Source organism: Podarcis bocagei, assembly GCF_964188305.1.
Source record: "Podarcis bocagei genome assembly, chromosome: 1".
NCBI classification, from domain to species: Eukaryota; Metazoa; Chordata; class Lepidosauria; order Squamata; family Lacertidae; genus Podarcis; species Podarcis bocagei.
In genome coordinates, this window is record NC_138125.1 from 87101507 (window position 1) to 87162454 (window position 60948).

General features: G+C 42.2%; 2 protein-coding genes and 1 long non-coding RNA gene across 4 annotated transcripts; 2 read left to right on the plus strand and 1 right to left on the minus strand.

The window, feature by feature from the left end:
• The first annotated feature begins 7832 nt into the window (after positions 1-7832).
• On the plus strand, positions 7833-36166 carry NUP160 (nucleoporin 160). Its single transcript, XM_081203685.1, has 36 exons — positions 7833-7959; positions 8107-8215; positions 9514-9724; positions 10709-10931; positions 11317-11401; positions 12871-12985; positions 13295-13453; positions 14351-14428; positions 14817-14914; positions 15804-15888; positions 16630-16698; positions 16996-17079; positions 17437-17607; positions 18086-18185; positions 18977-19142; positions 19980-20107; positions 20217-20377; positions 21013-21143; positions 21317-21387; positions 21986-22142; positions 23564-23633; positions 24474-24572; positions 25159-25278; positions 25395-25490; positions 25611-25705; positions 25973-26069; positions 26151-26256; positions 27276-27436; positions 29206-29266; positions 30488-30598; positions 31185-31308; positions 32199-32300; positions 32785-32926; positions 34136-34261; positions 34588-34692; positions 35609-36166. The coding sequence occupies exons 1-36, from the start codon at positions 7857-7859 to the stop codon at positions 35693-35695; spliced, it is 4206 nt and encodes a 1401-aa protein (XP_081059811.1). The 5' UTR covers positions 7833-7856; the 3' UTR covers positions 35696-36166.
• LOC308592385 lies at positions 31499-38541 on the minus strand. Its single transcript, XR_014010491.1, has 2 exons — positions 37793-38541; positions 31499-31952 (listed from the first exon to the last, which is right to left on the minus strand). It is a non-coding gene; the product is annotated as an uncharacterized lncRNA (long non-coding RNA).
• A 68-nt stretch (positions 38542-38609) lies between these two features.
• FNBP4 (formin binding protein 4) lies at positions 38610-59828 on the plus strand. 2 transcript variants are annotated; one of them, XM_081170397.1, is made up of 17 exons: positions 38610-38838; positions 46100-46192; positions 47656-47792; positions 48048-48231; positions 48561-48708; positions 49250-49379; positions 49977-50318; positions 51192-51390; positions 51981-52105; positions 53060-53164; positions 53742-53875; positions 54845-55020; positions 55640-55959; positions 56505-56649; positions 56749-57005; positions 57503-57660; positions 58475-59828. In XM_081170397.1, the coding sequence occupies exons 1-17, from the start codon at positions 38715-38717 to the stop codon at positions 58563-58565; spliced, it is 2868 nt and encodes a 955-aa protein (XP_081026523.1). In that variant the 5' UTR covers positions 38610-38714; the 3' UTR covers positions 58566-59828. The 2 variants fall into 2 exon arrangements, with proteins under 2 accessions (XP_081026523.1, XP_081026524.1); XM_081170398.1 differs by lacking the exon at positions 53060-53164.
• The last annotated feature ends 1120 nt before the right edge of the window (positions 59829-60948 follow it).

Genomic DNA, 60948 nt, shown 5'->3' on the forward strand with positions numbered 1-60948 from the left:
TGTGTTTGGCACAAAACTCAGAGATGCCATGCCTGTCAAACAACGGATTCCACAGCTATGGAAGAAACAGAAAACTAAACCTATAACCAATGCTTATAAATGCTTAATGGATTTTGGTAAGGCAGAAATTCAGGAACTTAGAGAAGTGTGGAACAGTGAATTAGAAGATATTACACAGCCTAAACAATAGAAAATTGCTTTAGAGTCTAAACAGAGTATTTCCTTGGACCTGAGATTGATTCAGGAAAAATTAATATTTTGAATGTACAGTATTGGACTCCACAACTTCTGTATCAGATTGTACTGTCTAATACAGAAGGATGTTGTAATGCTGAAAATGCCCCTTTGAGGCATATGATGTGAGCTTATCCAGTGGTCTGAAGTTGTTAAAAGGTAAAGGACCCCTGACAGTTAAGTCCAGTCGCGAACGACTCTGGGGTTGCGATGCTCATCACACTTTACTGGCCGAGGGAGCCGACATTTGTCCGCAGACAGTTTTTCCAGGTCGTGTGGCCAGCATGACTAAGCCGCTTCTGGTGAAACCAGAGCAGTGCACAGAAACACTGTTTACCTTCCCGCTGAAGCGGTACCTATTTATCTACTTGCACTTTGACGTGCTTTCAAACTGCTAGGTTGGCAGGAGCTGGGACCGAGCAATGGGAGCTCACCCCGTCGCGGGGATTCGAACCACCAACCTTTCAATCGGCAAGTTGTTACTCACCTCAATTTTGTATTGGCAAAATCTTTTATATTTGCTGACATTTATATACTTTTTAATTATGTCCCTATAATATGAGGTTTAATGGATGGACCAAAGTAGGTTTTGCAAGCCTTTATGGTGGTTAAGAGACTTATATTTCAAGCCTGGAAGGATAAATACCTACTGCCAAATACACAATGGTCTGAGGACCTCACTCCCCAACCTGAACATATTTCATATACTGTAGGCATCAGTTTAATTTTGGACATCTGGAGGGCTTATATTGATGTATACGTTTAATTTAAGATTTATTTATTGATGGTCACTGTATCCATAATGTGAACTGATGGTGGTTTCTGTTAGTGTTACTACTACTAATAACAATAATAGTAATAATTTGTTGTCATGTTGGTGTTTTGTGTTTTCTTTCCTCTTTAATTTTATTTCCTCTTTTCCCATTTCATTTTCCTTGTAAAATCTGCAAATTAAAATAAATAAATAAATGCCATGGGAGAAACAGGTAAACATTTTATGACTGAATACTTAGCTTCCCCTGTGAGTGGTAGCAATTTACAGTCATCTTAAATAAAGCACATAACATGTATAGGTAGGCAGGCCTGATTCTAAGTTGGTGTTACTCAAACATTTCAGCAGCCCTCAGAGTTCAAATATGGGTTGAATATTTTTTTTTTAAATTAACATCGGTCACTGTTTACACAACAGAAAGGGAGGATCTGGGGGGGGGTCATTCCTGAGGACATCTGTGATTGGCACGGGATTTGTCTGAATCTATCAAGTAAGGCTTATTGTGAGTAGCAAAGCAATTTCATCCAATGCAACTATCTGAGAAATCTTTATGCACAATAAGACCTCTCCTTTGTGATTATGGTTATACACTGAAAATTAATAAAACTTCTTATTAACAAATAAATTAAAAAGACCTCTCCTATGAAGTGCTTCTGTGGTAACATACATTGAAATAAATTATTCCCAGAGACTCATGTGCTACCCTGCATTGAACCTAAGGGAGGCTGATGCTGGCCCTATCTGGTGTTTTACCCTGGATACACAGCTATTAGTCATTATAGCTAAACAGAACCTCCATGCATAGAGACAGTATATCTCTTCATACTGCATGGGGATGACCATCAATTTTATGCCCTGCTGGTAGACTTCCAGAGGCATTTGCCTGGCTGCTGTTGGACGAATAATGCTTATTTAGATGTGCAGTGATCTGATCAGGCATGCTAGGATGTGTAGACAAAAGTATGAGAATAAAAATGTGAAAATAATTTATGCAGTACAATATATACGTGCAATAATTTAGGAAATAAGAAGAGGCCAGGATATGCACCATGACACTATATGATTGCATGTGGAATTATTTGTGCCAAAATAGGATGCTTGATGCCTTTTTTAAAGCTTGACTGAGTTTTCATGCGCATGTAACAAGCTGTAATCTACAGAGCTGCAAACTACCTAAATGTAATGGCAAATATGCCAGGAAGGCAAATATATCTTCCAGATACCCAAAACATGACCCAAAATACAACCAACCAGACGCAAGTTGCAGCATTATGGGTGTCAGGCACCCATAATTTCTGGATTTAGTAAGTGTTAGAATGCAATCAGTGTTTGGAGAGTTAATAGCTGGACTCATCTTCCCTTGTTCAGGCCAGCCTGATAATGGCTGAGTCATTAAACAAACAAAGACAGGGTGATGACCCATCAAGAAAGCCATAAGCAAAGCTCTGGATTAACTAGAAGAACAAAGGCCAGTAGCATAGTTCAGGTTAGCAGTTTTTGCTTGATGTGAGTTGGAGGAAAATTGTTCCAACCTGTAAGCAGCAATGCAACAGAGAAGCAATATTAGTGGGGTGGGAGAGCTGAGAATAATGTCAATATATTTTTATGGTCAACGTTGCAGGCGGTGGCCTAGATGACCCTTGGGGTCCCTTCTAGCTCTACCATTCTATGATATGGAGAGGGGCTCTCCCACCTCACTATATAGATGGCTGCCTAGTACAGGGTTAGGAGTCATACAATGTAGGAGTAAAGCAACAGATTAGGGACAGAGAACCCGATGGCTGGCATCATTTAGAATCCAGGGCTGCACCTAGGATAGAAACAATAACCTCTGGGGGTGTAACGTGCACCCTTCCATCATAGGCTCAGGTTGTATATGTGTGTAAATAAACCATATATCATAAAGACACCACAGTCTCTTCTGTGCCTCATTGTCCAAAAAGGAAACACAAACACAGGGTAAAACGTGCCTGGAACTCCCTGGAATCTCACACGGCTGTGAAGTTTGGGGGTGGTGTTTAACAATGCCTTAATGGGCATATAATAGTCTAATTACACAGCAAGAACTGGAATATGCCCCTTGGGGGAAATAGTATATCTGCCCCACCCACCCCACTAGCTTTTTCACTTCTACAGCTGCTTTTCAAGAATGTGGAGTTGTGGACTAAGATGGAAGGATATTAGGTAGGACCTGAGAGACAAAGATTAAAATCCTCAGCCATGAAGATCCTTGGGCCAGTCACTGTTGCTCAGCCTAGCCTCCCTCACAGAGCTGTTGTGAGGATAAATTGGGGAGTGGAAGAACCCTGAGCTCCTTAGAGGAAAGCTAAAAGCTCATAGGTATAGAATAATAGGTATAGAACAAGCAAAAAGTTAATAGGTGAGGGCCCCTCATTACCTGAGTATAAGCCTCCTTGAATACACATGAATAGGATTGGGCAGTGACAGGGAAGTTTCAAGAGTGGGAACCCTGATTCATAAGTGAGCATCCCTTCTCACTAGGCAGGGGGCAGGGCAGCAGGAGACAGTCCCAGACACACCATAATCCCTTCCCCCATCCACCCAATACCACCCAGGAGGAAACAGTGGCCGGGGGGGGGGGGGAGGACTTGAAGTTAAAGAGGCAATGCAAACCCCGCTGTTTCAGATTCTGCATCTCTGAAGGTGACTTTCATTTGGAAGGTATCTCTTGCAGCCATCAGATTACTTTATGCATTCATGCAGTGTTCAAAATTCCCATTGTTCTAGGTGCATTTTGCAACAGGGAATTTCTTAGTACTGTGTCTAAGATTTCAGATTAAAACTGCAGTGTGGAAGGAAACAAGGACCTTCCAGCTACAGGGACTTCCAGCTACTCTGAAGACTGGAGAAGAGACCCTCCTAAGAACATTAAGGGGGTGGACAGGTTAATCTACCCACCGTGGAAGAGTGGCAGATGAAAGTGATGGACTATATGACATTGGCTGAGTTGACTGGCAGAATCCGGGACCAGAGGACAGAGACGACGGAAGAGGACTGGAAGAAATTTAAAATTTACCTTAAGGACTATTATAAACTTGATGAATGCTAAAATGCCGAGGTGTAGAGAGAAAAAGGGACACAGCGATATATGATTAAGTTAAAGAAAAGATTAAGAGAACATATATTTGACAAAAATTATTTAGAAGCTGCTGAAATAATTTAGTAAATTGGGATGCAGAAAGGGGAGGTATGGGGAAGTCCAAGAAATGAGGGTTATGAAAAAAAGGTAATGAAATTATACTTGTTTGTCTTTTTATCTGTTTGTATTGTTTAAAAAATGTTGTAAAACCAATAAAAAAATTATTTTTTTTAAAAAAAGGGGGTGGACAGGGGAAGGACTAGGCCATACGAAAAATGAACATATATTTTAGCTGCAGTTCATTCATTTCCAGATTTGTAATCTTGTTATAAAAAAGTGAGCCTAGACATTCCATTGCTGCACTCATAACCTAGGTTTAAGGTGCCATTTAGCTCCAAGCTTCCATATCTCAGTTTCTAACACTATCTGCTTGTGCCCATTCATCAGGACCAGCAGAACGGTTGTCAGAGAGAAAAGGCTGAAATGCTGTAGGGCAAACTATGTGTGTCATTGGCACCTCAGCTTCCCTTGTAGACCTGATTTCCTAAATTTCCCATTAGTCCAATGGATAGTCAGGCCTTGAGAAGCATGGAACTAGAAAGGGTTGGTCAGGTACAGAGATAGGCAGTGGGAAGGTTGCCTTTGCCTCTCCCTGAGGATATGTGAAATACAGGTGGGTCCACTTAGAAGCTGTCCTGGTCCACCATTGTGTCTCTGTTCCAGCCCAGGGCCTGTTCTAGCTAGTGCCTACGTTCCCTGAAGCAGGCCTCCGTCAGCCACCTGACTGGCACAATAATGCTGCCATTCTGCATAGGAAGACAGGGTGCATTGTACAGCCACAGCCGCCTAAGAGCTGTTCATGCAGCTCTTCTGCCTGAAAGGAAGTATTGTTTGAGATGACCCAGCCCTTCAACCTCTTCCCAACACCAGGGAGGCAGAGCTGCTCCCAGCAGACAGAACAGCGCCATTCAGAGTCCTCCACATCTCCATCCCACAGCAGCTGCTGGTGGCCCTGCCCTCTCTTGGTGCTGTGAGGCCCTAGAACAACAAGGACTTCAGGAGGCAGGACAGGCTGGACCTTGCCACTGAAAGCTGCACCTTCAGCCATGGAACACACAGCAGAAGGAAGGAGGATGAAATAATATAAGTGCCAGCTGCTGGTTCTGTGCCCAGTTCCAGCCAGAGATTATTCTTGTCAGGACTGAGGGATTGCACTGGTTCATGGTAGTGCTGTCTGGAATGTGTGTCATGCAGTTTAGGGACCACCCAGAACCAAAACCTGGTTCCGAGAAACAGCTCCCAGAATAGCAGAAGAGAAGGATTGGGTAAGGTGGAGAAACTGCTTTTACAGTGGTACCTCTGGTTACGTACTTAATTCGTTCCGGAGGTCCGTTCTTAACCTGAAACTGTTCTTAACCTGAAGCACCACTTTAGCTAATGGGGCCTCCCGCTGCTGCTGCGCCGCCGCCATGCAATTTCTGTTCTCATCCTGAAGCAAAGTTCTTAACCCGAGGTACTATTTCTGGGTCTGTAACCTGAAGCGTATGTAACCTGAGGTACCACTGTAATTGAGTTTTATAGTTATTTAATAACAAACAAGGCAACCAAAAACAAACAACACTTGTTTGCTAATTACAGAAGATAATAAGGGGGTTTTATCAGCACAATATATTTCTACATGTATCATGTTGAAAAATGGAGATAACCTTGCCACAAAGTTGGATTGGTCACCAGAAGGCAAGGAGGATGTCCATTTATTAATACAGCTAATAAATGGAAACCATATAAAATAGTATCAAAACATTGCCTTTTTTGCTTTACCTTGAATAACCCCTCTATCCTGTGCAAAGCACTCAGGCAGTGCTACATGATCCCATATTTTAACATACAAACCGTGTTTTGTAGGAGGTGTATTCCCTTTCCAACAGCCTGTTAATTCTACTTGAGCCATTGCCAATAACACTGCTAGTAATTCTTTATGTTTAATTTCCTCATTAAGCACACTTTTGATTGACTAGAGTGCCAACTGAAGTTTTTTGCTAGTAATCTTAACCAGCTCTAAGAACGCTTCCTCTGAAAACTTGTTTGCAAAAGGACAGCTCCACCACATGTAGAATAGTGATCCTCTCTCAGCACATCCCCAACTGCATGATGGAAACACTTATTTGCCATGTAGGGCAGTTTTAGAGGAATCCTAAAAGGTAGCTTCCTGGATTCTCACAAAGATAGTGTATAAACTGGGAGGGGAAGTTAGTCCATACACTATCTGGTTCACTATCTTCAAACTCTCTAAAATCATTCTTCCACACCTTCTTAATGTCATCTGTCATGCCCATTACATGCTGTTAGAGAGGATAACTTTTGGCAATAACTACGCCAATGGGAGCTATGTTGCAGGTGAACATATTCCAGGCTGGCTGCTATTCTTGTGAACAGAGCAAGCAGCAGGTTGACAGAAACATTGGCAGAAAACAGTATTGGAAGAAGTGCTCTAGAACACTAGTAGAACAGTAGAATGAATGGGAATCTAAATTTCTGCCTTTCTATCACCAACTGGCTGATTTACAGCACTTCCTGATTTACACCGCTGTCATGTAGATTTCTCAGAAATGTTCCTAAAAACATAGGATTACCAAGGATACAGAGGTCACACCTAAGATGTATTAGAAAGCCAATATATCCTGCTGAACATATTTAGCAACAGGCACTGTCCTTAATGCTCAGTCACAGCAAATATGGGGAGAAGGTTGGATGGTTGTGGGGCAACTGTTCAGGCCCTCAGCTTTGTGTTGCCCCATGCCTGGCACAGACGGCCATGGCAGGCAGTACCACTGCAGGTCCAGCCCTACTGCTTCTTACCCACCCTGCAAAGATACCCTTCCTCAATCAAAACTCTCTCTTTGAATTCTAAAATATATTTGATTTTTTAAATAAAAAAAATAACTGCTTAACTTTGGCTGGATTGTGCCCTACCATTTTGTGACCTAAACAAACTATAGCAAACTTTAGAGAGGAAATGAATGGTCCTCTTCTCTGCTGTCAAAGATAACTCAAGGGCCTCTTTTTTGTAAATGTTCTAAACTACCTGAGTTGCTCCTTTTCCCATGTAATTTTTTTAAAAAATTATAACAATAAAACAACACTGAAACTCTTATTACAGTGAGAAACTGTGATACTTCTAACAACAATGCTTCTAAGCAGACTTGCATTGGTTACATTAAGGTGGAATACAAAAAAGGCCGTAATCAGGTAAAGGTGTCTCGCCACACCTTGCAAATTAACATAGGGAAGGAACAGGACCCGCGTCTCCGTGAAGCCATCTGCTTGCATTTCCCCCTTCGCTAGCTTACACCACTGAATTCATTTTTCATCCAAGTCTGCCTGGCTGCCACTCTTTGCCGACCTGGTGCCTTCCAGAGGACTTGGACTACAACTCCCATCAGGCCCAGCCAGCAGATGTTTCGACGGGAAATGCAGTCCAAAACATCTGGAGGGGCGCCAGGTTGGCCAAACCTGCTCCATGAAATGCCCCTTCCCTATTGCGCCTGGTCTAACTGAAGCGCGGGCCGGGTTTAACTTGACGGGCGTCTGGCTGCGCTCCTTGCCCAGCAGTCGCTCCATCTAGTTCTTCACAGGACAGAGACCCCCCTCAGGCCTTCCCATGATTCACCGCGAAAGCAGGCTCGGTTCGGCCGCGCCCCCTTCCCACTATCCCGTGATCCACTGCGGCTCCGCGCGCGGGAAGGGAAGATGGCGGCGGCTGTCGGGCTCCCGGAGCGGGGATATTTGGAGCTGGTGGGCACTGAGCGGGGAGCGCGGCGCCGGGTTCGCGAGCTCGTGTTCAGCCTCCCAGGTAGCGGCGCCCGGCCAGGGAGCGGGCGGCGGACGTGGGTTGCTGGGCGGGTGTCATTGCTGTTGCACGCATGGTAAAAGTCACGCTGCTGCTGCTGCTCCTGCCGCCTGCCTGGCTGACGTGCCTCCTTTGCCTTGTCCCTCGCAGGCGGCGGCTCGTCCCTCACGCCCGTTCGCTACGCCGACAGCGCCGGAGGATTCTGGTACCAAGAAAACGCGCAGCTGGGGTCTGTGACCAGGAACCGCTTCATCCACTGGTGAGTGGCCTTGCTTCTGCAGCCCACTCGCCAGGCAGTACCACGGATCGGATCCTGCCCTCTCACTCCACTGGGAGAGGTTGGGAAGAGTGAAGAGGAGCTGCTCTCCGCTTTGGCCGGGCTTCCCCTTCTGGCATCTTCTTCTGATGCCTGATCCCGTTTAGCATGTGACTAGGGTGATATACCCAAATAAACCAGATGATCTTTTTCTTTTGGTTTTGATCTGTTCTTCACTATTGAAGTGTTTTGAGCCGTTGACTCTTCCAGAGCAGAACTAAAGCAAGCTAACAGTCTAAAATGCCTTTTTTAAATGCATTAACCTAGTGCAGTTATGAACAGAATGGTACAACACCAGTTGTAGCTCTGTGGGAAGAGAATTCTAAAGTTGGGGTGTATGCTAAGGAAAGCATGCAGAGGAAAGGTCCACAACCAAAAATGTTAAGGCATTAAAGTGAATGACAGGTGACTTGAGCAGTAGTTGACAGTAATCTTTGATAATAACTGTATGTGACAGCAAAATGGCCATTGAATTTGAAATTAGAGAGTTCTATGAATGGGTACCTCAGTAGTGCATGGAAGGTTGTATGAATTACAGTTAGGGCATGGGGAAGCAGTTTGAAGAAACAGCTGCATGATTATGTACGAAGTGAGAAGGACGAATTAGCAAATGAAGCTGTATTGAGGAGCAAAGGCCCACAAAATTCCTTGAACCACACTATAGAACTATTGTGTTTTAGTGCTGTCTTGGTGAAATACAGGGCTAGGTCAACAGGAAGCTATGCATCTAACCATGGAGCTCAGTAGCCTCACACAATTATGTTCCCAATGTGTCTATCCCTGCCTCCTAGCAACTCCTCCAGCTGTTTGTGCCTTTTGGCACTAGGTTCATTCCCAATCTTGTATAGTTATTCAAATATTCCCCGTTCTGGCTTTTTGAAGGGGGAGAAGATTAAAGTGATGTTGAATCTCATAGTTGTATTTTGTGTTTGTCTGGTGCAGTATTAAAATAGTTTGATTGAGATGTTTTAGTTTGATTGTGCTGTATACCTTCCTGGACTTCCAGAAGAGGAAGGGCAACCTACAGCTTTTCCTCCTTGTGTACCACTGCATACTGGTGTGCACTGCATGCTCTTTGTATGCTTGCAAAATCTAAGGCATATAGAAATACAGGTAGCACATATATCTGACTCTTGAGATTTGCTTATTGGTGCCATTGCCTTTCCACCATGCAAATACTGGGTTAATTGTACTCTGTAAACCTATAATTCCTGTATGAATTTACTTGTTTTCTTTTGCAGGGCTACGTCAGGTGGAACCTTGGAATTGGTAGAGGAATCCCTTGATATAAACCTTTTGAACAATGCTGTTCAGCTCAAATTTCAGAATTGTAGCCTCTTACCTGGAGGAGTACATATATTTGAGACCCAGAATAATGTTGTTATCTTGATTTCAACCAATCAGACAGTACATAGGTTGATTTTACCACACCCCACTCGGATGTATAGGAGTGTAAGTAACCTTTTTTCAAAAATTCTAAGAGTGTGAATTAACAATTAACAAGCAAATTTTTAATACACAGACAAAGCTATCATTTTGGATTGTGACTGCATATACTGTATAACATGTTCAGTTCAGGTAATACACCAAACTATGATTTGGAGTGTCAGAAACAAGCCCCAGGCTTGTCTCTCACCTTGTGTTTAGATTCTTTCTTATTTAGTGTTAATCATAGATGATTATGATGTCTGAACTGGAAAACTATGGCTAACCCTTGAACCAAACTCATTCATAGTGTAAGGGTTGATTCTGGTTTGAAGGGCGATCACTAACTGCAGGCTGCTGATTTGGACATATGGTTTTATAGATTCTGAACTGACCCTTTCTGGGAATGGGCTGTGAAATATTCTGTAATTTATTTATTTTTGTAATTATTATTTTTTTGGCCACATGTTTGGTTGCATTTTTTATATAGAAAATTAAAGAAAATCTAATTTTCAAATGTTTTTATTGTTGCAAATTCATGTTGAACAATTTGCTGGGTAAAATTTTGGTATGAAGCAAAACATATAGATATTGCAAAGTAATCTTGTCTAAGATAAAATGCACTGAGAAGGGTCATTGACAGAGCCCTTGTTGGCATGCACCAGGTCTTGGCTTAAATCCCTGGTGTCTCCCATTAAAAGAATTACAGGAGCAGATCATGTAAAAGTCCTGTTCCTGAGATCTTAGAGAGCCACCAAAATACACAATACTGGATTAGCTAAACAAACAGTCTGACATGGTATAAGGCAGCTTCCTATGTTCCTTTGATTGCTCTAAAGAAACTGCTTTTGTCTAATGTTTCCTTTGATACCATTTTTCAGACACTTCTAGGTCATATGTTACAAGAGGAATTTAAATAGAAAAGACATTTCCTAGTTGACTTTTCCATGTTCATACTTCAAATTTATATTTCTTATTGATAACTGAGCTTATTGGGGATTTTCTTAATAGGAGCTGATCACAGAAAGTCATGTACAGTCAGTTTTCACAGATGTTGGAAAAGTTCATTTAAGAGATCCTTTTAACTATTGCGTGATTCCTGCAATCCCTGGTCTGTCAACTCATTCCACTGCTTCAGCAGCTTGGCTTACCAGTGATGGAGGAGCACTTTTTGCTTTGCCATCTGCATCTGGTGGGATTTTTGTCCTTAATCTGCCACCTCACAATACTCATGGTAAGTATAGAAGCTGATCTAGATAATTTATTTAAAGTTGCTTTGCTTTTCAGTTATAAATCTCATAAACTGCACATCGAATAAGAATTTAAAGCAGGTTTAAAATATTTTCTAATGTGCATAAGGCAATTGACTCCCCATATCCGCAAAACTGTTCTAATTGAGAAGTGTGTGCTGTACTAATTGATTAAACTAAGGGAACAAAGACAGCAGCAGAACCTGCTTTTGCAATTTTGGACACCGTCAATTAATGTCTCAAATCAGTAGTCATTTTGTCTTGAATGTTTCCACATGGGACTTCTGAAAGATTATTCATCTGATTTAGTTACTGTTGTGTGCCATATATGTATGCATTATTAATAAATCATTTTTGTTTTGTTTTTAGGAATGGTTTCAACTCTAGTCGTGGAGTTGAAACAGAGTTCAGTCATGCAGCGCTTGCTTACAGGTTGGATGCCAACAGCTATCAGGCTAGTATTTTGATGGCAAACAGAGCTCTTGAAGTCTCTACAGTAGCCAGTGGCATAGTTGGAACAAGCTTGAATGAGCACTCTGCCTGTTATTCATTGGAGGATATTTCTTTTCAGCAACCAAATGAGCTAACTAAAATCTATTGTACCTAGATTTTCAGCCAGGTCTTAGTCGTTTAGTCATGTCCGACTCTTCGTGACCCCATGGACCAGAGCACGCCAGGCACTTCTGTCTTCCACTGCCTCCCGCAGTTTGGTCAAACTCATGCTGGTAGCTTCGAGAACACTGTCCAACCATCTCGTCCTCTGTCGTCCCCTTCTCCTTGTGCCCTCCATCTTTCCCAACATCAGGGTCTTTTCTAGGGAGTCTTCTCTTCTCATGAGGTGGCCAAAGTATTGGAGCCTCAGCTTCACAATCTGTCCTTCCAGTGAGCACTCAGGGCTGATTTCCTTAAGAATGGATAGGTTTGTTCTTCTTGCAGTCCATGGGACTCTCAAGAGTCTCCTCCAGTACCATAATTCAAAAGCATCAATTCTTTGGCGATCAGCCTTCTTTATGGTCCAGCTCTCAGCCAGGTCTAGAAGTGTAATTAATTCTTGGAAGTGTAATGTGCTTTTTTCTTAGGTGGCTCTCTTTTCTAAACAAGCATATTAAGTTAATCTTGAAATTGCTCCTGTCGTCTCAGATCTGGACAAAGCAAAATGAATGAACATGTTTTGAGGGAATAGGAACCTGCAGAAGACAGTCAGCCTTTTCTTTTTCATATGAAGGCCAGGGATGCTGTTGGATTCAGTACTTCAGCTACAATTGCATGTAGCAGAGGTATTCCAAATCTGCCCATAGTCCAGGTTAGAAAGTGTGTACGTTTGACTGTTTTTCACAGTTCCCTACTTTTTAGTAAGAAGGTTGCATCCTTTTTATTTCCAGACATGATGGCTATTGTTCAGAGAGCCTGTGTGGCTAGTGTTAGGTTTGGAAGTAAGAAATTCTCTACTCAGCCAGGTGACTCAGCAGGTGGTCATCATTATCTCTTAGCCTAACCTATCATAGAGAAGAGTTGTGAAGAGATAATTCTGATACACTGAGGAAGTGTGGAACGGAAATCTGACAAATTCATGCCCTCAAACTTTGGAGGCTAAATGGCTGCATTGTGATTGATGGTTGCTTGGAATATTTAGAAGAGTAAACGTCGTAACTTTTATCTTGAAAGGGGTATGGTTTTATATGCAAAGGTAATGCTTCACCATAAACCAGGAATGGCGAACCTAATCTGACTGATGGGCCAGATTCCTATCTCCTCTATACCTCATGGGACATGTTTGACAAGGTGGGTGGTGGTATCCACCTCTCAATCGTATGATGTCACCATGACATCAGGTGAAGATTTGGCTCTTCTAACTTTTAAATTCTTGTAAATTCTGTGCTTTTTTGTTTATAATATATATAATTTAGTTTAAATCTTTTCCAGAGGAGACCAAGGTCCTTCAGAGCTTCCTGTTAGCTTGTCTGTCCACTGTCGTGAGCATGATGCCCTCCTCTTTGCACTCTACCAGGATCATAAACTTCGAATGTGGTCTTACAAAGTGAGTGTGAAATGCTAATTTCTGATAGAATACTGTTGTCATTGCTGATGGTTGATTATTCATATAACTAATGATACTTTCCAAATGTTGGTTTTCGGCAACATGTCCCTTTGAATATGCAAGCTATATTAATTACCTTTTCTGTGGTCTGTTGTGAACATGCACAACCTTCAGATCTGTATCTTTACTGTAAAGGAACACACGGTAAAGTATCTGTCTAGTATATCAAGCTGCTGTTTTGGCAGGCATGTTTAAAGCATTTGTCCCATTTGCAGATTGTGTTACTTATCTGGCTTCTTATCTTGGCAGGATCAAATGTGCCTGATGGTGGCTGATATGTTGGAATTTGTGCCTGTAAGTAAGGACCTAAGACTTGCTGCTGGGACTGGACACAGATTACAGCTGTCTTATTCTGAGACCCTGGGGCTTTACATTGGTGTATACTTGCATGCACCCAAACAAGGACAGGTACTTGAATTGTCTTATATTCGTAGAATTTTAATTTGCTGTTAAGTTGAGAGTCAGGGAGCTACTAGTATGACCCATCAGTTTCAGAGTTTATGTGGATAAGAAAAGTTTTCTTCAATAATTTTAAACATGTTTTGTCCAGTCCTGGAAGTTTACAAAATGACATAGTTTTTGATCCTGGATTAAAAGATCTTGCTGACAATTTCAAATGTCTTTTGCTTTAAAAACTGGGAAATAATAGCTCCTTGATAAGATGTATTTTGATGAAGTGCTTTCAGAAGGACTTATCAAATATATTGTTCCAGGGAAGAACAATTTCTCATTTCCTTCTATGGCATATAATTCATTGGTGTAGTTTTTTTTGGGGGAAACGTGGAGACTATTTTTTGGAGATGCAGCATACAGGATTGGTGCATTTCCTGTCTTGAGTCCCAAACCCAATTTTCTGTATCAGTTTTCTTAGATCGCCAAGCTTTGCAAACAAGAAAGTAAGGTGAAGAAGGCTAGAGAAAAAAGGAAATGGAAAGCACTATGTAGGTGTCTGCAGAGGACAAAATTACACTTTACATAAAGGGGTACTATGTCTCCTATGCCTTGGGCATGGAAGCATTCCATTTCAAATGCACCTGTGATATCTCCATAGGGAACCTATTGCTCCTCCTCAGAAAGAGAAAGTCTGAAAAGTGAATTAATTGCTAAGGACGTCCTCTTCTCTACAAGTGCTAAAACAACCAACTTAAATAGCATCTGTTCAACTTGATTTTCACAGTCTAGTGCCATTACTACATCCTGAATGGTTACTGGGTATTATAATTAGAGAACTGGAATATAAGGATTGTCTAAAATAGTTTACAGTTTTATTTTCACTAATGACGGAATCATTTTTTTTTTTTGCAGTTCTGTGTCTTCCAGTTGGTCAGCACAGAGAGTCAGCGCTATAGTCTTGATCACATATCATCACTGTTCACTTCTCAGGTGGGAATGAATAAGATTTACATTAAAATGAATGTGTCTGGCAAGAAACATCCACTCTGCACTGATAGGGGTCAGTAGAGTACTGTCTTCCATTCCATCTTCCATTCTATATGAGATTAAGCAACATGATGTGATGTTGGAGAGAAAGGGATGTGTGTACCTGCCTCCTTTATAGTCAGTTACTTCTGATTCATGGGATCTTCTGTGTGTAGCCCCAGTATTTGTCTGCTAGGAATAAATTAAAAAATACTAGTTTTTATAGATTCAACAAAATATAAGTTCTCTCCATTGTACTGTTATTATTTAGTTTCATTCTCTTGAGTACATTTAGGTTTGAAAATCATATTCATTGTTATAATCCACTCGCTGTGGTATGTTTTTAACTTAGGAGACCCTTGTTGACTTTTCCTTAACTACTGCTGAGATCTGGGCACTCTGGCATGATGATGAAAATAGAACCACTGTGAAATACATCAATTTTGAGCAGTAAGTTTTGTCCACCTGTAGTGTAACCATGAGCAGTAAATTGGGTGAGGAAAAAGTTACTTTAAGCCCTGAATCCAAATTAAAAAGGAGATTCTCTCAACACTAAGAGATGGCAGAAGGATACTTCAAAGAAAATAACTATAGCCTATGCTGGCACTTCTAACAAGGATTTGATACCTATTGATGAAGCATAAGGCGTTTCTGGATGGCTAAGTAGGTTGACAAAAGATCAGGGGAGCCATGTTTATAATACTTAGGATGGGCTGTGAGCAGCATGCAGGCTTGCTCAAGCAGTTAGTTTCATGCTTCACACCTGTTTAAGCTAAGAGGTGGCGACACAAGGTGAAAATTGAAAAGGAGATTTCTCTGTCTTCTGGTAGACTTGACATGTCACAGGAGCTCTTAGACTATTTGTTGAAACAGCCAGCAATTATATGTGTCAGCCATCTTGGAGAAATGGACAGAAGCTACATTGTCTGGGGATGTTGTGGTTTTGAAGGGTCATACACTGGACTGGCAGGGCCAGCATCACAGAAACAGGAAGACTTCCCTCCATTTTGTAGGTGGGAGGAAAATGACTGCATTTGGAAAGCTGCAGAGCTGCTGAAATACAGTCCCTTAGATATCCCACTTGGCATTGAGGGGAGGGGACGATGATAGTCTCTGTGTGTGCATACACACATGTCCATGTAGGGGAAACCCACGTCAACAAACTTTCATCTGTTTTTAGTTTATAATTGTAGGTTTGTGGTGTCATGGGTCAAAAATATGGAAGATGTTGGTTATATTTAATTGTTCATAGTTATATATATTTATTTATTCTACTTGGAAGTAATCTTTTTTGAACTATAAATGTAAAGTTGGCTAAAATGGTCCAGTCTTGTTTTAGCAATGTTGCAGGTCAGTGGAACCAAGTCTCTGTGCAGCCCCTGCCACCTGAAGAAGTGGATATTAGAGATGACCAGGACCCAAGGGTGAGTTCTTCAGATTAATCAATTATGAATTTGAATGGCAAAACACAGATGAGTAGCACTTGTATGAATCCCTAAAAGTATGAACATTGCGTATATATGGGGAAAAACAAATCTGTGTGCTCAGTTGCTAAGAAGGAAGACCAGTGAAATGATGGATCTTTGAAAGAAGGCATTCTCCTTTTTTAAAAAAAAAATTGTTAGATTAGTAGTGTCAAATATGCATTTTGTTTGGTCTGAAGTGCAAGACTCTTGGCTTTGACTAATTGATGTGTAAACTTTGTTCTCTCTCTCTCTCTCTCTCTCTCTGTGTGTGTGTGTGTGTGTGTGTGTGTGTGTTTGATATTACTCTTGGTGCTTCTTGTGTCCCAAAGTGTCTGAAAGCAAGATTCCTTTGGCCACCAGAAGCATGCCTTGTTTTTTTAAGTTCTTTTTTGTTGTTGTTGTTCAAAACTTTGTATTTCAGAAATGAACAGTGCATCAATTTCTACACTTCATTTTACTCTTAGTTTCAAGGTTGATTTCTTTCTTTCAAGGTTTAGGCAGTATGTGTGGACCTCTAATGTATTAACAATTTCACATAGTTAATATATAGTGCACATTGGAAATTGTCATATAAACTGAAGTTGAGCAGTTGCTAGAACATAGTCATGGGACAATATTTGGACGTAGCTGTTAGTGGAAGGGAATAAAATGAATCACATGATCTGCTTGGGAAATAATTAATTATGCTGACTCTTACAGGAAACATTTACAGAGGCCATCTTCATGCCTGGACAGTTCACAAATGCGGCTTTGCTTAAAGCTTTACAGGTGAGCAGGAACATCATCATTTGTTGTGGAGTTTCTGGAAAACCATTACAACTTACACTAACAAGTCAGTTGCACAAAATGGCAAGATTGGCATTTGAGGCAGAAGGGCAGAGCACTCCTCTGCTCTGCTCTGCCAGTTCATAGCTACAGTGGCCTACTGTCATCAGTCATCTACATAGAACATTCTTTTTGACACTGCTTGGCATGCTGTTAGAATTCAAGTGTGAGATTTGGTAAGCCCTGGCACTATGTGCATTTAGGTTTAAGGGTGAGAAACATTTTTTAATTTTCCCTTAGATATTTTCTCAAAGAGCTGAGCACCTCACAGACCTGTCCTGGGATGAGCTGAAAAAAGAAATTACTATAGCTCTGGAAAATGAGGTAAGAGTTCCGTTTAGTCTTTGCCCCTCTTGTTGCTTCAACAGGATTACATTCATTCTTGGATTCTTATTTCATTGGTTCTTTGTAATAATTGTGCTTATATTTATGTGTTTGTTTTAAGATAGGTCAAACAATGCTCTACTGTTGTAATGTTAGTTTTTAGGGTGGTATCCAATCCAATGAAGTACTTCTGCTAGGGTTAGGTTTTCCATGTGTGTCTTCCTAGAACAAATAATGGGGGCACATGGGGAGAGGAGAGGGAGGAAATTACCTTTTAGCAGTCAACATCCTTGATTTAGCAGAACTGTTCATTTGGATAGCTAACCTTCGGTCTGTGTTTTTGTTCTTGTTTTCCAGTTCCAAGGAAATGTGACTGAGTATGAATTCTCACAAGAAGTATTTAGACAGCTGCAAATAGAATTTTGGTCAAAATTCTATGCTTACTGTGTTCAGTACCAAGAAGAACTCTCACGCCCACTTGCACTTCTCTTGAATCAATGCACTAGCATGGTGTGCCTGCTTAAAAAGGTGAGAATCAGGTTAGAAAGAGGCAAATTTCAGATATTTCTTTCATAGAGCAAAATGGGCCTGTCCAACTCTGGCAGGCAATGACCCTAACTATTGTGGACTTAAGTTTCAAGAGCTCTCAGTAGTGTGTAATTATAATTTTATGCAATAAATGTGGCAGATATAAATTTATATGGTTTACTTGTTTTACATGGGACTTTTTCCTGAGCAAATGTTGGTTAGAAATTCAGATGGTCCGTACTTTCAATAAGGATCTGAAAATCACGGAAGCTGCTAAAAGATAGCTAGTTTGAGCTTTTCCTAAATTACAGTACACTATTTTGCCCTTGTATCTTTGAATATTTATGATGCTGAGAATGTGGACTACTCTATGGGCATTTCCCCCCTTCAGAATGTTGCTTTGAGCTTTCCATGTAAGTAAATCATCTTTTTGTGGTGTTTGAAAACTAAATGATGAGTGTATCTTCTCCCCACACAGGGATACCTGTCTTTTCTTGTGCCCTGCTCCGTAATGGATCACCTTTACCTTTCGCTTGATGAACAACTGGTGAATGAAGTTGAGAGCACTGGCTTAGATGGTAAGAGAGAGTGAGCGCACGAACCCACTATAAGATGTTGTCGGCAGAGCAGAATTTAGAACATAGTCTTTACATTTTTTTTAAGTGTTTTATTTTTCTGATAAATAGCCAGGATCCAGAAAGCCACTCACATCAGGCTTGCACTACTGCAGTGGAACTTCCAAGTTCTCAAAGCAAAACTTTACTTACATGGAAAATAAACTGCTTTGGTAACCCTGCTCTGTTTTAAAAGCAATTTACCATGTTAGCATGTGGAGCTTTTGCTCAAGAAGTGTAAGCATAAAGGGTCTCTGGGCTCATAGATCTAATTTCTCACCTCTGGATTCCTGCCCATGTTGGTTATTTTCAGTTAGTCATATCCTAGCAGATAACAATAACCTTGGTGCATCTCTCTCCAAGAACTTTTAAGGAATCAGTTCATGATCACTTTCCTAGAAGCACTTGCCTCATGTCAGCGGGTAAATGGATAAATTGAAAGACTGGATTGAGAGTTTTAAATCTATTGATGTTTCAAAATCATGCACTGTGGGAGAGTAACATAACTAGAGAGCAACATAACTAGGGAATTTCATTCTTGGTACTTCTTAGGTGTCCTGTTGACTTTAGTAAGCACTAATGAAGTGATTTTTTTGTGTTTTGCCCATGGATAGAATGTGCAAGCAAGAAGAAAGTATATTCTTAACTGGTTTTATCCCTGCTTTTCCAGCATAGTTGGCTTTTTTATTGTGATTAAAATATATATATACACACACACTCTGAAATAAGTTCTAAACACCACCTTTTCATTGTAGAATCTGAATTTTCTCATGATCTTGTGAGTCTTGTTCAGTGCCTTCGGTTAATTGGTGAATCAATTTCTGTGGAGATGGCACTAACAATGGAAATGGCTTGCTGCCGTTCCCAGCCGCCAGAGAGAGCTGCAGGACAGATCCTTCATGACTTGATTGCTAATGACACGTAAGCATGCGCTATGAGCAAAGTAGGCCATTGATAAAAAATGATTTTCTCACTCCCTCTACAGTATTTAGCTGATTGGATAAGTGTGTGTGTGTGTGTGTGTGTGTGAGAGAGAGAGAGAGAGAGAGAGAGAGAGAGAGAGATTTCTAGCCACAAAGTTCTAGTAGCTGTAGTTCTCAGAAAATTGGGCTCACTATTCCTTCCCCTCAGAGGGCAGAGGCAGCACAGTTGATAACCCTTCCTGTGGAGAAATGTCCTTCCAGATTTTAGGCCCTGCCTTCTTCAAGAGAGCAGTGTTACACACCAAGGCCTAAGTTATTTTTCTGTCAGAGCTGAGAGATTCAGCCTTCAATTTCATTGTTAAAAATGTCCTCAATCTCACTGTTCCCCTCAGACAGGTAAAACACTGTATATCTCCAGCTGAGGCCCAAGACAGTTTGAACCAAGGCCACACTACAAGCAAAATCCCTAGGGTCCCTGTGCTTAAAAAGTAGCCATATAAATTCAAACGTTGTACAGTGTTTTTGTTACTTCATTTTTCTATTAAGAGTTTTTATATACTGCCTATTACAATCTGTCTCAAGGTAGTGTACAAATTACAGTCAGCTGATTGCAATAGTTTGTTCCAGATTACTTGTATCTTACAATTTCATGTTCCTCAACCCGAGGGTGTCATAGCCCATGAGACAGTGTGTGGAAAAATTAGTTGTAGGGTGCCACATATAATTCTTAATAGGGTGGATAGTGTGTCTTCTGTATCATGTTTACTCCCTCATAACTGAATAAATTATCAATATATTTTATGAAGCCTAACACATTTTTCTGGTTTCCTTGAAGAGAGAATCTAATAGAGGATATTCACAGTAAATTGCAAGAGATCAAAAACCCAATTGATGCTATTGGGGTGCTTATCCGGGAAATGGACTATGAGACAGATGCAGAAATGGAAAGAGGACTCAATATTGGTGAGAGAACAGTGGCTCTACTCTCCCTCCCCCCTAACATTTTGATTCAATGAAAGCTGCTTATGTCAGTAGATACATATATTTTTGCCTTTTACCTTTCTTTCTATAGTCCAACCCCTAAATGTGCGCATGCATCTCTCACAGCTCTATGGTAGTAGCACAACAGTAAACATGGTGTGTCGGTGTGTGTACAAGATGTCCATGACTCGCTTTTTGCTTTGTCGGGACTTGTTGATTTTACAGCAGCTCTTGCTACGGCTTGGAGATACTGTGAGTATATTGGAACAAAGTTGACTGTATGACCTCAAGCAGTACAATTCTTACATCATTAACTGAACAGCATGCTTTTTTTTTGCCAGAGAAAATGGGTGTTGAATAATAATGGAATGGTTACAGTGGTTGCTGAATGGACATTACCGTTTAGCTGTCAGGGTGCACTGTGTTGCTGACGCAACTTTCTTGGCAGCCAGGAAAGAACTTGGGGGCCAAAACGTATCTTGTCACAGAGCAGCATGTCTGAATCCAAGCCATTATTTTTATTAACAAGAAGGAGCTTCAACTTAAGATCAGATAGTCATGTCATGTTTCCAACACCAGCTGCTTACTTCAGTTAGATAGGCTCTGGGTTGATTTTCCTTCAGTCCCATTCAACCCACTTAAAATAGCACTCCTGTCTTTGGCTATCTTGCTTTCAATATTTGTTGGCTTCATTCCTCTCCTTTCTAGCAACTGCTTAGGGACAGTTGAAGATATTGCTATAGCAAAATCAAAATGGGGTATAAATGTCTATATGTTGAAGGGGAGGATAATACCACAAGGATTTTTGCATCTTTTCTGAATAATGTAAAACTACTTGGCCATTGACAGCTATTGAACAACAACTAATACTTACGTTGTGTTTTTAGGTATTGGGCGGAGGCCAGCTATACCACACTCAACAGAACTTGCTGCATCGCACATCTCATTTGATATTATCATATTACCTGATCAGGTGGGCAAGCCAACGCTTGGCATCAGATGTTCCAGTTGATGAACTGTAAGTTCTTTACCTATAGTTTGTAATTAATATGATGGATGAAGTAGGCGTGGCCATTCTCTTTTCCTATAGCGAAAAATAGGCATTTTGTTTGATAATGGCAAGCAGCTAATTTGGACAGGTTCTGCTCAGGACTTTTCTGTCTGACAAGTATTTTTTCTTGGTTTCTTCAGGGAATGTAACCTACAGCATCTTTCTGTATTAAAACTGACAGATTCTACAGCTATAACACCACTCAAGCTAGGTAAGAAATTAAAAGCTTTTTGTCTCTTTTTGGTTGTAAGTATGTTCAGTGACAATACAAGGCTTTGCTAAAAGATTAATCATGTTTATAGACATCAGTTCTCCAGTGCTCAGATTAAAATACTTTAAAGCAAGATAGTGCTGAAATCATTGCTCAGAGAACCTAAACTGCTATAGCTCAGGGGCCATTTTTAACATTAACCCAGCCACCTTTACCAGCAATCATTAGGCTAGATTTTTATTTTAAAATTGTTGGAATTTTCCAAAATTTAAGTATCCTACGTGCCGCATTTCCTATGCCTAGATTTTTCAAACTCGAAAGTTATATAGATAGCTAGAAAATCTGGTCTTTACCTGTTAAAACAGTTGGTGTTGTGTCTAAAAATGCAAAGTACATCTTAAGTAAGCAAAATCTAAAAATAGGCATTTAAGTTTACAGCCTTTCTTCCCTGCATCCCACTTGGATTTATTAGACGCGGAATATAGAAGTTAGTATTAGGGAAACCATTAAATTGAAGAGTCATGTACAAAACATGTTTATGGCATTTTCTCATTGTTTAGAGATATTGATGCAGACACCATCTTTTAATCTGTTTTAGTGTCCAGCCCTCAAACTATCGTGGAGCTGTTCTTTCAGGAGGTAGCCCGAAAACACATAATATCTCAACTGTTTCCACCTAACGCAGCCTTGGATGAGTCAAGTTTGAGTTGGCCTCAAATGTTTTCTGCAATTTCAAGTTATCTCCTGCAGTTCTTGTATCCTTCAGTTGCAGCTTCTGCTTGAAACGGTGGACAGGAGCCACGCTTTCTTCTGTTCCTCTAGTGCGGGGATTCTTAAACTTTCTACTCCGGGATAAAAATTAACTGGGGCCCTCCAGACACAATGGGCAGGGGCGGAATCAGCAGACAGAGGCACAGTTTGGCATAACCAACTGACAGTTACTGACATTTTATACTAATCTTTTGCAAATTTCTGAAATTCTTTGCTCCAGTGATTCCTCTATTGCAGGGAGTTACACTTCAGTTTTATTCAAGTAAAGTACAGAAGTTAGGTGGAATTCATCACTGTGCTCATTCAGTTCTTCCTGTGCAAGCATTCCAGCTTGCCAAATGTATCCTCCCTCCCTGCACGCTCTTCTGGGGGTTCTCTAGGATCCCCCCCAAACCAATTGTGAGGGTGCCTGTGGGGGGAGCCCCGTTGGCAAGGTGTGAAGTCTTTGTGCAGGGCTTCCACTCATGGGGCTGGTTAGCCAAATCCTGCCCATAGCTGCAGAGCCATGACTTGGCTTCCTCACTTTGGGCACAATTTTATGATCTAGAGCAGGGTAGTCAACCTTTTTATACCGACCGCCCACTAATGCATCTTTGTTGATGGTAACATTTTCTTACCGCTCACCAGTGTTCGATGGAAGGAGGATTCAGCTTTTGCCGTACAACCCCCTACTGCCCACCTAGAATCCTGAAATGCCCACTAGTGGGTGGAAGGGACCAGGTTGACAACCCCTGATCTAGAGGCTCCTCCTTGCTCTTTTTACATTCACTTTTCACTCCTCTGTGAGTTTCCCTCTTTTCCCCCCATTCCTTTCTTCCCAGTTTATTGGGTTGTTTTTTTTAATGGTTCATCTTACTTGCTAATCCCTCCTCCCTCCCTTTCCTTTCAGAGGGTTGGCAGCAAGGAAAGAGGACTGAGGTATGAGACTGTGTGTGAGAGAAGTGGAGGGATCAGAAGGCACAAGAGAAGCCCCAAGCACTTCTCCTTCTGTCTGTCCTTTTGCCTCCCGTCTTCCTGTTCTTCCTCTTCCTTCCCTCACACTAAGCCTGCTGCACTGCCCAACTCTTGTCTATTTCCTCTTCTCCCTTTCTGTTCCTGCCCTCCAACTCTGCATGCTACAGCCTCGCTCTCCAACCAGCTCCTGCTCCCATGCATCCCTATGATTGTACATGTGAGGAACTGCTGTTCGTGACATTGATTCATTCAAAAGACTACAGCACAGTCAAGGGACAACCAAAATGATCAAGGGGTTGGAGTGACTCCCCTAGGAAGAAAGATTACGGTGTTTGGGACTTTTTAGTTAGAAGAGAAAAGGCGAGGAAGACGTGATATGATAGAAGTTCATAAAATTAAGCCATGGTCTTGTCATCCATTCAAGAACCTATATTCCTTATGCAGTCTTCAGGTGGCCAAGCAATCCTAACTTCCTCTTTCCAGAATGTTTGATGGGGGCTTGTCAGTATGCTCAACTGCAGGTGAGATCTTTATTTGTGAAATCCTTTACATTAATATTTAAAGAATAGAAGGAAAATACTTAAGTAGATCAGGTGGGAGCCTGGTTGAAAGCTAGCCCTGGTTTTGTATGCAGGGATGTAAAGGGGCAGCTGATGGATCATTGGTACATATGGTGGGATGTTATCTAGAGATTAACTGAGAATATGAGCAGCAACTGGGGTTCATCTTGGGCATGTCTTATGAGGAGAGTGGGAAGCCGGTTTTGGAAAATTGTATTAAATTGAACTAATTTGGCAAGATTTATAATAATTTGAAAATCTATAAAAGTAATTGGTAAAAAGAAAGCTAGCACTGGTTCAAAGCAATGGATTAGTTGCGGGGAAGGATGCTATGTGCATGCTGCCCTAAAATAATAATCATCATCACTCAAAGGTAGCCCAGGTAAATCAGGCAAATGGATCAAAACTGGATATTATGGAAGGGATTCTCAATCCAGTAGAGGCTCCCACTGGCTGAACTGGGGAGACCATTTTTACCGACCCCCCTCACCTACAGTTACAGCACAAACCCCCATGTTTTTCTATAGGTTCCCCCAAAGGTATGGAGCAGAGGTTTGGGGGGGCAGGGGTGTTTGAAAATGCCTCTCTTCTCTCCCCACTATACCACTGGGAGTATCCTGTGAACAGAGTTAATCTCACAGGAACAGAGGCTCCAAGCCTAAATGTCTAGATCGGAATCCAGCCTAGCTGCTTGCCTGTTCATGTTTTTTAATTGGTGTGTGTTAAACAATGTCTTTCTGAGTACAGTGGGAAGTAAGACATAACATTGATTTGTCTGATTAGTGGATGTTTGTATATTAGGAATATATTCGTTTTCTGGGACCTTGGTGCCATGTGAATATGGGGTCATGCTGTTTTATGATGGGACGCTGCTACCTTGTTATGGGAGAAGGGCACAAGGTAAATTCTTATTTCTCTAAAACAGATAAACATTTTATTGTTTGAGTTGAGAAACAAAAGGAGAGAAGTTGGTTAGACAGTAGTCATAGCTAGGAGTGAGAGATTCTCAGCTACTTTTGAGGATCTTAATGTCTGCAGAGTGCTGTAGATTTGACAGCTTTGTTCTAAAAAGGAGCAAAATATAAAATAAGTGTCAATTGTGTTACCAATTTAGGCTTTATTCAGATGAATCTGTCTACTGCTTTCCTAGAGTCAGATGCTTTGCTGTTCATTTCCGGCCTTCAGTGGCAGCTTTGGGTGCGGGTTGTATGTGTGCATGGACTGTTCCTAGTAATAGTTTTTAGTGGTATCCATGTTGAGTTATAATGTGTAGTGATTTGATAACCTGCGTGCCATTTTGGGACTGACACTATTGACAGTTCCTCAGAATTCCAGATGTAACCACTGGCCTAAAAAGTTTGGCAACCTCTGACATACAGTATGGAATTGATAACTGTAGCAAAACAATATGGAAGTGATCCCAGTTTATTCTGTGCTTCGGACTAATTTGTCCCAAGCCTTGGTTTAAGTTCTTTTTTTCTTTCAGGCTCTGGACTGTTTCTGTGAAGCAGCCTCAGAAGTTGGAAAAGAGGAGTTTTTGGATAGACTAATTAGATCGGAGGATGTTGAAATGGCTTCAACCCCACGGCTACAGTACTATGACAAGGTATTTTTGTTTCCAAGCTTTTAACCTTTCTTGTAGAAGGGGTGGCATAACATGTACTTAACATTTTCACAAATAGTTCAGGTAAAACATTCTTGGCTGTATATTCCCCTCCCTAGGTTCTGCGTCTTCTGGATACCATGGGTCTACCTGAACTGATCATTCAGTTGGCTACCTTAGCAATCACAGAAACAGCTGATGATTGGAGAAGCCAAGTAAGGAATTAAGTTTTGCTGTTATGGGATGCGTGCCCTTCTCATCCAGCATTTGTTTGTGCCACCACACTAATTTTCCAGCTGGTTATAGATGGCTTAACTACCATATTTGTATTGCAGGCTACCCTGAGGACATGCATTTTCAAACACCATTTGGATTTAGGACATAACAGTCAAGCCTATGAAGCCATGACCCATAACCCAGATTCTAGCAGGTAATACTTCATATATTTTAGGCATTGATATACCTTATTTTTATGAATCAAGTGCCAACCACAGGTGGTTGGGGTTGTTTTTGTTTTGTTTTTGGTCCTTTAAAATACCCTGAAAATATTGCCAAGGTTCTAAAGAGCTGTGTTTTTCTAATTTAAGACATTTATATACTGTTTAAATGTGTACACTGCTTTAAAATGTGAAAAACTAGTCCACAGAATTCACAGTCCATGATAGCAAAGATTTACCTCTTTCTTTCTCCCTTCTAGGCAGCTGGATTGTTTACGGCAGTTGGTGGTAGTTCTCTGTGAACGCTCCCAGCTCCAGGATCTTGTGGAGTTCCCCTATGTGAATCTCCACAATGAGGTAAATGGTCTCCTTTTGTTAGCAGTAAGGTAGTGGTATAAGGAAATCTTCAGCTATGTCTAACTGTTGTTTGTATTATAGGTTGTGGGAATAATTGAATATCGTGCTCGGGCAGTAGATCTGATGACACATAATTACTACGAGCTGCTATATGCTTTCCATGTTTATCGCCATAATTACCGGAAAGGTATGACAGATTATATAAAAGAGAAAATTGCACCAACTGTTAAAATGTCAATTCTTGTGGCATTGAATCAGATGATTATTTGTTTCCCATTAATGAGCAGTCTGTGCATGTGGTGAAAGAGTCCAGCCATGATAGCTAATCTATGCTAGAGCAGGGATCGGCAACCTAAGACCCATGGGCCATAAGCGGCCCACGGGGGCTATTTAACCGGCCCACAAGCCGCCCCCGAACCGAGCCACCCACTCGGCGAGACCCCGCGCACTGTGCTAAACCAGCATGGCGCGGGGACTCACTTCTGCAACGCTTTGTGTCTGTGCATGCGCAGACGCCAGAAATTGTGGGCACGCACGCACGGTGGGATCTCCACTGGAGTGAACTGGCCCAGGCAAGGTAAACCTTGCAGACCCCTGTGCTAGAGAATTAGAAAAGCCAAGTCCTAAACCCCATGTTTCTGTGATAAACACTAATGTGAGGGCCATGAAGGGGGGAGTATTCGCAAGGGAGAATGGTTTGTGAGAGGATGCTCAACTCTTTTGCTGCCCACTAATTCTCTACTGCATATATGCCCCAGGTGTGTGATTGGAACTATATATTTACTGAATATGTTCTTAGTTGAATGGGAAAAGTATATAATAGAAAAATATCGGGTGTTTTTGAAAGCTGAATGCCACGGTATAGGCTATATATGCATCCACGCTAAACTGCAAAACTCAGATTACTTTGAGGAAAGGCAGGGCAGTTAAACTAATATAAAGCTGCTGTACCCTGACTTCATCCATTTATTTTCTCAATACTGACAACCTTTAAAATTAGGAATATCACCTGTTCTAGTGTCCAGCTCTGAAGCTTTACAAATTTTAATTTCTCTTTTGGTTGGTTTCTCCTCCTCTCCACTAGATTATAGGTGATTTTAAAGTTGTTTCTACTTTAAGTTCCTACTACAACCTGTTCTGACATGAAGCTGTTATATTTCAGTTGGGGAAGAGGTGACTGTTGTATTGTCTTATTTCTTTCCTCAGCTGGAACAGTGATGTTTGAATATGGAATGCGCCTTGGCAGAGAAGTCCGTACCCGCTCTGGACTGCAGAAGCAAGCAAACTGTTACCTTGCAGCTCTTAATTGTTTGCGGCTCATTCGCCCTGAATATGCATGGATAGTGCAGCCAGCTTCTGGTGCAGTGGTATGAAACATCTCATTTTTTCAATATTTGATCTCACTTTGATTATTAGCAGTCTCTTTTTCATGAAGACCTTGGCTGCTGTTTGCAAGTACAGTGGTACCTCGGGTTAAGTACTTAATTCGTTCTGGAGGTCCTTACTTAACCTGAAACTGTTCTTAACCTGAAGCACCACTTTAGCTAATGGGGCCTCCTATTGCTGCCGCGCCGCCGGAGCACGATTTCTGTTCTCATCCTAAAGCACTTAACCTGAAGCACTATTTCTGGGTTAGCGAAGTCTGTAACCTGAAGTGTATGTAACCTGAAGCGTATGTAACCCGAGGTACCACTGTATGTTTAAGATAGCAGCAACCTCTGTCACACTGCCTGGTTCACAGATCACATTAAATCATGTGTAACTCTAGTTTGACACAGATTTGCAGTGTCCTCATACAGAAGTACTCAGAAATTCCTGCTTTGCTTCTCCCACACTCCTAGTCATTGTGCCCTGGGAGCAACAAAGTGAAAACTTTGACTTGTCATGTCATTAAAACCCAGGCCCATTATGTGATTCTCCCAAAACCAGCCTTTCTCAGCTTTGCGTCCCCAGGTGATGTTGAACTACAACTCCTATCATCTCTGACGAGCTAGCTAGGGATGTGAGTTGTGGACCCACAATTGAGAAAGGCTGCTCTAAACAAACCATAAGCAGTAGCAAAAAAAAAAAAAATTGCTTACTGCTCATGGTTTATTTTGGTGGAAACAAACCATGTGCCCAGCTTCAGATAAGATGACAAGCCAATCTTTGTGGTTTGTTGCTCCCACCCAGTCTGGTGGGGGAGGAGCGGTGGCGATTTTAAAGTAGTGTTCACTACAATGCAGCTTGTTCACATTAAACAGTTATTAAACTTAAATTGGTTTAACATAATGTGCAAACACAGCCAGTATGTCCACTGCTAATTCTTGTGCTGACGTCCCAATAAAAAATAATTAGAAATAAAGTAGCTTGTCTAGTACAGTGGAACCTTGGAAGCTGAACGCCTGTAAACTCGAATGTTTTGGCTCCCGAACGATCGAAAACAAGAAGTGATTGTTCTGGTTTTCGAATTATTTTGGAAGTTGAACGTCTGGCACGGCTTCTGCAGCTTCCGATTGGCTGCAGGACGCTCCTGCAGCCAATCAGAAGCTGTGCCTTGGAAGTTGAACGTTTTGGAAGTTGAACAGACTTCCAGAACGGATTCCGTTTGAGTTCCAAGGTACGTCTGCATTAGCATTTCATTGGATGCAGGCAAATGGTTACACAGCTATTATAAATATTCATAGGGTTATATTCAATGTAGCATGCAACAAAATGTTCCATCAGCTCAAGGATTTCTCCTTGTGCAACTGAACTTAATCCCCCCCATTGCCCTCCCCCACATGCCTCCTAGATCTGTTCTGAGGTTCCCCAAACCTTCTAGAGCAGATTTGGGGACATGAAGAGAGGGGAATCGCATTGCACTAGCACTAATCTTTGCACTAGCACAACTATTCTGCCTATAGTAATGTTCACTGAATAAAAATATGCAGAATAAGCAGATATGCAAGTTTGCTTCCTTTGCTTAATTGATTCCGACTACAGAATTTGCCATTTTCGCAAGTCAAACTGAGGATGTCACTTTGTATGTTTCTGCACTGAAATCTTGGGGAAAATAGACAGAATCCTGGTGGTGCTTAAACACCAGTGAAGATGTTGTAGAGACTGAAGATTTGTATATCCAGTTGTTTAGAGTGCTTATCCTATCTCACACTAGTATGAACGTCCAGGAGCATCCCCCAAGAGAAGTCATGATGGAGAGTGTGCTGCTGCCCCAAGTGAGTCTTCTGCTGTTCCACTTTCTCAAATGCAGATAATTCCAAATGTCTACTCTTAAATTCTGATCAACCAGCTTAATTTTTCTGACTTACTCACTTTCCAGCTTATGTTTGATTAGTTTTGATTCATGTTTGCAGGGCATTTGCCTTTAGTCATGTCCCTTCCTATCTTCCCATATCCTCCCATATCTTGTCTACATCTTTTTATCTGTGTTATGCTAGTTATCTGGGATGTCTCCATGATATGCGAGAGTCTGGTGCACTGGTTTCTTACCCACATAGCTCAGTATTTTGAATTGATCACAATAATTGTGCAGTAGACAGTGTTGTCTGAGCTGTTGTTGGGGGCAGAGTAGGTATGAGTTATGAAAATACAACCACTATTCTGGAGGGCCAAAAGGGCACAGGATTGCCAGGTTAAGAAGACTCCTGTATTTTCATTAGTGCTGAGTGATTCTCATCACTGCAGCACTACAGGAAGAAAGGATATAGGAACTTTACAGCCTATGATCTTAAAGGCATTTCTTAACACAGGAAGGCAGGGAAACATATGATAGTCTTTTGGGCCAGCCATGTGACCCTAGATTCCTCCTCCAGTTCTTTCCCTGTTTTCACCCTGGACTTAACCTTTTTCTTCCAGCTCGCTTCAGCCTCCTCTGGATGTAACTCTTTACTTTGAATCTGTGTGCATTATTCTTCTATTTCATAGCTGCCATTGGTGTTAGTTTTGGAACGCCTTCAGCATCTGTCTTATACTTTCAACTAACATAATTAAAGGAAGAGCCTTGGGTCACATGGCTGGCCCAAAAGACTATCATATGTTTCATTGCCTACTAGGGTTATTGGTGGATATAATCCAGCATATTTGATGTCTTGCCCTAGTTAGAACATTCATGGTAAGGGCCCAACATTCCTATTTATGATACTACCAAAGAAAATTCTGATGTCCTTGTTCAAATAGGAAATCAGGATAAATATAAATATTAATTTGCAGATGACTTTAATACATCCAGCTAATCAGCTGCCCCCTTATAAAGTTGATGATTAGTGGGAAACCTTTTATGTGCAAAATGTTGGGGTTGACTAAAAGAAAGCTAGTATAGTAGCTGCTCATCACTCAAGAGCAGAATTTTGCCTTTATATTGCCTGGTTTAACTTTAAATTCTCAACAGTAGACTCTTGAAGTTGGCACATTGTAAATAAATGATTATTTTGGTACAGCGGGAAGTCGGATTGAAATCTTGGAGCTGCAGGATTTGGAAAAAGAATGTGTGCTGGCTCGCATACGGCTAACTTTAGCACAACATGATTCAACAACAACTGCTATTACAGGTAAGCTCAGGATTTACGTTCATACTACTTGGCTTAATAACTGTACAGAGGGTGAGCAATTTAATCTCTGTGTGGGAGATCAGTAACCCACAAGAAATGTATTTCCACATCCTCCTGTTGCTGTTTGTGGGATGTGGAATCCAATCTTAATTTGTGAAACACTCACTACCATTATTATGCTGCTGCTACATTTGCAGCAAGAGGAGATTCTGCTAAATAGTGTTCTGTGATCTCATATCCACAGTAGGCATGGTCTACTCAATTATGAGAGAGAAGGCGTGTGGCTTTGCATCTATAAGAACTGAATGCTGCAATTACTCTGTATACAATCGTGGCAGATAGAGTTGTATTAAATAGAGTGCTAATGTTAAAGTTCCATAAGTGCCCTTTAATCTGTTCTGTGGGTTCACTCATCACCCCAGAGTGGATTTGGGGGTGGCAGCACACATGTGGGGGAGGAGAAGGGGAAATCCCCTAGTGCTTGTGCTAATCCTTTTGCTAGTACAAAAAGTTATTTGAATATCGCCCACTTATATACATATGTGTGCAGTTGAGATGATGTTATTCTGTTATGTTATCTACCCAGGAAACTCATCTCCCAAGGAGCTGGTAACCCTGTTGGTGCAGGCTGGTCGTTTTGACACTGCCATTTCTCTCTGCCAGACCTACAACTTTCCCTTAACACCTGTGTTTGAGGGACTTACTTTCAAGTATGTAACATATTATTGGACTTAAGTACATAATGTGAGTAGTGAAATATCTATTGACCTTTTGGAAAAAGCATATTCAGATTTGAAAGTACGTACTTTTTAAGTGAAATCATACACTCTTGCTTTAAAACTATGTCTAAGCCCGAGTAATATGAGAATGTGATATGAAGTGGGAGTGATTATGACAGCATTGAGGCTAGAACATTTGATGTATTCTTGCTCATAATCTTACATTTTGCCTTGGCCAACTCTCATTTGAGAGTCTCAAATATCCTTGGAACAAATTGCTGAGTAATCAAGCCCTGAAACTATTACCAATACACGTTTTCACTTTCACTTAAGCTTCTGTGGTTGGTTTATACAACGTCTCAATCATTTCCTGTTGTGTTGATGTTACCATTTTCATAGGTATCAGTTTGATTTCAACTACCTTGGTAGCAACTAAACCAGTGACACTTGTGCTGGCGGCTAAAGTTGTGGCAGGATGTTTTAAAGATGGGTGACAGTCACTGATACAGTCCTGAATAAGCAAAGATGTTCCAAGAATAGTAGAAGCGTTCAATAAGCTCACTGATCTCCTTATCAAACACAGCCAGGTGCATGTGTAGGATTCTAGAGCACAGCCATTACTTCAGCATCTGTAACTGAAGCAAAGAGCAATTGTAAGATGGAATGTTTGGAAAAGTAAGACCAGGGTTCAATTTCCTGCTCAGGTGAACTTGATTGTTTCTCAGCCAGAGAATCTAATAAAGTTGTTAGAACAAAGCAGGGATAACTCCATATGGGGTGGGTGGGAAGAATTCAATCAGTTTTTAAATAAATAAATAAATAGGGTTAGAATTACTATTGTACATACAGTATCTGAGTGTACCTGGTTATTTGTATTCCAGATGTATTAAACTCCAGTTTGGAGGGGAAACAGCATTAGCAGAAGCATGGGATTGGCTAGCTGCAAATCAGTTGTCATCAGTCATCACAACCAAGGAGACCAGGTACTGTGATATATTTTGCAGGAAAAGAAAGCAAGTACTTTGTGGTCCCAAGAAATCTGCATGGAAATAAATATTTCTTGCTAATAAAATACCAGAAATTGCACTTCAGGATTGTGGTTGTCCTGCTTCATTTAGTCTTCAACAAACCATCTTGAAGCAGCAGTTCATTCATGCTTTCTTTTTTGCTTTGTCTATTTTGAAGGATGGTTTAAGTGCAAATGTTAAGGACATCCTGTAGTGGCTCTTGTACTTCAGATAAAACCACATGGCAACACTTTCTAGGGGTCCAGAAACTTTGGCTTAACTGAATTAAGAACAGACGAAAACAAGTTCACATATAAAAAGTTGAGCAAGAGATTGTGCAAAGGGGATGTGTAGACTCCCCTGTGAACCATCAAAAGATTCGGGAATGGAGATTTTCACTGGCAGCCAGAAACATGCATGTATCCACCCATCTGTTAATGGTATTCCAATTGTGTTGCAGTGCAACAGATGAAGCATGGCGTCTTTTGTCCTCCTACCTGGACAGATATAAGTCTCAGAACTGTTCATACCATCGCTGTGTAATCAACAAGTTGCTGTCTCATGGAGTGCCCTTGCCTAACTGGCTTATCAACAGTTACAAAGTAAATACCTGATCTGTGCACAATTAAGCTGGCGTTCAGTGGAGGATAAATGTACAATGCTGGCTCATTACTTCCCTGTTGACTGCTTAAAAAGTGTGATAAATGAGTTTCAGTGACACTTGTTTGTAGCTTGAGTAATTGTCAAATAATAGTAATTCAGGAGCTAAAATCTGCACTGTGGTGAGTAAATTGCATGTTCCTAATGTTGTAAATGGACGCGAGTGGCGCTGTGGTCTAAACCACTGAGCCTGGGCTTGTCGATCCAAAGGTTGGCGGTTTGAATCCCCGCGACAGGGTGAGCTCCTGTTGCTCGGTCCCAGCTCCTGCCAATCTAGCAGTTCAAAAGCACGCCAAAAAGTGCAAGTAGATAAATAGGTACCGCTCCAGCGGGAAGGTAAACGGCATTTCCATGCGCTGCTCTGGTTTTGGTGTTCCATTGCGCCAGAAGCGGCTTAGTCATGCTGGCCACATGACCTGGAAAAACTCTGCAGACAAACGCTGGCTCCCTTGGCCTGTAAAGCGAGATGAGCGCTGCAACCCTAGAGTTGTCTGCGACTGGACTTAACTGTCAGGGGTCCTTTACCTTTACTTTTTTAATGTTGTAAATGAAATGGGAACTTTGATGTTACAACTTGTGACTTTTGCATTTTACCTTATTTTTATTTTATAGCATTTTACTTTATTGTACACTGCTTTGATGCCCACAGGCTGTGAAGTGGTTGATGAATTTGTATAATAAAATAAATATCAACCAAACATTTCAGATGATAACAAAAGCCTATGAGAGATCTGGCAGAACCAACAGCAACACACCCTGTCTGGTGTAGGTCATCCACCATGGTGCCCAAAGTCATTTCAACCCCAGCCAACAATTTGGATTCTTCATTTTAAGCCTTTGTTAAATAAAGGAAATAATTTGCAAATGTTTAAGGGGGTGGAAATTGGAAGCAACAGAGGGAACTGAAAGACAGGGAAGCAAGCTAGCCATGGCCTTGAGTGCAAAAAATAAAAGAGTTGTGTTTCACCAAAACAGTCCAGAATTTTACAAGAATCTCTGCAATAGGTTATTTTTCAGTATGTTTTGTGTGTCTTGTGTTGGATTCTTATAAATCTCACCAGTAATGAGGGCTACCTGTCATCCACTAAGCTTCTTAAATATAACAAGACTTTCCAGTAAGTGTCTGCTCAGTTTCATTTGTTTCTCTACAGATGGTAGATGCTGCTGAACTTCTCCGCCTCTATTTGAACTATGACCTCTTGGAAGAAGCTGTAGATTTGGTGCTGGAATATGTGGATGCCTTACTTGGGAAAGGACCTCATTACTTTGGCATTGAGGTACAATTGGGTGTTCAGTTCATTCCACTATATTTTTTACAAATGAGAAAAAGTGATGGAATGTACCTAGCTTGAAGAATTATGGAAAAACTAAGAAAAAAACAGGTTCACAGACAAGGAGTACTCCTGGATGACCATGTGGCAGCCTAGAGACCTGGCCAAAGCGACTCATGCCCTAGTTACTCCAGACTGGAGTACCACTGTATGCTGTATCCAGCCCCCCCACCTCTACCATGTACAATGGTTTTACATTTTTTGCACTTGGGAAGTTTCTCATTCAGCTAATGTCTCATTCAGTTATATTAAAGGTTTTATTTTCTTTTTAGTTCCCATTATCAGCTACAACTCCAATGGTTTGGCTTCCATATTCTGCAATTGACCAGCTTCTTCAAGTGCTAGGAGAAAATGCAACCAATCACCATAACACAGTGGTAAGTATGTCTGATGGAAAATAGAAATCAATGTGTCCAGTGCTATGGATTGTCATATCTTACTGTATCACTTTGAATGTAACCTGGTGATGTTCACAAGGTGCTTTCAGCTCTGTGATTGGCCATATGCCTTTTGATCCTTGGCTTATTAAATATAACCTAGGGGGGTTGGGCCAACAGATTAGGTCCAGGGTGTGACTTCATGGTGTAATGGATGGTCCCTGCCATCATGAAAATGCCGTGGTGTGGATACTCCTCAAGAAACCAGGCCTGGACCCATTGCTTTGACTAGCTACCAAGCAGCTGCAAATGCACTCTTCTTAGAAAATGTGGTGGATACTGAATGTGTTTGATATCAATATATAGGATATGATATGATATGAAAATGTTTTCATATATAAATCAATTATATCTGTCTCCATGCTGTTTTGGTTACTGATTATTACAACAGTTTGTGCACTCAGTCTCCTGAAAACGGTATAAGAGCCAGCACAGAGAAATGTCTATCCTCCAGCAAATTTTTACCACAAATTAAGTTTCACTTGGGAAAATGCAAAATACTACAATAAAACTTACCTGCTGCAGGTCCTCCCCCCCCCCTGTTTCATAACTAAGGGAGTTTATAAAGCTTATGTGTCTATCATGAGCTAGACCTCAGTTCTATCTGCTGCCCTAATGCTTTCTGAAGGGAAGTGGTTGAAACCTGAACTATGTAATCAACTGCTGGGGGTCAGAAAATACTGCAGGAATCTTTAGCATTTTCTGTTGAAATTAAATTGTTATCAGCTGCTTTGGGAGTCAGTACAGGCTGCAAAATTTGGTATAAGGCAATAAAGGGCAGTTGTATCTCTTGCATCCTCAATCCCTCAACTATACCTATTTAACAGAAAATGATTGTACTTCTGTTCCTTTCCAGCTCTATCAGAAGGTGCATGACAAATTAGAGGTCTACCAAAACCAGGTTGATAAGGCAACTCGGGATCTTCTGTATCGTCGGAACTAGCAGATGGACCTGGATTGTGTGACTTTACTTAATCACCTTGTGCCTGGTGGCCCTTCAGACAAAGCTACAAGAAAAGACTGTGCTAATGTGCATAACTGGCATGAAGTATGTGTGAAGCATTTGCTTTGCATGGATTGGCTGGAGTCATAGGGAACCCTGTGCGCTGCTGGTGGTGCTATTATTACAAATTCTATTTTTTCACAATGAACCAAACATTCCCTACCAGGGAATGATAGACTTTTTAAAATAAATATGTTGGGGACGCTGAATTAAATTTAAGCTTTTAAGCCTGTGCCGAACTGGGTGCTAAATCATTTCCAGCAATGAAACCCTGGTTGTACATTGCATGTTCCTACCATCTTTCTACTGAATTATTCCTTATACTGTACTATATATGGGAGCTAATGTTGGTCTTATTTATTGTGACAGTTTTTGAATTATCTTTAATAAAATGAAAACTTTGTTTAAAAATCCAGAGTCGTTTTTCACAATAGCTTATTGCAGTGCATCTTTCCATAGGGAAAGATGTATTTTGAAGGAGACAAATAGAAAGTGTGATCTGATATTTCCATTGAAGGAGGAAATGGGGACAGATAATGATCAGTTATTTACTAGTTCTCATTGGAAGTTTCTATTCCTGACTGTACTGACAATTTTATTCCAGTGGAAAATTTACTGAAGTAATGTCAATGCTTCATGCTTGTGCAATATTTCTTTTGCAACTTTGAGTGTAAATGACATCATCAACAACACAAAAACTAGGTGCTAGCACCTGAGTTTCAAATAGAAAGATGTCATTGTATTGATGATTGGTATGGGTTATGACCACGTTCTCTCAAGTGACATTGAGGCCAGTGTCCTGATCTGCAGGCCCAAAGGAGTGCCTGTGCGAGCGGCTTGATGGAGGGATACCAAAGGAGGATGTAAAAAAATGTGAAAATGGCCACTTCCAGTGCTTTATTAAAGAAAAGTGATCTTGCATCACAGCCAGCAGAGCCCTGCTGCTTTTACAGACTCTGAATGGACGCCAAGCAGTTGTCATGACTTGTTTGCTAGGCGCCAATATGTTAAGAATTACATATACACATACTTTTTGGAGAGGCGAACCATTGCTGGAGCTGCCTTGTCAATATGCTTGTCCAGCTCAGAAAGCAAATAAAGCAGTTAGACCCCTGCGCAACTGAGATAGCGTTTGAGCATAGATGTGGGCCTAATTTTCTAGCTGGTTTCTTACCAGTAAAAACTAAAATGGAATACAAAGTGTATAACATGAAGAACTGTTTTCAGACCAAGGGCTACATTACCCCGGGGCAAAGCTGTAGAGCAGGGGTGGATTACCTGTGTTCAGCTACACCTCCCATCAGCCCTAGCCAGTATACCTGAGAGACAGAGATGAGAGCTCAGCAACATCTGGAGGGCACAAGGTTAACCACCCTGCTATAGAATGCCATGCTGCAGTAGTGGACGAGGCTTGACACAATAATACATACTTATCAGAGAGCTATTTTCCATGGAAATAAAATATGTGTATTTAGGTCAGTCACTCCTTCCATTTTCTCTAAATGCTTTTTAAAAAGTTTATTACTTAAATAAAAGGTTTTCCCTTTATCTGTTCTGTTAATTGTGTAGCAATCCCAGCAAAAGAATGCATATGTCAATGCATAGTCTCAAACATCTAAATGCAATTGTATTTTATCCTGAAAAAGTAGCTAATTTTTACAAATGCAAACAGACAAATGCATGTGGAGGAGCGGAGCCTCACTCACCTCACAGAGTGTTTGTTGTGGGGGAGGAAGGGAAAGGAGAATGTTAGCTGCTTTGAGACTCCTTCAGGTAGTGATAAAGCGGGATATCAAATCCAAACTCCTCTTCCTCTTCTACTTACATAAATTAAACTGATTTGTATTTTTACTGTCTTTTGTAGTCTTATCTATTTATTAACATGAATTAAAGAAAGAAAAAACCAGGAAAAAAAGAAAAAGGTGTAGTTTGACTTCCTATCATATCCCTCTCAGTGTATATAATTATATAATGAATATACCTATCATTATTGAGTTATTCTTTATATTCCTTCTACATTCTTACAACTGTGAGTACCTTTTGTTGCTTAGTCACATTATGAGTCCCATGAGGAGTGGGTGCATCCGGGGCTGCCTTGCAAGTAGCTGCTTCTTTGGCGATCACTCGTAGCCAAGTAAGGTTGTCTTCCATAAACACGGTTTTAACAATGAGTCCGTAAGTGACTGTGAAGGCCAATTCTGGACCCACACGTCCTTCCACAGAGTTGATCACGGTGTGGATTTGCCAAGCGTGCCGTCCTCCTAGTATGTTTCTCCCTTGCGTCCTGAGTTCGAGTGTCTTCAAAGCCCATGACACCTTAGATAAAGGCTGTTCTCCAACTGGAGCGCTCGCAGGCAAGTGTTTCCAAATTGCTGGTGTTTATATTACATTTTTAAATATTTGTCTTGAGACAGCCTTTAAACCTCTTTTGTTGACCACCAGCATTACGCTTTCCATTTTTAAGTTCGGATTAGAGTCATAGCTGTCAACCTTCCCGTTTTTGCGGGAAATTCCCTTATTCCAGCGCCGTTTCCCGCTGCTATCCCGGATTGTTAGATATCCCGTAAACGGTCCCCGGGACAGGTGAAGCTGCTGATCCCTTCTTTTCGAGGCTGATGATCCCTTATTTTCAAATCTGAACGTTGATAGCTATGATTAGAGTAGTTGCTTTGGAAGAAGGATGCCGAAGGGAAGCGCTAAGAAATGTATCAGCGGCGAGCGCGCCTGCCCTAGCTCGGGGTCCTTGTCAAGGAAACCGGCGCCGCGCCTGGCGGGGCGGGGCGGCGCGGCGCTGGGCGGCGCTGGGCGCAGGCCCCGCCCCGGCATCCCGACACCCTTTGCGCTCCGCCCCACCCTCGGCGGACAGGCAGGCTTCTCTCCGCCTCGTCCGGCCTCTTCCCTCTGCCTTCTCCGGCGGCGTCTCCTTCGCGCGCGCGGAGTGAGGCTCGGAGCAGCTCCCATGGGGAAGAAGTCGCGGGCGGCGCCAGCGGGGCGCAGGCCTATTCTCCAGCTGTCGCCGCCTGGGCCTCGCGGAGGCCGGGAAGAAGCGGCACTCGGCGATGGGGACTCGGCGTCGGAAGCGGGTGAGGGCGCAGGCAGGCCGCGCGGCCTAGGCGCTTGGCGGGGGGCTTCGTGTCCCTTCGGGGCTTCCGCTGAAAGAGATACCTGGTCTTGTGACGCTCAATGGGGCGCTTCCCCACCGCGAGAGCACAGGGGTTTTTTTTGGGGGGGGGGCGTTTAAGGCTTTGTTTATAAGGCCGCCTCTCAGCCCCCCTCCCACCCCCGGCGCCTTTGCCGCAGTAGTTTGGTCCCTGTGGTTGATCGTGTCACCCGGGTGTGTCCGGCTGCCCGCCTTCTGGCCCCGTTCCTTGCACTGGCGCATCGTTTCCACTGTGTCAACACCATTATCTTAGTCCTCGTTGTTTATCTTACGAGGTTCCCAAGGGCTCTTTCAAATTCTTAATCTTGGTCGCCCTTCCCACTACTGGATGACCTGGCTGTTGCTTTTGCCCATTTTGCAGACGGGAAGCCTGAGGCTGGGAGATCCTTCTTCCAGGCCTCCTAGTCAGTTTGCCTGTGTTTGTTGGTACTCGCTCTGCTTCCTTAGACACCCCCCCACACACACTCCTTTCCCGGGCTCTTGTTCTTCGATATGTTTAGCTTAATTCTATTGTCCCTTTAATCTAGTTAGCAAAAGCTGTGTAAAGAAATAAAGCTGAAATCCTGTGTGGGCTTACTTGGGAGTTAGCATCATTGAGCACAATGGAATTAAAATTCCAGGTAAATTCCCATAGGATTGTGCTGTCTTTCTAGTCTTGACCCTCTCGTTCTCCAAGGTGGTGATTGCTGTATCCTGTACACAAAATACATATATAGATGCTTCCTTTTTTTCTCTTGATCCGACCTGTGCCTGTGGGATTAGCCTACCGAACAGGAGACACAATGTTTCTGAGTTCCTGTTCAGTCTGCTGTTCTACCTAGATTGCTTGGTTCCTGTGAAACTTTAGCTTGGGCTGATGCTGCCATTTCAATAGGGATTAGTGTAGTGCTCTTGTGCATAGTGGGTGTATTGTGAGGAGTATTGGTGTATGATGGAGGAGGATGCTGACTCCATGTTACTCTACGACATTAGTGGGGAATCTTTGGTCCACAGGCTCAGTGGATCCTTTCAGCCAAGCCACCCACCTGCCCTACATCTGATGTCTATTACAGACAGAGCTTGGATTAAAGGAGCTTTTTCTACTATATTCCTTGCACAGGGCTGCCCAAGCACTGGCTATCAATGGATTGTCAGAGCTTGGGAAATTCTGTGCACAGGTTGTACAGCCTGCCAAGCGTCATGCATAGTGCTCCACAAGACTCAATGACCAGCTAATCATCACTAAACCATGTAGGCAAAAATGGGTCATCTGATGTAATTGTGATGCCTGGTGATTGACAGGTAGACGGCCCCACCCACCTGTCAAACTTGGCCTGTGGGGTGGGTAGGAGAGAGAATGATCTGGACAGGTGACTGGATGCATTTTCTTTTTGTGCTCTCCAGCAATCCTGGTACCAGTACAGTGTAGTATAGTTCATATTATGTACATCCCCTTATTCTTGGGTGTTGTCATTTTTATTTATGTAATATATATTGTATTTATATCTTGTCAACTTCCCAGGTGGCATTCCAGCCAAGCACTAACCAGACCCAGATGTGCTTTAGTATGTACCCTGTAGCTTCAGAATATGGGTGTTGTAGGCATGTATAGAAACATCAGTGTATAATTAAATCTGCATCTTTTAGCTTATTTATTTGCTAAAATTTCCATTGTTATGTACCCCATTGTTATTTAGACTGCAAGCTCTATTTGTTTCTCTTGGAGCTGTTGTTTTGTAAAGCACAATGTACACTGATTTGTGCATGCATGTACACATTTATAAGTTTTCTTACCAACTCGTCACCAGAAACACCCATGGTTGGTTACAACAATATAATCATATAGTTATTAAAACCAACTAAAATGTTGATGGTTATAAAACATAGAACAGGAAAACCAACCAAAACAGTTTAGATTCACCAAAAGAGGAGAGTGCCGCAAAACAATATACCTTTACTGTCAAAGCCTAGGTGTTTTCAGCATATGGCAGAAACTACAGTGAGAGGGAAATGTATTTGATCCCCTGCTAAATTTGCCCGTTTGCTCTCTGACAAAGAAATGACCAGTTCATAATTTTAATGGTAGGTTTATTGTAGCTGTGAGAGACAGAATAACAACAGGAAAACCCCCAGAAACCCAGAAGACAAAAGTCAGAGATTGATGTGCATTATAATGAGTGAAATAAGTATTTGATCCCCTATCATATCAACCAGCCAGATGTCAGGCTACTTGGTATCTTCACTGTATGTAAGGAGCTGAGATTAGAAGCACCTGCTGTAAGGGAGAGGTCTTACCTGTAATCCCAGCTCGTTACAGTACCTGTACAAAAGACACCTGTCGACAGAAGCAATCAATCCAGCAGATTCCAAAGTAGCCACCATGACCAAGACCAAAGAGCTGTCCAAGGATGTCAGGGACAAGATTGTAGACCTGCACAAGGCTGGACTGGGCTACAAGACTATTGCCAACTAGCTTGGTGAGAAGGTGACAACAGTTGGTGCAATAATTTGCAAATGGAAGAAAAACAAAATAACTGTCAGCCTCCCTCGGTTTGAGGCTCCATGCAAGATCTCATCTTGTGGAGTTGCAATGATCATGAAAACGGTGATGAAGCCACCCAGAACTACATGGGGGGAACTTGTCAATGATCTCAGGGCAGCTGGGACCATAGTCACCATGAAAACAGTTGGTAACACACTACACCATGAAGGACTGAGATCTTGCAGAGCCCACAAGGTCCCCTTGCTCAAGACAGCACATGTTTGCCAATGCACGTCTGAATGACCCAGAGGAGAACTGGGTGAAAGTGTTGTGGTCAGATGAGACCAAAATCGAGCTCTTTGGCATCAATTCAACTTGCCATGTTTGGAGGAGGAGGAATGCTGCCTACGACCCCAAGAACACCATCCCCATCATCAAACATGGATGGGGACATATTATGCCTTGGGGGTGTTTTTCTGCTAAGGGGACAGGACACCTTCACCGCATCGAAGGGACGATGGACGGGACATGTATTGTCAAATCTTGGGTTTGACGAAAATCGAAAATCTGTGAAGGGAGCTGAAGGTTCGAGTAGCTACACATCAGCCTCGAAATCTTACTGACTTGGAGAGGATCTGCAAAGAGGAATGGGACAAAATACCTCCTGAGATGTGTGCAAACCTGGTGGCCACTTACAAGAAACGTCTGACCTCTGTAATTGCCAACAAGGGTTTTGCCACCAAGTACTAAGTCATCTTTTGCAAAGGGATCAAATACTTATTTCACTCATTATAATGCACATCAATCTCTGATTTTTGTCTTCTGGGTTTCTGGGGGTTTTCCTGTTGTTATTCTGTCTCTCACAGCTACCATAAACCTACCATTAAAATTATAAACTGGTCATTTCATTGTCAGAGGGCAAGTGGGCAAATTTAGCAGGGGATCAAATACTTTCCCCCCTCACTGTATATGACAAAAACATCTGGGAAGTAAGTTCCACAATTAGAGGCTGACTCAGGGAAAGCCCTCTCCTGGGCTGCCATTCCTCACACTTCTGAGGGTAGCAGAACTTCCAAGAGAGCCCCCTTTGCCGATCTTAGTAACCAGTATAGTCTGTTGGGAAGCTGTCTTTCAAGTATTTGGAGCCTAAGCCACTTAGGGCTTCAAACAGCAATGTGAGAAGAATGTTTTGCAGCAGCAGTCCACAGAGAGTAGCTGCTATGCAAACAATGCTGGGAGGAACTGATAATATATTTTCTCAAGTGCGAAAGCCTATTTGAAAACTGTTTTAGGATTTTCCCAGGTGCATGTAAGAATGGTTTTTATTATTTATTTACTCTGTTTCATACCCTGCAATTTTTAGCCCTGAAGGCTTTTCAGGCAGCTTATAAATAAAAGCAGCAAAGAATAAAGCAGTGGACAACTGTATAATTCCATAAAATACATTACAGTATAAAAACAATATATAATAATAATAATAATAATAATTTTTTATTTATACCCCGCCCTCCCCAGCCAAGGCCGGGCTCAGAGCGGCTTACAAGCAATAATAAAAACAAGATGAGTGATTACAACTTAAAAACAAAAATAAAATACAACATTAAAATAATGGAACATTAAAATATTAAAATGGAGCCTCATTGCAGGAGAAGGAAAAGAAAAAAGAAAAAGGGGGCGGAGGGAATCAAATTGGCTCCAATCCAAAGGCCAGGCGGAACAACTCTGTCTTACAGGCCCTGCGGAAAGAGATCAGATCCTGCAGGGCCCTGGTCTCATGAGACAGAGCGTTCCACCAAGTTGGGGCCAGTGCTGAAAAGGCCCTGGCTCTGGTTGAAGCCAATCTAACTTCCTTAGGGCCTGGGACCACTAGGGTGTTGTTATTTATGGACCTTGAGGCTCTCCGTGGGGCATACCAGGCGAGGCGGTCCCGTAGGTACGAGGGTCCTAGGCCGTGAAGGGCTTTAAAGGTCAAAAGCAGCACCTTAAATCTGACCCTGTACTCCACCGGGAGCCAGTGCAGCTTGAAAAGCACTGGATGAATATGCTCCCATGGCAGAGACCCTGTGAGGAGCCTCGCTGCAGCATTCTGTACCCGCTGGAGTTTCTGGGACAGCTTCAAGGGCAGCCCCGCGTAGAGCGAGTTACAGTAGTCAAGCCTGGAGATGACTGTCGCATGGATCACTGTGGCCAGGTCGGGGCGGGAAAGGTAAGGGACCAACTGCTTGATGCGGCGAAGGTGGAAAAATGTCGCCTTGGCTGTTGCTGTGACTTGCGCCTCCATGGAAAGGGAGGCGTCAAGGATTACACCCAAACTCTTAACGGAAGGTAATGGCACTAATTGGGCCCCCGCAAGAGAAGGGAGTTGGTCCCTCATCCCCATGCTATCCCGACCTAGCCATAGGACCTCTGTCTTTGAAGGATTTAGTTTCAATCGGCTCCCACGAAACCATCCAGCCACAGCTTCCAAGCATCTGGTCAGTGTGTAAGGGGCCGAGTTGGTGTGGCCATCCATCAGTAGATAGAGCTGAGTGTCATCAGCATATTGATGACAGCCCAGCCCAAAGCTCCGGATAATCTGAGCAAGGGGGCGCATAAAGATGTTAAAAAGCATTGGGGAGAGAATTGCGCCCTGCGGCACTCCACACACCAAGGAGTGGCGTGACGACATTTCCCTCCCTAGTGCCACCCTCTGTCCCCGACCAGAGATAAAAGAGCACAACCAGTTACGGGCTATGCCCTGTATCCCCACGTCTGCAAGGCGATGGTCCAGAAGATCATGATCGACCATGTCAAAAGCTGCTGACAAATCTAAAAGGATCAGCAGTCCTGACCCGCCTCGATCCAGTTGTCTACGGATATCATCTGTTAGGGCAACCAGAGCCGTCTCCGTCCCAAAACCAGGACGGAAACCGGACTGAAATGGATCTAATGCCGATGTTTCCTCCAGAAACCTATAGCATCACTATCCAAAAAGCTTAATAAAGAACCAGGTTTTCACTGCCTCTCTCAATGGTTTTCCTGAGGTGGGCATTCCAAATGATTGTGTTGAGCTGGAAAGGCCTTGAAAATTCTTGCTGATTTATTTGCTGTAGCCTTTCTCTGATACTGATTTTATTTATCTGTCTGCAAGGGTATTGCCAACCTAGCGGTTCGAAAGCATGTCAAAGCGCAAGTAGATAAATAGGTACCGCTCCGGCGGGAAGGTAAATGGTGTTTTCGTGTGCAGCTCTGGTTCGCCAGAAGCAGCTTAGTCATGCTGGCCACATGACCCGGAAGCTGTACGCCAGCTCCCTCGGCCAATAAAGCGAGATGAGCGCCGCAACCCCACAGTCGGTCACGACTGGACCTAATGGTCAGGGGTCCCTTTACTTTACCTTTTTTAAAGGGTATTTATAAACTAGTAACTCGTAAGAAAAATGTCATTGATTGTGTTACAGGCTATCCCCAGCTAATGGGGTCCAGGAGGAAGGACGTGCTGTTTTGTAGGGTGGTGGTAAGGGGATGACTTAGAGATGAATAGAATCAGATGAGTGATTTTGTGCTGTAGTAGCACATTTAAGGTCAGGCACAATAATTAAAACAGTGTGGAATTTGTGTCTTCTCACTTGTAACAGCACAGGAATTACCCAGGTGGAATGTCTTAACACTCAGGCAACCACATTCTACATAGCATTCAGTAACAATGATTACTCTAACTGGGGGCAAAGATTGTGCTTTCCCACAACAAAGTGTTATGACGCACATGCTATGAAAATCAGAGAAGGTGACTATATGTCATGCAGCTGTTTATATATTTCACAGTAAAATGAATCTTCTGGCAAGTTGCTAAGAAATTATTAGAATGGTGTAAAGATGCCTCTACCAAAAATGATGTTATGATTGTAATTGGCCAAAACTGAAGATATAGTTAGTTTTGCTCTTTCTAGCAGCATGCTGCTGTTTCTAAAACTGATTAAAAACAACAAAAAGCTAATTAGCATAGGGCCTTGTGCCCTAAATAGAGAGTTTCCCTATATCTATATCTCATTCCAGTGTGTTTTAAGTATTTCCCCCCCATCCCCTGGGATTGCTACTTAAATATTTATGCTAATTAAATTATATACCGTTTTAGTCTCTTTAAGTGTTGCTTTTGTTTTTGTTATGGTAGAATTTTTGCTATTTCTTCAAATTATGGCAAATATCTAATGGTGTTGTATTAACTGTCATATGTTTCTGCTGTAGAACTGAATTTTTGAACTTGTGTTACCTTTGTTTTAGTTATTGTAATTTTGTATTTAATGCTTATTTTACCAATTTAATGCTGTTAGCCACTTTTAGGGGTTTGTTTTGAATTGAAAAATACAAGTGGGGACCCACAGCAACTAGTGTAGTGCTTTATTCAGTTCAATAAACAAATTACTGGTTTAAAGCTTTTTAAATTAGTTAATGAATTTGTAGGGGGAACTTTAATTGCTGGACCTGTGAGTTAAAAATAGGTGTTCATTTTTGGAGCTTTTTTGATTCACAAATGTTATAGTAATAGAAAATTAAAAATAAAGTGTTAAGAATGGCCTTTCTAAGAATGGTTGTATTCAAATGATCATATCTTAATTTAGTGAGCTGAGATATGAAGAAAACTTTTGCCCACTCATGTGACCTTTTTCTCCTCTCTTCATGGTATGAGCAAACCAAGAAGGAAAATAGTTTCCAATTTCATCTGTTTCTTTGCATTTGATTTTTCCAGATGAATTTGAAGTGACTGAAGAGGCTCCAAGGACAGCCCTAAACCCGCCTCAAGCTAGCATGCCTCTTGGGCCTGTAGCTGTCAAACCAACAGGTAGCACCTTTCTCAATTTCCCTTTTAGTACTAGCTTAATCTGCAGTTACAAAGGTCAAGTTATTGGTATACAGTGGATGTCTACCAATCTTAAGAACAGTATGAAAGCAACAAACAAATCCTTGTGAGAGAAGGATGCTGTCCTGGACTGGCTGGATGCAGAGGAGTAGTCAGAGGCAGCAGCTGGGGAACCCCCAAGGGAAGAAGGCTCAGAGCCTTCTTGGTGGTGGAACGATGACGAGTGGTCCGAGGGAGAAGAGGGAGCAAACTAAGAGGAGGAGGTGTCAGAAGATGAAGAGGCAGCAGGGTTTAGTGAGCAGGAAGAGGCTGTGGCAGAGTGAAGTTCAGATTCAGATAGGAGAGGAGGGGGACCAGGAGATAGAGATGAGGCAGGCTGCTGAAGAATGCATGCAGTTTCCCCTGCCTGCTGCAAGCAGCTCCCTTTCCCCTTGGTCTCTCAGAACATGCAGAGAAATTAAGAGAGCACAGCAACGAGAGACAAGATGATGAAGCTTTAGGCTGCTGGGGGAGGAAGTTGGGGGGAACCTTAGAGAGTGGTGGGAAGACAGATCCTCAATCCTTGCAACTGCTTCATTGAGGCAAGACCTACTGGGAAGGGTTGCTGTGACCACCAGGACTGAACTGTTTTGTTTCTTTGAATAGAGTTGACTTCACTGACACCATTTGCTATATTCATGGACATCATTTGCTATATTGTTTTATTGTTGACCTATGCCTGACTCCAGCTCCTGACAGATGTCTTTAGTGTTGTTTATTAACAGACGTTTTGTCTTGTGTTTACTTTAGAAATACCAGGGGTACTTTACTGTGGCTTGTTGCTCATTTTTAGAGGGGGCTGATTGGATTTAGAGATTATAGAAGGTTGTAAACATTAAGAATTTTGGCCTCAATGCCATCTTTAATATGAAAAAAACCCCTCAGTCTATTTATGTTTGACTGAACTTGTCTTTTCAGGACTATGGGACTACTGCCTGCTTTTTCAGATTTTTCCATGCAACCATTCCTTGAAAATTAGGGCAGATGAGCTGTTTATTCTTACAGGAAAAACTTGGAAAGCATCTTTCCAGAGTTTATTTCACATACTAGTGATAAAGCAAAGACAACTGGACTGTCTTTTGTGGATAAAAAAGAATTTTGACATTAGTGCAAGGCACTCTGATGTCTCTGACAGATAATTTATTCTGTGCAGTGAGGTGAGACTTGGGAAAGCAACACTAGTGCCAGTGTCTGGAAGACTGGTTGTATCCAACATTGCTGTTCCAGTAGCACAGCTGACTTCCATTTGCACAATGAAACTTTATCCTCCTATCCCCTGCACCCCCCTGGACATCCTCAAAAACTGGAGGACTCTCTGGAGCAAATTTTCAGGGCTTCTTGGCCTTTTGGCTAAGATCAAGTGTAGGTTATTTGGTCACATTGGTCACATTGACTTTCTGTTCTAGGTGGCTTATGTTTACTTGGCGCTTATGAAGACAGCGATGAAGAAGACAGTGAGATGTCTGAGAAACCAGCACAGACTACAGATGCAAATGGCAATAATTCAACAGACATTGACAGTACCCTTGCCAACTTCCTAGCGGTTAGTAGGAATTGTGTTTTGGTTCATTAAGTAATTAATCCTGTTGTTTCAACTTGGGTAGAACATACAGATATTCACAGCAATACATTACAGTTTCCATGAAAAGGTGTACAACCTTAGACTGATGGATAGATGTTTTAAATCTTTGATGTATGGGTTGACAATTTCTCTTTCTACGTTATCACCAAATATTTAAATGCTCTTAATTTTTTGAGTCAAATGATGTCCTGTTTTATCTTATTTGTATTTTTAAAGGAAATAGATGCAATTACAGCACCTTCACAGCCTGCTGAGAACACTGTTCCCTCCACTGCTCCACCTCCAACTCCTCCACGCCCAGAACCCAAGGAGTCTGCTTCCAGTCTAGTTTTGGCAACTGCAAATGGAACAGACCAGGTGGCTGAGTGGCAATATGACACTCAGTGCTCCCTGTCAGGAGGTGAGCTCCATGTAATAGCTTGTGCTACTACACAATCTTGTATACTAGAGGCATTGCAAGGGTTGATAATCCATGAATTACCATGTCTTTTCTAACCGAAAGCAATTTGGTTGTGGTGTGAAGATGAAAGTTGGGAGCCTTTTCTGGCTAATCTGCCCAGGTCTATGGCTTCAAAGGATTATTAAAGGCAGCTGGTGAATGTTGGGTGGGATAACAATTGAGAGTGATGAGAGAGGATATAATTGCAATCTTCTCTAGGTATATAGAGCAAAGCTGAGGATACTCAGATTGGAGAGGATGCTCACTGAAGTCTTGCTTTCTTCCTATAGTTGGAGTGGAGATGGGAGACTGGCAAGAAGTTTGGGATGAAAACACAGGCTGCTATTATTACTGGAATACTCAGACTAATGAGGTTACCTGGGAGCTGCCCCAGTACCTTGCAACACAAGTTCAGGGCATCCAGCATTACCAGCCCAGGTAAGAATGGCACAGGATGTCAGGATTCTCAGCCGCAGTCAGAGGTCACTGGCCTTTTCTCCAGGCATTCGGCTTGAGATCCTGTTGACCTCCCCGTCTGCGTCTCCCGGCAGGATACAGGCAAGGTCACTATCTGCGATCCCACTCAGCGTGAGAGGGACACACACTCTCCTCCCTCCTCCCTGGTTCCCTCAGGGAGGGGTAAAGATACAGACAGAAATCTATTTACATGTCTTTTATTCCTGTCATTCCAGCAGTACAGAGAAACGTGTCTGCACTCCCCAGTTTCCAGCAGTAGAGTCTAAACTCCACCCCTGTACTTCCAGTACAGGTCAGATGACACTCTGAGCTAACATCCGGTGCTCAGTGCAATGAATAGACTGCCCCTTTTTTCCACTAGTACAGTCCCAGACATCAACATCCTGTTTTGCATTCCAGCCACCTGCAGCTGGCTTTTGCATTGCTGCTTTTTCCTGACACAGAAGAGGAGAGTGAATTGGTGCTTCTTGAGTTTCCCTTGATGAATTTGCTTTTCTCTTAGTTCTGTGACAGATGCTGAAGAAAACTGCCAAGTGGTTGCAGATCTAAGCTCCCAGGGAAAAGGTGGTGGTGTTACAGCTGCTAGCAGTGCTGGACGTAGGGCAACTCTTGTGAAGCGTGAATTGAAGAAGGTTAGTATTTGCCTGACTGGCTTAAAATAGTTGTTTTTAATGGAAATTTAAGAGAAGAAAAAAACAGCAACCCCACTTTTCTCTATTTGTTTTGCACTGTGTAGGCATCTGATTTATTTTTCCAGATGGCAAGATAGAAAGAATGAACTGCATGCACTTTAGAGCAAGAACTCCTGTGCAGAGCATGTTCACAGCATAAGTCATATTATCAGGGTTTTATAAATAAATTATAGACAGATCTGTCTTGTTGCATATGGATAATTCAAGAGAGTCATAAAAGGATGGGAGGCATTGGATAGCTCAGTGGAAGAGCACAGCGTTTGCATGTATAAGTTCCTCGATTAGTTTCTGGCATTTCTGTTTAAAAGGATTTCAATTACTAAGTCTGGAAAATAAAACTTTTATTCTCTGAGCAATTCTCATCATCTCATTGGAAACTCTGATTCCAGGGCCTTTGTTAAATACTGGGCACACACACTAGCAAACTTTGCAGAATGAGAACTAGAAACTTGTTTTTCTTTAAGTAGGTTATTTGTGTTCTCTGTGACTGACTGCAGGAAGCTAATGATTTGGTGCAAAATCATATTGCCTTCACAGGAAGTGAATGAAGGTATTCAGGCCCTTTCAAGTAATGAAGAAGAGAAAAAGGGAGTGGCTGCATCACTGCTGGCTCCACTACTTCCTGAGGTGGTGAAGGAGGAAGAGGAGCGCTGGAGGCGGAAGGTTATCTGTAAGGAGGAGGTGGATCCATTGGTGGAAGATGATGTGGCACCAGAGCAAGTAGCAACTGTTGCTGATCAGCAGCTGGAAGGCAACCGAGATATTGGGGAAGACCCTTCTCAGGAGGACCTGTGTAGTGTGGTGCAATCAGGGGAGAGTACAGAAGAGGAAGAGGAGCAGGATACTCTTGAGCTAGAGATGGTATTGGAGAGGAAGAAGGTAAGTCATTTGCAGTGAAGTTGTGGGAACTCTTCTATGAGCCATTTGCTTCTCTCTGCTGTCGATTGGATAAATGGTCCACCACTGAAACTTCACTGAGGGCTATGCAGGATTTTTTTAAACAAATCAATGAAATGATGCAGAAATTTTGAGAACAGCAGAGGGCAAGGCATTTCCTTCATTCCTCGTTATGTTGCAAACAACAGTCATTAGCTGTCTTAAGGAGGTGTTGTTTTTTCTAGTCACAAAGTACTGAACTGTGGTTTGAGTAGTGTAACACTTTGAGAAGACTTTTTTATATTGTGTTTCCCCCCCACTCTTTCTAAGGTTGTGTCTGGCCTGCCATTGGTCTTTAATTTTGATTGATCTATTGCAGGTATATACCACCTTTCTGCCAAAGCATCCAAAGAAGTTTATAGTTTTAAAATACTTAACAAATGAATTATATAAAATGTAAAGTTGGTCCTGTGGTGGGGAGTGGACAGCTTGACTGGAGTAGGCCCTGATCCTATCTTTGCTTGCCTGCCTCCTCATCTTGATTCTTCCTTTTCAATATATGACAGTTTAAGAAGGGTGCACAAGTAGCAATCCTACACTTGCAACCTCTTACAACTATACAAGCAGCCTGAGTTTGTCTCTAAGCAGGTGCAGGTGAAACCTTTGCATTTAACAGCATAACTTCATGAAAAAGATAAATGTCTTATTTTTCTGCAATGTTGAAGCCTACTGCCTCTGAAGTAATCTCTCTCCAGAAAAGTTGTACTAGCTGTGTAAAATAAAAGGGGGAGAATGGACATGTAGACAAATGCAGAGGAATAAGAAGAGAAACAAATAAGTTGTTCCCCAGCACTGAAAGAATGTTTTGCCTTATAGGCAGAGCTACGTGCTTTAGAAGAAGGTGATGGGAGTATTTCGGGTTCCAGTCCACTTTCTGATGGAAGTCAGTCAGAGTTAGCACGACGGTTGCTACCCAAGCAAGGAAAATGGAAGCTCTTTGGGGTTGCCAGCCCAGAATCCACCAGCCGAGGGTCTAGCAAGACAGGTCAAGAGAGTCCTGAACCTGGACAAGCAGGTAAGAGTCTTCTGCTTAGGACCCTTTTTGGCTCTTAAGTTATATCTAGTGCTACTAGGGAGGGAAGCTATTGGTGGAATTTAGCATTGCACTATTATGAACATTCTGTCTGTATAACCATTTCAGCTTGTCAGATGGAACAATCCCTCCTCTCCTCCCCCTGTGTGCTGTTTTGCACATTCTCCAGACCTCCGCCCCTGAGCCAATTTGAGGAGACAGGGGAGAGGGGGAAGCCTCGTTGCACAAGCAGAAACCCTTGCCCAGAGCTTCTGCTGATGGGCTCCTTAGGTGAATCCCACCCTTAAGTTTTTAAAGTGGGTATTAGGTGTGTCTCCCCAAGACTGAGGTAGGAAGATACTGGTCACGCCAATAATTCCAATCCAGGGTCTGAAATGGTCTCCTCTTGTGTTAAAGAAAAACATAATACCACATAGCAGGTTGAAAAGGCAGGATTCTCCTCCCCACCCTTCCCCAAGTAAGTTGCCTATCATTCTTACCTATGCCAGTCCATTGTAAAAGGGAAGATATACTGGGCACTAAATGGAGAATGACTTACAAACACTCCCCACCCCCTCTTGTTTTCTGTTCAGCGGTGAAAGAAGAACCAGAAGTGGCTGAGCAGAACTCGGACAATGAGCCAGACACAGAGGAATTGCAAGACAAAGTGAAAACACAAGGGACTTTCAAAGCAGAAGATGAGGAGCAGGACTTAAAGGTATGTGGGTTTATGGTTCTGCTGTGAAACCTAAGCAATATTACTTGAGGCAGTTCACACAATTCCAAATGTCTTCAAATTGAGTTGGCTTTTTTCTCCTTTTTACTTTATCTTTTCTTCAGTCAGTTGAAATTGCCACACATGATTTCCATGGCATGATTAGGTGCTGCTGTACTGATTGGAGATACCTAAAGTATGCAATTGATTATTGACTGTCTGGAATCTGAGCACACAATGAATGTGTACACATGAAGCTTATAGTTCAACTCAGTTTGAAACTGCCACCCTTCTTGTGGGTTATATTGGCCTTTAGATCCCTATCAGTACTTAACCTTGGCTAGGAGACTTCAAAGCTGTGTAGCTTTATTGTGCAGAGTAGTTTTGAAATTCTTCTAGGTTATTGTTCCGTAGGGGTGCTTCTGATACTGCTTTTTAGTGATGTGTGTCAGGTATAGTATCAAATAAGGTATTTCTTGATGGGAATTAGGAAGGTGTGGCACTTAAATGCAGTTGTTAATGTCTGTCAGAAATACTTAGCTGGAAATAGCATTCAGTCATTATGTTCTTTGTGTGTTCCCTGTACCCATTATCCCTGTATTAAGTGTTGCTGTTTAGAAGATATTGGCACTGGGAAATGGGACAGTCTCTTCTTGTATGAGAATAAATTGAAAATAGTTGCATTAGCCATATGGATTATCCATGTGTAACACTCGAGTTAAAAGTAGAGAAAATATTAGATAGCCTCAACGTATTCCTGCAAAATGGCTGCTAATGCTGTGGGCAGAGCATACTTTCAGAATTTGGCACAATTTTTTGCCAATTGTAAGTTACTGGTCAGGTCACACCTCTTTTTGTTAAAACAGATGGTGTCTTGTACACTTCAGCATTGCAATTGCCTTGTGCATTGTGACTAGCACAAAATTATTGACCCCTTGCTTGCTTTACTTCTGGCAGTTTCAGATTGGAGAGCTGGCCAACATGTTGATAAGCAAGCTGGAGTTCTTGGGCATCAGTAGACAATCCATCTCTAACTTCCACATGCTACTGTTGCAGACTGAGGTAACGAAAGTTTACCTTTTATTGAAAATTAATCATAGGGAGCCAAACAACTGGCAGCATTGCAGTGTGATAGGAATCTAGGAAGTTTTAAGTATTATGGCATGGATAACAGGCTTCCTTTCCCTCGTTCCTTCCCGCTCCCTCCCCCTTGGGCCTCAAGCAGAATGCTTTAGTCCAGTAACGTATCGGAGGCTTTCTTGATCTATATGTAGTTCTCATCATGTTCTTTGTCATTAGTGCTGACTCTTGTATTAGTGCTACTAACATTGGGTGAGATTCATCTAACCAGTCTGATTTTTCCTTGTGCAACTGGGCTTCCCAGCCCTCTCGCTTGCATGCCCCCTGTGCCCTCCAAAATTGGCACAGGAGGGTCAGTAGAACCCACAGAACAGCATACATTGGGTTAGGAGAGGAGGAGATGGTACTATCTGGGAAGCTGTCATGTGTGTGCAAACACAACAACTGACATTGAATTCCACCCACTGTGTAGAACTGCAAAGTTAAGTGGAAAGTGATGTGCATGAGACCAATTGTCTCTACAGGTTTTTCATTATTTTCCCTTGCCTGCTTGGTATAGACCCGTATTGCAGACTGGCGGGAAGGAGCTCTCCAAGGAAACTACCTCAAACGCAAATTGCAAGATGCAGCTGAACAGCTAAAACAGTATGAAATAAACGCCGCCCCTAAAGGCTGGTCCTGCCACTGGGACAGGTACGCACTCTTCTCCCCTTTTCACCTTTCACCTTTGACATCTCAGACATGATTTGTGACCATCACCACCTGCCGACGTGCCGTCATCTGTCTGGAGACTGAGAGCAGCTGCACTTAGCGGTGCTGAGCGGGCAGAGAGCCTCTGGCACATACAGAGTTTCAGCCAGCCACAAAAATTGGAGAAATATAAAGTCTGTGTTAAGTGTGTTGAAATGGATTTGATTCCGCGATTGGACAGAGCTGGTGTTTACTCTTGAGTGTAAATGCGCTAAGGAGGGCGGGCTTGGGGGGTCGCGCATGCGAGAGCTCTGTGCACATTGCAGGATCTCAGGAACTCCGCTCCCAAGTAACGCCTGTGTCCTTATGGAAAGCTCCCTCACTGAGGATCTCAACGAAGAACAAGATAACTGTCTCCTGCCAGCAGGTCAGACCAAACTATTTCTTCTTATATTTGGCTTTCTTGATTCTTTTTGTTTATTTGAAATCTTTGCTCTTTTGTTTTTCAGCTCCCAGATCCTCTCCCTCTCAGTAGCAATTCACTATGTCTGACACCAAGAGTATCATAAATGTGACTGCAGCAGTCCATGGGGGAGCAGCCATCTTTCATAAATTGGGCTGTTTCTCTTTTTGCTATTCTGGAAGGAAATGAATCCTGAGACTACCTAAAAAGTCTATTTCCTAATGCATCCTTGAACCTTTAATTGCACACCAGCCACAAGCTGCTTCAATAACCCTCTACTTTTAGAGTGGAGGGTCAGGTCTGTGATCACAGAGCCAGCAGCGCAAACAGTTTGGAGTAAGCCCATCTTGCAAATCCTTCCTCAAAGCTGTTTGTTGCCTTTGTGAACAGCAGTCCTACTGTAAGAGGTTCTTCCTGTGAGAGCACTCCGCTGTCGCGGGAGAGGACTATATCATTGTGTCAGTGCAGGGGCGAGAGCATAAAACCTTGTTTTCTTTCTTGTGATTTAGGGATCATAGACGCTATTTCTATGTTAACGAACAATCAGGCGAATCCCAATGGGAGTTCCCAGATGGGGAGGAGGAAGAGGAGGGGCAAATCCTAGAGAATAAAATGGAAGCTCTTCCTAAACAAGGACTAAAGGAGAAAATGGAGTCTGGTGCAGAATCATCTGATAATACTACAGGTACTGGACCTTGAGGGTTTGCTAAAAGAAAGTTAACCCAATTTGGAATAATGTTTTTAAGAAGGTAGTCTCCTTGTTATTCTCGTAAGTATATTCAATTACTAAAGGCTATTGCTCAGAAATCCTTTGTATTGCAGTATTCAGCCAGGTGGAGATGAACTGAAATTAGTGCATTAGTGCAGGATGGGGAACCTGCTGGCCTCCATGTGTTGAGTGCCCGTCAGCCACAGCTAACAAGCCCTGTGGTCCTGTGTTAGGGCCTGTGGTCCTGTGTTTAGCAATATCCATAGTGCCACAAGTTCCTCACACTCATCTTTACCCAACTTTAGAGATATCTCTGTCAATTGTTATGCATGTGGTTCATATAGCATACCCCCATCCCATATTGACATGGGAAGTATAATTTCTTTCTGCTTGTATTGTTTTTCCATTTTGTTTTTTAAAATTGGGGGCTGGTTAGTGGGATCATTATAATACTTTCCCAATGAAGTTTTTCTTCTCTGAAAAGAAGCAGCATAACAGTGGAAGGAAAGTTTTAAGATGGGTGGATAGTTCTTGCAGGTATGGGATAATATAAAAAACCTACATGGTTTCGTTCTTTCTTTCTTTTCATTTTTAGGGTCTCTTCTTAAAGAGCCTCTTTCTAGTCAAACTGCAGCTACCTCTCTTGTGCCTCTCAGTCCATTTTGGACTGTGCTCCAGCCCTCTGTCCCTGTACTTCAGCCCCCTTTACCTTTGGAAATGCCACCACCGCCGCCACCCCCTCCAGAGTCACCCCCTCCCCCACCGCCACCCCCACCCCCTCCCCCACCAGGGGAAGATGGGGAAATACAGGAAGTAGAGATGGAGGATGAAGGAGATGAGGAACCACCAGCACCAGGAACAGAGGAAGATGCTGTACTGAAACCTCTTCTCCGACCAGCAGTTGCCAACAGCCAAGTAAGTTAGTGCATTTGGACCCTCTAGCAGTTCTATAAAAGCTAATATCAGGCATGGATTGTATGCAGGTTTGACCTGTGAATCTTCTGCATTCTTGCATTTTATATTGTAAAACCGTCTTGCCCTCTTTGCCGCCTGTAGCATAAACTTTCTACTACAATCTTCTATAGCAGTCAGTAAATGAAAAGTAGTTTGTTTCTGCCATTCAAGTTTTGTGCCAAAGTCCCTTGTAAAACGTGTGTCAGAAAACGAATTTGTGTGACCCATATACAATATGGAAATACATGCTGTGATAGTGATGTTGCAAAGTGAGAAGCCAACAGAATGATTTCAGATAGAGGAAATGAATGTTGCTTTTTCACAAGAACTAAAATTGCCCGTCAGATAATCTGCAGTGATTTGATTTGTTAGTCTAAAAGCTCCTACACATCCAAGACAATTTCCCTGAAACTACATGGAATTTTATAAGAAAAGACATGCATGTTCCAAAAATGTACAGAGACTATTTAAAAGAACCAAACTAATTGACATCTGTCTGCTTCCAGGCCAACTCTGAGGCCAACGTATCTGCACCTCTCTCCACTAAATCTCTTAAGAGAAAAGCTTCTGAAATTAGTGCTGGACTGGTGCAACGAGCAGCAACCATTGGAAGCTGTCCAGTGCTCTATGGGCAGTCAGTCATAGGTGTTGGTGAGTAACATCCACATCCTTCTGCTTAGCTGCTTGATATCCCTGGAAAAGTGTTTTGGAAATAATTCCCATTCTCCCCCCCCCCCTTTGTGTATACAGGCCCTCAGACCCCAGGGGTGAGTTTGCAACAGAGTTTCCTTGGAGTAACACAGCCGGCACTCATGAATTATTCTGAGTGTAGTGTGCCTGTTGGTCTTTCTGCCAGCACCACACAGCCAGTTCCTACACAAGGAGCCGCTCCTGCCACTAGCACCGCAGAACAGCTGTCGCCGCCTCCACCACCACCTCCACTGTCTCCACCGCCACCCAAAACACTACCTCCAGAGAAGTCAAAGAAGCTTAGGAGAGCTGGCAAGGTGAGTACTTAAATTTGTACTTCCTGCCATTGTACATGCCAAAAATTGGACATATAGGTTGAAATGTGTATTATTTTACTCTGCTAGACTTTAGAACTGATACATCTAGTATGACAATAGGTACGGAATGAGTAACTTGGCAGCTTCAAAACTGGAAGCTTTTTTGGGATTTCAGATACACATTAGAGAAGGAGGTGCTCTTTTTAGGTCTTTGAGTCCACCAACTCCCCTGAGGCCTAATCACCTTAGAGATACCAAGCTGGTTCTGTTTGTTTTCTTGTTTGGGGGCCATTGTGGCTTTTGTGCTGGGATGTGTGCTCTGCTAGCCAGAACACTTTTTATGATCTACTCTAATGTGAGATTAAGCAAAAAGAATGGGTAAAATCATTGTTTTCCTTCCTGTCTTGCCTACCTTATCCCTAACGAAAGTGAGAATGAAGAGTTCATGGAGGCCTAACTCTAGTCATCAGGGTAACATGCTAAATATTTCCCCGCAGAGAAAAAAAACAAAGACGAAGATGCCCTCTCTTGTAAAGAAGTGGCAGAGCATTCAGCGGGAACTGGATGAGGAAGAAAACTCCAGCTCAAGTGATGAGGATCGGGATGTGATCTCACAGAAGAGAATTGAGGAATGGAAACAGCAGCAGTTAATCAGGTATGAGAGAGACAGTAAGATACGGTCTGATAGCACCCCACTCCTTGCATCGCCCAGTGTGATTTGCTTCCAGATTTGATTCCAGATTTCTGTGCAGTATGGCACAGCCCATGGTTGTTGGTTTAAGTGACTTGTGCCACTGCAGGGTTTAGGTTGGTCTAATTATAGCTGTTCCTTTTTAAAGGAAGATTGGAGAGTCTTGTCATGTTTTCAGGGGCATTGGGCAAAATTGAAGATGGGGAATGTAACACATGCAGAACAGAAGTGGATATGGGGGTTTCAGTAGGCATCTTGTAGGCCTAATTTCCAGAAGTCACAGCACAACCTTGGGGGGGAAACCTTGTATGTGAGGCAGAAGAGAAAGAAATGTTATGTACTTGCAGCTAAAAAAAGAAATGGATTTAATGTGCTATATCATACTATGCATTGATATAATAGTGAATGTGGGTGGTATGTAACACATCCCATCATTGCAAGCATTTATGTTTGCGCAACAGAACTCCCTTCTTCCTCCCCCCATGTGCCTGCTAAATCTGTTCTAGGGTTCACTCAACCCTCCAGAAAGATTTGGGGAGGACAGGGACAGGGGAGGAGAGAAGGAAACATTTCCATTGTACAAGCATAAATCTTTGCACTGGCAGGACATGCTAGTTGGATACATGCTTTGTAAGTAGGTATTGTGTAAACATGAAAGCAGGTTCTTTGGGGGATCAGTTGCCTTCACAAATGGGCACAGTCTGGAAAATATCAGAAATCTTGATTTCTTTAGTTCTCCTATTGCTGACTGGCAATCCTAATGCTTTGTTCTTCACAGTGGTATGGCAGAGAGAAATGCAAATTTTGAGGCTTTGCCTGATGACTGGCGATCTCGACTCAAGAGGCGGAAAGCTACTTCAAGCACATGAGTCAACTTCGTTGTTATTTTGTTTTTTAACCACACATGTACAGTTCAGAAACTTTTACTGTTGGATAAATGTAACTTTTTGAGGATACATATTTTTCAGTTGAACGACCTGACAGAGAAATTGCGTGGACTTGTGAATCCTTTTAGAGGTGTATTTGGCAAATAGGCTTATGAAATAATGAATAGGCTTGACCACTCCTGTCTTAAACTCCTCCTAATCCCAGTTCACACAAAGGTGGAATACCATCATGTCCAGTTCCTGGGTAGAGCTGGTACCAGAATTTATTAATGCACTTTGTGGAGTTGGAAATGGAACCTGCCATTTTGACTCTTCCTTGCTAAGCCCAAAAGTGTTCTTCCACTTCCTGGAAATATTTCTACAAGATGATGACCATTTGCAATTGGGTGTTACAGAACATGCAAATTAAAGATGCACATTCTTTTCACAACAGACACAGTTCTGCATGATTTGAACCCCTTCTTCCATTCCTAATGTTTGCCAGGACCTTGGTTTTGGTAGCATTGCTCCTCTTGCTACATTTCATAGAATCAGTTCTTGTTTCTGTCCTAGAACCTGTATCAGACTAGCTATTTTTCCTGTAATGTTACCCTAGAATATACTTTTGGTGCTGTAACATTCTAATAGTTTCATTGGTGTGGCTATAGTGAGGTGGGACAGAAAGCAATTTTCAGCTTCCTCCACTGAGCACTTGAGCACTGTCTGGTGGGTTGTTCCTAATGCCTTCATTGGTGGGCAAAGAGAGGTAGGGGTAGCTGGCTCAGCACTTAAGTCAGCACGAGCCAGTCAGCAGCTGTGTGCCTGCACATTGCTGCATCAGCTGCTCCTGTCTCTGAATGCTCACTGGTGAACGCATGGGGTGGATATGTTCTTCCTTGCTCACTATCCAGCACTGTTCCCCATCTCAGTAGCTGCTGCTTGGTGGATGTGTACTAGAAGCCATTAGCAGTGAGGAGAGGGGAAATTAGCATTTCTCTGTTACTTTGTTCTGAGCCCCTCTTGTCAGGTTCCAGCAAAAGTAGGGTCTTTGTCTACATTTAAAGCCAGGCTAAATATTTATCCAACCTGTCAATGTATTGTGTCTTTTCCCTTGTTTACTTTTTTAAAAATGGAATCAAGTGGTATTGATTTTCTGTAAATGAAAGAAAAGGCAGTTTATGGTTGAACGCTGTTTGTATTTCTCCAGTTTCTGGCTTTGTAAATTTGTACATATACATTAATAAAATCACTTTTTATACTTCAGAACCTTCCTTATTTTTCTTTGACTTTATTGGCAGTATTAATTGTAAAGTTCAATGACATATGCTTGGGAATGTGATGTTTTATACCGCAGAGGTGGTTGGGGAGTAGTTGATACCAAAAACATGCTACTGCTCTGCTCAGTAAAACCATAGAATTATAGAAATTAAATTCCCTTCTTCCAATAATATTTTTGAAAGGGAGGGCAGTAGTAAACAGAAGCTATACAGCGGGGTTTAAAGTTATCTGATGGAAGACTTTTAATCACTTAAAGCATTTTCCTCTTGTATCGAAAAGCACAGTGTACAAGTATACAAAGAAATTGATTTAAAATTTCTACTACTACTGTCATCTAACAACTAATTTCTTACAAGTTTATTTTTTAAAGGAAGGAAAAAAACTTTTCCATAGAAGCTAATCCATAGGAAGAAAGGACTCCCAAGATTTTGTCAAAAAGTCCTGACTTTTTCGTTCATGCTGTCCGAATGCTCTTTTCTGTAATACAGCAGTTCAAACCTGGATGATTCTGTCTCATGGGAAGGTAGTCTTTTTACAATTAGAAATACAATCTAACCATAATTGCTGCTCCTCACTTTAATCTACACTCTGCTGGAAGTTTCCATAATTGCAGGGTAATTACAAGTGAAAAGTAAATAAACAGCACTCAGAATAAAATTACAGTGTTTAAATATTTCCTGCATCTATTTTTAAATGATTCTCTGCAAATTTCCTTTTTGTGTAGCTCAGTAATTGCCTTTATTTTGCTCAATGCATGGGTGTAGCCAAGTGTGGGCAGGGAAGCAGCGTGCCCCCCCCCCGCGCAATCAGTAAAAAAAAGCTGCTCTCCCGTGGGTGCCTTCGTTGAGATTCCTGCAGGGGGTTGGACTAGATGACCCTCGTGGTCCCTTCCAAATCTGCAATTCTAGTGTTTCTATCCGGAGTGGAGTCTCCAAGGCAGTAGAATGGTGCCTTGTACACCTTGCAACTCTTGCAGCCAAGCTGGTGCCAAAAATATTGCTCTACTTTCCATTGGACTACAGCAACGAAGTCTTGTCGTCTGGGCAGACCAGGACCTCCATACACACTGCCCAGGCTTGTTCCCCCCCCGGGGGGGGGAGTCCCTTCG

What these genes read in the sequence shown, in the direction of transcription:
- NUP160 (XM_081203685.1), top strand. Translation starts at nt 7,857, where the DNA reads ATGGCGGCGGCTGTCGGGCTCCCGGAGCGGGGATATTTGGAGCTGGTG. An exon ending in TGGATGCCAACAGCTATCAG is followed by an intron (nt 11,402 to 12,870) that starts GCTAGTATTTTG and finishes AATCTTTTCCAG; the next exon opens with AGGAGACCAAGGTCCTTCAG. An exon ending in TGGTGTGCCTGCTTAAAAAG is followed by an intron (nt 17,608 to 18,085) that starts GTGAGAATCAGG and finishes CTCCCCACACAG; the next exon opens with GGATACCTGTCTTTTCTTGT.
- FNBP4 (XM_081170397.1), top strand. Translation starts at nt 38,715, where the DNA reads ATGGGGAAGAAGTCGCGGGCGGCGCCAGCGGGGCGCAGGCCTATTCTC. An exon ending in CCCTTGCCAACTTCCTAGCG is followed by an intron (nt 47,793 to 48,047) that starts GTTAGTAGGAAT and finishes GTATTTTTAAAG; the next exon opens with GAAATAGATGCAATTACAGC. An exon ending in TGGTCCTGCCACTGGGACAG is followed by an intron (nt 53,876 to 54,844) that starts GTACGCACTCTT and finishes CTTGTGATTTAG; the next exon opens with GGATCATAGACGCTATTTCT.